We start from the raw sequence: 66276 nt of genomic DNA on the forward strand, positions 1-66276 counted from the left end.
AATTGCAAGAGTTCTCAACTATTCTTTTTTAATTTACGGCATACTGTTGAAAACCAGAATTTTTGACAGCATGCTTCAAGGGGTTTCAAAAGTTTACTAAACAAGTCAGTAATAATAACAATGCAGTCCTTTCTGCATTATAACAATGCCTCACGGGGCCCGAGGAGGCATAATGATTTTGATCGATGTGCTTATCAACACATGTCAACTTTGTGCGACAGTTTGAGTAGAACAGCTTCCTGTCCTGACCACCCTCACATATATACCCATGAGGCAAGTGAACAGGAAAGCTTTCTGGAGGCCTGGAGTCTACCGTTCTGCAACATTTGTTTGATGTTGTTTGGTGTTGCCCTACGCCTCCTCCCCCTTGCAACAAATTGAATTCGGGTCTATTCTAAACTGCATATAGACCTACTCGACTCAGTGTTTCCTGGGCCAATCATCATTGTAACATATTGTATGCTCGGTTTTGGCAAAACTCACCTGCTGAGAACCACTGCTCCCGGCTGCAATGAGAGGTAGTGGAAAGGAGGTGTCAAGGGCATGGGCTTTAGTATCAGAGACTGCAGAGTTTAAACGCGAGACCTGTGTAACCAGCCTTTGGCAAGATACTTAGGCTTTTTAATTTGATCCAACAGACATTGGTGGCTCTGCTCTATGCAAGGTACTGTTCTAGGTGCTTGAGGGTATGGTAGCAAACCAAACAGATGAAAAGCCCTGCCCTCACGGAGCCGACCTTCTAATAGGGGGAAATAGACAACAAGTAAGTCATGTAATAAATGAGTAAATTATGTGATGTGGTAGAAAGTGGTAAGTGTCACGGGCTAAAGAAAAAGGTGAGGCGGATACTTGGGCGTTGGGTTGCCAGGGAGAGGGTGCAGGTGGCAATATTAAATAGGGTGATCAGGGTAGGTCTTATAGAGAAGGTGATATCTTAACAAAGAGAACAAGGGAGTTAGCCTCTGTGGTCGGCAGGGGTATCCCTCTCAAGATCAAGGAGCAGGCAGGTAGTATTGGAGGTAGCAGTGAGAAATGATTGAATTCCGGATATATTTTGAACATGGATCCATCCTGATTTCATGACAGATGGGGTATGGTGATCGAGAAAAAGAAAGATGGCAAGAATGGCCCCCAGGTTTTTGGCCTGAATAACGAGAAGAATGGAGATCCAGCCTACATCCGATAAAGGGTATTGTTTGGAGCAGGTTCTTTTTTCTTACTTTTTCATCAGGAGCAGTGTTTTGGACACTCCCCGGCTTGCGCTCTCCCCAAAATAAATAAACATTTAAAAAAAGAAAACAAAAAGAAATCCTAGTGGAGATGATGTTCAGTAGGAAGTTGGACACACAAGTTCAAGGGGGAAAACTGGGCTAGAGGTATACGTTTGGGGATCACGGCTATAGAGATTACTTTGAGGCTAGATGCGAGCACCCGAGTAGTGAGTGGAAATAAGGGAAGAGCTCCAAGGACAGAGTCCTGAGGCCCCACAGCTTACAGAAGTCAGAGGAGGGGCACGTCCCGAAAAGGAGACTAAGGCGTATCAGAGAAGTTGGACGAAAACTAAGACAGTGTGATGTCCTGAAAGCCAAGGGAAGGAAGTGCGTCCAGGAAGAGGGGGTGACCCACTGTCTTAAACACTGCTGATGGACCAAGAAAGATTATGACTGACAGTTGACCCGAGGACTGGAACTGTGCAGGTTATCGGTGACTTAACCAGAGCAGGTTCTATGGAATAGCGGAGGCACGAACCTAACTGGAGTGGCTCTAAGAAAAAAAAAAAAATTAGAGACAGGGAATAGAGACAATTCTTTAATGATGTGTGCTGTGAATGGGCACAAAGAGATGGGTGGTAGCCGAGAGGACGCCCTAGCATTCTCCTCTGTAAAAAAACGGTTAATAGCCTTGCCTGTCTCTCGGTGTTCCTGAAAAAATTGAGATTCGATAAAAAGATTTTGCATACTGAGATAGTATACGTAACATATCTATCACATAGTAGGCACTCAATAAATGGTAGCTATTATGTTTATGTTGTCTACACTAGAATCAAAAGCATGCTCTGACACCTTCTAATTTTTTTATATTTGAGAGAGAGAGAGAGGGCATCCACGTGCAAGAGAGAGAGCAGGAGTGGGGCAGAGGGAGGGAGAGAGAGAGAGAGAGAGAGAGCGCACGCGCATCGGAAGCAGGCTCTGTGCTCAGCGTGGGGCCCGACGCAGGGCTGGATCCCACAACCCTGGGATAATGACCTGAGCCAAAATCAAGAGTTGGATGCCCAGCTGACTGAGCCACCCAGGCGCCCCCACCTTTTAGAATAATACAGATTTTAATGTCTCAGACCAATGCCTTAGATGAGTCATTGTGTGAAGGAAACAAAAACAAAAAAAAATCTCGGAATAAGTTTTGCTGTAATGCACATCAAACCACATCTCACAAGATGACCTCCAAAGAACACATCTGCTAAGTTTTCATCACATTTGTGTTCCCTAGGATATCGTAATTGTATGTAACTACCGGAGGCCTTATGAAAAAAAAAAAAAAAAAAAAGCTTCTTTCGAAAACACAATCTTCTCTCAAAATGGGACAAGCATCTCCATTATCGAGCATGTGTTGAGTGTAACAAGGCCGAAGCTACAAGTTATAAAGACTGAGAGTCCTGAAGAGAGTTTAGTCATGAAACAAAGTATAACTGGAGACGAAGTTACCCTGACAAGTATGTATTAGTATACGGAACAGTTAGGGTGCAGTAGGTTAATTAGGACGAACTGGAGAGCTGTTGGCATCAGTGATTCAAATTAGTTATTCGTTTAGACAGCCAAGTCTGATTGCATCTTAACTCTGTTAATTTTCCAGGCACTAAAGTTTCTTTTTTTTTTTTTAAGTGTATTTATTTATTTGGGGAGGGACAGAGACAGCGCTAGTGGGGGAGGGGCAGAGAAAGGGAGACAAAGAATCTCAGGCAGGCTCTGGGCGGCCAGCACCGAGGTCAACTCCTCAGCTCTGGGCTTGAACTCGTGAAACTACCAGGTCGTGACCTGAGGGGAAATCTAGAGTCCGAGGCTTCACCGACTGAGCCACCCAGGCGCCCCCAGGCACTCATGTTTCTATTGATCATGAGGGCGTGTCCCCAAACACCACATTCTATTGTGTGTTTCTTTGTTAATTCCTTCCTGTTTCAAAGAAGAGGAGTTCTTCCTTTCTAACACACACCCCCCAATCCCCTCCTCAGAGACCTACCTCCACCTGTGACACAAGTCTGTCCCTCTCTGCTCGCAATGCCCAAACCTCTGGCGCACTAAACTTCCTTCCCCAGACCCTGCAACTGCTCTGGCAAAGATCACCAGGGACCTACTGGTTGGCCAGTCTGATGACTTCCTCTCAGAACTTTATCCCCTCCAACCTCTTGTAGCATTCCAAATTAGTGATGACCCCTCCGTGCGGCAATTTCGTTCTCCCTCAGCTTCCTTGACACTATTCTGTCCTGGCTCTTGGCTTTCCCAGGGATCTCTCCTTTGTTTTGTCCTCTCGCTTTGTGTATTCTCCCTGGGAGAGAGACTTCACTTCCGGGGCTCTTGTTATCAATAACATGCTTGTAACTTTCATGTTTGTGTCTGCAGCCCAAAGGTCTCTACTGAACTCCGGCCCTGTATTTCCAACTTTCATCGGCCAACTGTACCCAAATGACTCATAGACACCTCAAACTACACGTGTTCCCATCCATACTTACTAGCTTCATCCCCTGTGCCCCAGCCTGTGCCATTGCCCAAACTGGAAAGCTGGGAGTCTGTCTCCGTTCTCTCCAATGTCTGGACACCCACATTTAATTTGTTCCCAGGTCTGAAATGACTCTGGAATCCTCACTTCCCTCTTCTCCCCTACCCCGTACCGCGGGCTTGGTTCAGGGTCTCTACACCTTTCACATGAAGTCCCTCTTGCCCCTCCCACCGCCCCCAGACTCTACTGACCTGAACTACACTCGACTACATAGCCCTTCCCCGAATGTCTGATGATCTTTTACACTAAGGAGCAGAGTCTAACTTACTTACATTTCTGCAATGTATTTCTTACGCTGTAGAAAATGCCATCTGTGTTCAGCCTACAGTAAATGCAGTCTCCAAGCCAATTATGCTACATAAGTGCATATTCCGTGCAAGGAGGCTCTGCGGCTGGTGGGCTGCAATGTGCTTTGTTGCACTAACAGGGCCCCCTGAGGAGCCAGCCCCTTTGGGTCAGCAGCCCCGGGGACCACCTCCCGGTGCCCCTCCCTGGAAGTATTATGCAGATTATAAAAGAAAGACTAATGACTGGACTTCATTGAGGTGGAGGGGGGGCTGCCTTGTTCTGTGCCACGGACATGTGTGAAAAGAAAATGCCCATCCTCTCACCCCATGCAAAAGGGAACCCCACGGCGAGCTGGAAAAAGCAGGTCTAATTCCTGACAGCATTCCTTCCCAGTGCCCTCCACTCAAACCATTCGGAGAGAATGATTCTGATTGCGGTTCGCTCAGCTCATTGTTAAGGAGTATTCAGATTTAACAAAGGTGCATTTTAGAAGTGTCTTTGTCTCGCTGTTACATTTTTCTTTCCGGCCCGAGATCGTAGCACAGCACAGTATTTCTTAGCTCTTTCCCTCGCTTCTCCGGCCATCACCCCGATGGAGATCTTAATTACCGCACTCCTGGGCAATTATAAGTTCTCTCCACCTCCCGTGTTTGCCGGGGTCCTCCTTCCAAAGCCATTCGCTCATCTATTCAGTCGGCCTGTCTATTAACAAGGTTAACAAGCACTAATTGAGTAACAGCTGCGCGTTGACCACCCCGCAAGGCCCGGAAATTGGGGAAGGGGAGGGACGTATCCGTAGAGCAAGTGCCCACAAAAGCTCTAGAGTCCACTGGGGGAGTGAGACACCTCGGCCTGGAGAGACGCCCTTCTCTGCCCGGACAATCCCTCGTGTTTCTACACCCCACTCAGAGGTCACAGGCAGAGGTATTAGCCGCCCCTCCGTGCTCTCCCAGTGCTGGGTGTCCACTTCACCAGGGTGCTGGTTGCACTGGATTGGACATTCCCTCCTATTTCCGGACAGTGACCTCCTTGAGGACAGGGACTAGGACACACCGAGCTTCAGACGTGCAGGGCTGAGCGCGCCAGAGATGGCTCAGGCGGCGGCCAATGCAGCGCCTCAAGAAGTCAAGCCGGTGGGGCACCGGGGGTGGGGGTGGGGGAGCTCAGCCCGTTCGGCTTCCGACTTGGGCTCCGGTCACGATCTCGCGGTTCACGAGTTCGTGTACAACCGGGTACAGTTGTGCAGCGATGCGCCGTACCGAGGGACCCAGCCAAGGAGGATAGTGAGGGTTGAAATCTGAACCCTGGCCACCAAGCCCCTCCTTTGTTTCTGTGTCCCACCGAGGCTCCGTGAGCGACGCGCACCCCCAGGACTGAGCCTGTCAGAAGCAAGCAGCTTCTCTCTAATTCATACAAAAGTGCCCTATGGTCTAGTGGCCGTGGCCGTGGGCGATGCCCCAGCCCACTGCACCCTTTATCCTTTGCTCCTTTCTGACTGATCGCTCGGGTTGGTGACTCTGTGCACAATCGGCTTTTGCTCTGCCGCTAGGATGTGTGCCCCTGCATTTGTTGGAAGAGGCCTCGGGATGTAAAAGAGCACTGTACTCTCCATCACAGAACACGGCTCCTTTTTTCACTCCCTTCATGACTTCGGGCAGGGCGCATAAACCCTCCGAGCCTTGGTTCCTCATTTATCACAGTGATAACCTAGGGGAAAGCCCTTTGTAAATTGTAAGGTTCTGTACAAATGTTAAGGATTATTACGAAGGGGTTAGGTGGCGAATCTTTAAATCCCTTTGTAATTCTCCCCGCCCGTGGTGGCTTCAGAGCTCACTACTGGTTGACCGACAGCAGGAGCGGGACGTCTCCACGTTGTTTCTAACGAAGCCCAGCTCACCTTGGCCCACGGCGCTGCGTGCCGACTTGTAAAGCGGCTGCCACTCAGCTCTACAAGTCGGCACGCAGCGCCGTTGGCCAACATCTGGAGCACGGCCCCGGTGGCTTCCCGAGAAGTAGGCAGCAGAGAAGCACCGAGCTAAAGACACCAAGTTCCAAAGAGATGGTTTTAAGGGCAATCTTTCACTGAGAATTTTTTCTCAAATTTGGAAGGTTGACTCACCTGTTTATATGCTAAAAAGAACCCCGTTATTTTGATTTCTGAACACTTTCTCTCTTCGTAGTCAAACTTATTATGGAATAAAACATTTTGATAATTGCTTTTTAATATGATGAAAGGTTGGAACCTTTTCCAATGACAAGGAAACGAGAGAATATAATGGAATGATGTCTTGTAATTTTTATAACTTCCAAATAGCAAATGAGAGAGTCGTTCATTTATTCACTGAAGTTTCCTTCCAGAATCACAGAATTACTCCTACACGGCAATTAGGAGGGGGAGATGAGTAACTTGTCTTTCTGGGGAGGAGGGGATTAGTTTTAAGCTGCTGGCAATGGAGAAAGTTAATGAAGAAATAGACAATGTTAGTTATTACTTCTCTGTATTCTGAAAAGGTTTTCTAAATGGAGAAATGAAATAAACCATCGCTGTGATTTTTCAAGAGTTTGTTTAAAAACGGAAGCCAAGGTAAATAATCTACATGTGTGTGTGTGAAATATTCATCTTTGTTTTAAAAATGCGCTTCTTCAGGGGTATGTTTCTTATCTACCGCTTGTCAAAGTCCGTGGCTGGGCAGCTCAGTGGGTAGGAAGTGTGACATCAACAACGTGCGGTCCCTTGTAGGCCTCCTGGCTTCCCCCCAGCCCCCGAGATCACAGCCAACGCTGGCAGTGTGTGTCACAGCCCACAAAGGGCACTGGCCAAGGTGGGGGAGGGCTTCAAACAGAGCCAACCTCACCCTGGGGCTGGGGGGGGGGTGCAGGGGGTGGCGGGGAATAGCTCAGAGTTGATGAGTCTCCGTGCCACATTTTCTTTAGACAAGGAGAGATTTGTAGCCCGTTGTGAATGATTGTCTTGATTGCCAGGAAAGCCGGCACAAGTTCAGCTTTTAGTTGCAGTAACTTCCCTTCCTTCAGCCCTGACTCCATTCCTCCTTTCCTGATGGAGCTGCTGAGTTTTCCTTCTCCTTTAACTGATCCCAGTATATGTTCTCTGTATGTGTGTGTCTGTCTCTGTGTCTGTCTCTGTCTGTCTGTCTCTCCCTCTCTCTCACACACACACACACGCACACACACACACACACACAATAAGCCCCTTCAAATCATCTACACACACACACACACACACACACAGAGTAAGCCCCTTCAAATCTTCTTTGGACGTTGGTTTAAGTTAAGTTGGTTTTGAAGTTAGGTTAGAGCCAGCTGACTCACTCAACAGCATATCCCAGCGGGCAAAGGTTACTCCATCTCCTCGAGTCTTTATTTCTTTCTGACACTTCCCTTCTTCATGGCTACTTGCCATTTGTTTTCTCACCTATGTGCTCTACCAGTTAGCTCTCAGAAAGGAATCACAAAAACTTAATGAAAAGGGCAACGTGTGTTCACGTCCTGCCTATCCGAGCGGACCGTCGTGTGCCTCTACCAAGAGTGAAAGAGCAGAAAATGGCATTCTGAACATGGAGTTTTATTTCTTACTGTTAAAGCAGGAGATTCGTTGTTACAACAAAATCACTCACTTGCTGTCTTCTTCAGCAATGTCCTAATTGGATATTTGTCCTGATCTAAATACACATGATTTGCAAGCTACGTCAAATTCTTTTTTTAAGTTTGTTTGGTTTTTTTTGATATTGATTTATGTTTGAGAGACGGAGAGATGGAGAGACAGAGCAGGAGCAGGGGAGGGGCACAGAGAGAGGGAGACACAGAATCGGAAGCAGGCTCCAGGCTCCGAGCTGTCAGCACAGAGCCTGACCTGGGGCTCGAACTCCCAAACCGTGAGATGGTGACCTGAGCCGAAGCCGGACGCTTAAGTGACTGAGCCACCCAGGCACCCCTATGTCAAATTCTTTTTGGAAGAAAGATGTGTGTAAAGAAAGCAAGTTTGTGTTTTGGGGGGGTTTTTTGGTCTTGTCTGTTTCCGTGTTTTCACACGCCACGGTTTGTCTCCAACATTCATTCATTAGCTCATCATTCAATAGCCTTTCATTCGATAAACATTTAGCAAGAGCCTCACTTTGTGCCAGGTCCTTTGCCAGGCCCTGGGGACACAAAGACAAACAGGATCAAGATGTAAAGTTCCTGCTGGGGCTCCTGGGTGGCTCAGTCTTTGGAGCCTCTGACTTCGGCTCCGGTCATGATCTCGCAGTTCGTGAGTTCCAGCCCTGCATCTGGCTCGCTGCTGTCAGCTCAGAGCCCGCTTCAGATCCTCTGTCCCCTCCTCTCTCTGCCCCTCCCTCTCTCTCTCTCTCTCTGTCTCTCTCTGTTAAAAATAAAAATAAAACATTTTTTTTAAATTTTTTTTTCAACGTTTATTTATTTTTGGGACAGAGAGAGACAGAGCATGAACGGGGGAGGGGCAGAGAGAGAGGGAGACACAGAATCGGAAACAGGCTCCAGGCTCTGAGCCATCAGCCCAGAGCCCGACGCGGGGCTCGAACTCCCGGACCGCGAGATCGTGACCTGGCTGAAGTCGGACGCTTAACTGACTGCGCCACCCAGGCGCCCCAAAAATAAAACATTTTTAAAAAGCCCCTGTACTCAAGGAACTGGGTATAAAGGAGAAACAAAGTGCCCTTGGGGAGCTTACATGTTCGTAAGAGACACAGACACGTTCACAATAACTGCAATATCCCATATGATGTGTATGCTGTGAAGGATACAATTAAAGTTGATGATGGCAGATTCGGGGCAGTCGTGACTAATTCTTAGTTGAGGAGGATGGGGTGGGCTTCACAGAGGAGGCAGCTTTTAAGTAGACTCTTGAAAGATGAACGGGTTTATTTGGACCGAGGTGTGGAAGAAAGGTATTCCAGGTTGAGGGAACAGCCTACGGAAAGCCTAAGAGGTGCCGAAGTGCTTGCTGGGTTCCTGCGGTTAGGCGAGGGGAGGAAGGGGAGGGAGGAGATGGAAAGGAACTTGGAGCGCCTAGAATGCCCAACTAAGGTGTTTGTAAGCACTACTCAGCCCTTGGGGACCTTCTCGATTGGCTCCTGGCCTTCTTTCCATTCTGTTCCGGCTCCCGGATTCCTCCCCTCTCTGCTGGTGGTCTACAATGACTGCACCCTCTTCCCTAGTCTGATTCTCAGGACCCATTTCAGACTTGTACTTTCTACTCCTGGCCACCTTGGAGAATTTCCTGTCTTAGCTCCCAGCCCTTGGGATCCAAGTCCAACCATTGATCCTCTGCCCACATTCCCAACTTTCCTACTGGCAAGGAGGGACAGAGGGCAACGTGTTCAGGCAGGAAGGCAAAGAGGTTCAGAGATCCCGCAGATTGACGCAGGTGTAAAGGGGCGCCTGGGTGGCGCAGTCGGTTGAGCGTCCGACTTCAGCCAGGTCACGATCTCGCGCTCCGTGAGTTCGAGCCCCGCACAGGGCTCTGGGCTGATGGCTCAGAGCCTGGAGCCTGTTTCCAATTCTGTGTCTCCCTCTCTCTCTGCCCCTCCCCCGTTCATGCTCTGTCTCTCTCTGTCCCAAAAATAAATAAACATTGAAGCAGGTGTAAGGGTCACTGGTCATCTCTGTTTAGAAGCTCACTACTGTCACTGACATCTGTTAGAGAACAGCCGTTGACCGTCAAGTTCCCATTTATTTCTTTGATATTATCCCCAAGAGATGATCCAGGAGTGATGGATGCCCACACATATCAATGATGTGTCCCCAAACTTTCCCCCACCCCCTTTATACCTAAAAAGCTCAGGACAAGTATACTCTGGACTTAAATAGGAAATACCTGTTTCATTGGCCAGAGTTACTTAAGTAACCTCTTAAGGCCCCGTAGTTTCAAGGGAGCTGTCACTATACCCCTTGGATTTCTGCACAAAAGGTTGGTTCTCTATTGTATTCTCATCTAAGAGTGCCTGCAATGACTTTTGTCTGATACAACTGCTTCTCTGTCTTAAGGAAACCAATTTGGCCCAGGTGATTGGTCCCTAGATAAAATTACAGAAACCTCCTAGACTCAAAAATATCCATTTTAAAAATCACAAGCCACTGGTGAGAATGGTGATCTAATTATATCTGGCTTTGCAAACTAATGGACAAAATGTACTGACTCATATAACTATTTTTTACCAACTGACCATATCCCTTTAATTTTCCTCAAAGTGAATAATGATTGCAAAGTGACTGACATTCTCTTCTATTCATAAGCAGTGCCGGGCAAGTAGAGAGAAACGCTTCTTGCAAGATAGAGTGCGACACAGATTTTGCCCCTCCCTCCCTCATGTCAATATCCTGAAAAGCACCAAGTACAAAATACGGAGTAGTCACGGCTATCTTCTACGGCATCTAGAGTCCCAAAGCTACACCGCACGGCTTCCCAGTGGGAAAAGAGGTCTCTCTTCTCTTTTGGTTCTGTTGTTTCAGCCTATCAGAGGGGGACTTTAGAGCTAGTGAGTCCCAAATGCCTTCCGAAGGCTCTCATTGACACATAGATGGTCGCTAAAGCCATGGGGCGGGATAATGTCACGCTAGTCAAAGAGTGTACATAGGGAGACAGGGCCTAGGTCCAAACTCTGAGGAATTGCAACATTTAGAGGTCGGGCGCTGAGAAGCGATGACCAGTAAGAGAGGAGAGAAAGCAGAAAGTCTGGTTTCACTCACAGACGTCATGAATAGGGAGAGTTTCAAGGAGTGAATAGGCAATGGTCTCAAACACTGCTGGCGGGTCAAGCGACGTGAGGCCTCTAAAGTGCCCATTGAATTCGGGAACGTGAAGATTGTTGCCAAAATTATTCAGGGCTGTCTCAGTGGAGTGATGGGAAAAGAAGCCAGGTCGGAGGGAGCTGGGGAGTGGATGGGAGGTCAGGAAGTAGAGACAGCACAACATGTGAAGACAACTCTCGAGGACTCGTAGCCCAAAGAGGAGCACCCGGCAATGTAGGGGATTGTTGAGTCACTATGTTGCATGCCGGAAACAAATGTAACATTGTATGTTAATTACACTTCGGTTAAAAGAGCCCCGAACTCATAGGGTTGTTCTGCGCATTGGGTGAGTTCGTATGCGATGTGAGCCTGGCGTAGAATACGTGCCGTATGAGTTAGCTATTATTATTATTATTAGTGGCAGAGTTAAGAGCCTCCCTACTTTCGGTCCCAGGCGCTTCCCAGGACATTGGTCAGTTGAGTCTGTAGTTCTCAACGAATGTAGCTGGGATGAATGACATTTTCCAGGTTTCTAGAAAGTATATAACTGCTTCTGTGAGGGGCAGAGCAGATGAGTCTGCCTCAGATCCCCATCCTCTGTCTGGTGGCTTTTCGCTGTAACATTTAGATTTCAAACGCGGCATTGTTTACTTTGTCATCTGAAACGAGAATATGTACCTCCCTTGGTGCGGAAGGTATGTCTCGAACAAACACCATTCAGGGTCTTTGTCCTCTTTTAATTCCTAGCGTCTGGCACATTTTCGAGTTCGGTTAAATATTCGTTGTTTGTTGAGTGAAATGTACCCTCCTTCGGATCCTTAGTCATAGGATCGTGTAGAAATAGCAGGAGTCAGTGAAGTTTTTCTGTAAAGGGCCAGGTAGCAAGTATTTTTGGCTTGTGGACCACGCGGTCTCTGTCACAGCTACTCAGCTCTGCTGTGAAAGCAGCCCCAGACAAAAGTCAATGGTTGTGTCTGTGTTCCCCTAAAACTTTATTTACAAAAACAGGTGACCGGCCCATGCGTGCCTGGGTCCTAGTTGGCCAACTTCTGGCTTATAGAGTGGCAAGAGCCTTAGAGATAACAACGAATGCAAGCAGTAAATCCAGTTAGGAGCAAGTACTCGAATGCATTTGAAGCATTTAGTTTCCACTAAACTGATGAGCAGAGGTTTGCTCCGTAAACAACTTCGTCTGAGTTCTAAGCTTTTCTGTTGCATGTCGCCTGGCTCTGTTCTACGCACGCTGGTGAATGAGTCGAGCAGCAAAAACCAGAGCAAAATTATCAAGGCACAAATTAGCGTGGGAGCCAAGAGTGCAATGGTTCAAACTTAGGGCCTATTTATTCTTCGGGGTTCTTCTACTCGATTCTTTTCGAGTGCTCGTAGTCGCGACATGACTTAGGATGTAGTTGGTCAGTGGCTCTTAAGGACAGGGAAGCACTCCTGGGGAGTCCCGCCTGCCCTCTGCCTAGTACTTTTACCCCCAAACCGACACAATAGAGTCTCTACTCCTGCTTTTAAAAATGTGGCAGGAGGGGCGCCTGGGTGGCGCAGTCGGTTAAGCGTCCGACTTCAGCCAGGTCACGATCTCGCGCTCCGTGAGTTCGAGCCCCGCGTCAGGCTCTGGGCTGATGGCTCAGAGCCTGGAGCCTGTTTCCGATTCTGTGTCTCCCTCTCTCTCTGCCCCTCCCCCGTTCATGCTCTGTCTCTCTCTGTCCCAAAAATAAATAAACGTTGAAAAAAAATGTGGCAGGAAACAACAGGGAGGGGATATTTATCCATTCATCCAACAACTGACTGAACATCTACTCCACGACAACAATGATGGGAGCCTAGAGGAGGAAGCAGAAAGAATGAGAAAATTCACTCATTCCTGCTCTCACAAGAGCACACAAGCTAGGAGGGGAGGCAGACCGGCAAAACCGGAAACAAGAGGGTGTGATGTTGTCAGTGTCCTAGGAAAGCATGGGCTAGTCCTAGAGTTTTGGAACTCTCTATTATTTGGATACTGGAGGTTTACACTGGACCTGGAAGAAGTTCACCCCTAGTTTTAGTGTAAGTAAAGTCAATTACGATGATAAGAGTTCATTTTAGATGCAGATAGATGTGCGTTCAACCAAATCCCATCCTTAAAAATAAAACACCCAGAGAAGAAAGAGTTTTTCTCATTTCATTAGCTCATGCAGTAGCCTTTAATGATCCCAGTTTGTTTGCTTTTTGTCTGGAAGGATAACAAACCAAACAGACCTGGGGAAATGCAGAGCCCCTCGTTTTCATGGTCAATACTGGGCTTCACAGAACAGGGTGCAGAAAATAAGGAAGAAATATCACTCGTTATAAATATGTCATGATTAAACCCTATCTGATGTATCTGGCATAGGAGAATAATTGGAAATTCTATTTATGGCGCTATTTACACTTCTATTGTCAAAATTAATGATTCACTATAAGTGAGAGGTTTGGCCTGTATTCATTGCCATCAGGGCCTGCGACTAAATGAAGATATGTTTATATTTTCACAAGCCTTGATTTTCTTTGCGAAGCCCCAGACACAATTTTTATGTGCTAACATTTATGACCAATAGCCTATAGTCTTCCCTACATTAACAAATCCTCACCCTTCAAAAGAGACATTTATTTTTAACAGGCTTTATTAACTACTGAATCGATAGAAATGTATAGCATAGGTATAAGGAATGGAAAACAAACCCGCAAATATCCACACATGCTTTAAAAGTTAAATTTAGTTTCGTGTAAGTAATGTCTCACGTGGTACAAATTCCAAATTTATAAAAGTTGATACATGGAAAACTCTATCATTTTTCCTGTCCCTGATCTGTAAAGCACTCCCTTATTCTTTTTAATGGCTGCCAAATATTGTACCGTATGGATGTAACATCAATTTATTTAACCTGTCACTTACTGGTGTATATTTTGGTCGTTTCTAATATTTTGCTGCTATAAAAAATGCTGCACCTTGTATGTAAATTATATATATACATATATATATATATATATATGCTAGGTTCACTGGATGAGTTCAGTCAAAAGGCATGTGTATTTTTACGTAGAGAAAATTTACATTTCCACCAACAACGCATGAGAGTACTTGTTTCCTCAGAGCTTTGTCCATGAAATGTACCATTACACGTTGTCAGTGTCACAGCTGAAAATGATACCTTGGTGGAATTTAAATTTCCATTCGTCTTGGGGCGCCTGGGTGGCTCAGTCGGTTCAGCGTCCGGCTTCCGCTCAGGTCATGATCTCACGGCGCATGAGTTTGAGCCCCACCTGGGGTTCTGTGCTGACAGCTCAGAGCCTGGAGCCTGCTTGGGATTCTGTGTCTCCCTCCCTCTCTCTTCCCCTCCTCTGCTCATGCTCTGTCTCTCTCTCTCTTTCAAAAGTAAATAAAAATAAATAAATAAATAAATAAATTTGCATTTGTCTTGTTATTACTGAGGCTGAACACCTTTTCATGTGTCAATAGCCATTTGTATTAGATATTGTGAGTTGTGAGCTTCTGTGAGCTGCCGTCTCATTTTCGCCTATCTTTCTATCAGGATTGTGGGTCTTTCTTCTTTTTTTTTTTTTTTTAAACTTTTTTTCAACGTTTATTTATTTTTGGGACAGAGAGAGACAGAGCATGCACGGGGGAGGGGCAGAGAGAGAGGGAGACACAGAATTGGAAACAGGCTCCAGGCTCTGAGCCATCAGCCCAGAGCCCGACGCGGGGCTCGAACTCACCGACCGCGAGATCGTGACCTGGCTGAAGTCGGACGCTTAACCGACTGCGTCACCCAGGCGCCCCTGTGGGTCTTTTTTCACATTAACTTGTAAAGGCTATTCTTTTGGCAAAATCTGCTCTTTATCTAATGTTAACCCCCTCTCCCCCCGGTGTGTTTGTCTTTTTATTTTGTTTAGGTGGTTTTGGCCATGCAGGAAATTCTTTCCTATTGTGTGGTCAAATGCTTCCATTTGTGTGTGTGGGTGTGTGGTTTTGGGTTTTCTGACATATTTAGAAAGGTCTTCTTTACTCTAAGAGTGAAATTCTGGGTTAAGCACTTGCCGGATAAAGATGAAAGAAAAAGAATGTGGGAGATAGGTATGTTTAAAAATATGGGAGTGGGGGGGGGGGGTGTGGAGAGGAGAGTGGTGTGTAGGGTAAGGGGTATGGAAAAGTGAAGGTTGAAAGTAGACTTAATTGGCCTTTCTCGGCCTCCGTCCGTATTGGGTCACTGATGTTCTTGTTAATGTCGAGCAGGGATCTGCCTGCTTCAGATGGAAAGATCAGATAGTAAATATTTTCAGCTTTACAACTCCTTAATTCTGCTTGAACAATGAGAGTCTATGTTCCAACGTAACTTTATTTAAGGACACTGAAATGTGAATTTCTTTAAAAAAATTTTTTTTAACGTTTATTTATTTTTGAGACAGAGAGAGACAGAGCATGAACGCGGGAGGGTCAGAGAGGGAGATACAGAATCTGAAACAGACTCCAGGCTCCGAGCTGTTGGCACAGAGCCCAACGTGGAGCTCGAACTCACAGACCGTGAGATCATGACCTGAGCTGAAGTCAGACCCTTAACCGACTGAGCCACCCAGGCGCCCCTGAAATGTGAATTTCAATGTAATTTTCATGTGTTGTGAAATACTGCTCTTTTATCTTTAGACAATTTTTCCAAGCATTAAAAAAAAATATATTTAAACACACTCTCAGCCTGAAAACCATACAGAAAACAGAGGGCAGGGTCAAATTTGACCCCTGGGTCATAGTTTACCAACCGCTGATATAAAAGAACCACTGTCAAATTCTGTCCTGGGAGCAAAGTTGATTTTAGAGACACCTATCAATTGTTGAAAACCTCACAAATAACTCTAAATCCGTCACTTTATTTTTAAGTTTTGCAAGAGGACTCTGGAGGCAGTGAATGGGGAAGCGGTGAATATGTTACCCACTGCTGCTCAACTAAACACTGCTTTAAGGTGGAAAGAATAGAGTTCTTTGAATCAAATTCACTGATTCCTTCTGTTACACTGCCTTTCACCTAATATTTCGTCAGAGAATCTAGAAACTATGGTGATTGATGCCATAGAAACACACAGCGAGCGAGCAGGGTGATGAGCTTGTGAATTGTGGCATGGCTGAGAGGCAAAAAAGCTTTTTAGCTGCCAATCTAGAGGCAAGGTAATAGAACAAAATGCAATGCAGCTAGCATGCGGCGAACTTTACTGTTTACAGAGCACTTTTCACATAGATTTTCACCTTTAATTTTACTCAACACGCACAATAACCCTGTGTGGTAGGCAGTTTTGTGGTTTCACAGATAAGGATCTGACTTTTCTTCCAGCACCTTCACACTGCCCTGCGTGTGAGGACCAGATGACCCTCGATGCTAAGGGTGAGACCACGGTCACCCGGTGACCACGGGTGATCTTCACCACGGTTGAAGATGACGAGAGTAAAAAACGTATGAATCACCGGATGTTGGTTACGTTCCAGACACAGAGCTAGGCACTTGACATATGAGGCTTCATTTTGGCCTCACAACCGCCCAAAGACGGAGTCATTACGGCATCGTGTTTTTTGATCACCAGCTTTGGAGTTAGATAGACCTAGGCACAAGACTGAGTTCTGCCAATTATAACTCTTGTGATCTGGGGCGAGTTACCGAACTTCTCTGATTTCCAGTTTCCTGATCTGTAAAAGGCAGGTGACGTAATTCTATCTACTTCTTCCAGCTTTGGCGTAGATCAAATGGGATGATGAGTGTAAAATGCTCAGTACAGTGGCTCACCCATACTAAGTGGTCAATAAATCTTGATTATTACCACACAGAACGTGTAATACCTCTGATCACCCTGCTAAAGATGATTACAGTACTTTGATAGAATCCACACACCTAGAATGCAGACCTTTAAAAAAAAAAAAACAGCCTTTTTTAAAAAATAAATTTAATGTTTATTGTGTTTGTTTGAGAGAGAGAATCAGAGCGTGAACGGGGAGGGGGCAGAGAGAGGGAGACACAGAATCCAAAGCAGGCTCCAGGCTCTGAGCTGCCAGCACAGAGCCCGACACGGGGCTCAAACCCACGGACTGCGAAATCATGACCTGAGCCGAAGTTGGACACTTAACCGACTGAACCACCCAGGTGCCCTTAAAAAAAAATGTTTTTAAAAAATGTTTGTTTGTTTGTTTGTTTGTTTTGAGAGAGTGGGGGGGGAGGGGCAGAGAGCGAGAGAAAGAGAGAGAGAGAGAGAGAAAGAGAGAGAATCCCAAGCAGGCTCCACACTGTCAGCACACAGCCCGACCCAGGGCTCGATCTCAGGAACCATGAGATCATGACCTGAGCTGAAATCAAGAGTTGGATGCTTAACCGACTGAGCCACCCAGGTGCTCCTAAAAAAACCTTTTACTTTGAAATAATTATAGACTCACAGGAAGTTGCAAAAGCAGCAGAAAGATCTGAGTACCCTCCACCAACTTCCCCCAATGGTGACATCGTATATAGCTGTAGTATCATAACCAAATCAGAAAATTGATGTTGCTATACTAACATTAACTAGATTAAAGCCTTCATTCAGTTTTTGCAATTTTTGAACCTGAATTCATTTATGTGTGCATTTTCCCCCAAGTGTAGATTCCTGCAACCACTGCCACAAAGATACAGAACTGTTTCCGTTAACACAAAATAACTCCCTGACGCTTCCTCTTTGGAAGCTTCCTCTCGGCTCATCCCCATCTCTGTCCCATGACAACCACTAGTCTGTACTCCATCTCTTAAGTTTTGTTTCAAAATGTTATGTAAATGGAACCAGACAGAATATAACCTTTTGAGATTGATTTTTTTTCACTAAACATAATACCGCTATATGGATAGACTAGAATTTGTGCCACCATCACCCCGAAGAACATTTGAACATTTCCAGTATTTGGTGATTACAAACAAAGCTGCGATGAATAATAATGCACACTTCGTGGGGAGCCTGGGGGGCTCAGTGGGTTAAGCGTCCAACTTCGGCTCAGGTCACGATCTCATGGCGCGTGAGTGAGTTCGAGCCCCACGTCGGGCTCTGTGCCGACAGCTCGGAGCCTGGAGCCTGCTTCGGATTCCGTGTCTCCCTCTCTCTCTCTCTCACTCTGTCTCACACTGTCTCTCTCAAAAATAAAATAAAAACATGAAAAAAAATGCACACTTTGTGTGTGTGTGTGTGTGTGTGTAGATATAAGGTTCCACTTATTTAGGCCCAGGGGTGTGATTACTGGATCATATGGTTTAAGTGTATGTTTAAATTTATGAGAAATCAATAACCTGTTTTCCAGAGTGTCCGCACCATTTTGCATTTCCACCAACAGTGCATGAGTCGTCCAACTTCTCCACATCCTCACCAGCATTTAGTATTATCACTATTTTTTGTTCACTATTTTTAGGAATAAAAAAATCCTAATAGATGTGTAGTGATAATCCCTTGTGGTTTTAATCTGCGTTTCCCAGGTGGCTAATAATGTTGAACATCTTTTTCCTGTGTTTATTTGCCATATATGTCTCTTCATTGGTGAAATATCTGTTGATGTCTTTTGCCCGTTTTGTAACTGGGTGGATTACATTTTTACTCTTGAGTTTTGAAAATTCTTTATACATCGTGACTATAAGGCCGTTGTTGAATGTATGGTTTGTGTTGTGGGCCTAAATGTGTTCCCTGAAAAGATATGTTCAAGTCTTAAACCCCCGATACCTATGAATGTGACCTTATTTGGAAGGAGGGTCTTTGCAGACATGATCAAGTTAAAACGAGGTCATGCTGGATTAGGATGGGCCCAATCAAATAACCGGTGTCCTTATAAGAAAAGGGGAGTTTGGGGGCGCCTGGGTGGCTTAGTCAGTTAAGTGTCCTACTCTTGATCTCAGCTCAGGTCTTGATCTCAGGGTTGTGAGTTCAAGGCCCGCATTGGGCTCTATGCTGGGCATGAGGCCCTACACACGGAGAACATCATGTGACAAAGGAAGCCGGGATTGGAGTGACGTGTCTACAGCCAAGGAGTGCCAGCAACCACCAGAAGCCAGGAAGAGGCAAGGAAGGATCCTTCACTTACAGCCTTCGGAGAAACTTGCTGGTACCTCTGTCTTGAACGCCTGGCCTCCAGAACTGTAACACGATAAATCTCTGTTGTTTTAAGCCACCAAGTCTGCGGTGATTTGTTGTGGCAACCTTAAGAAAAGAGTCCAGTGTGTGAATATTTTCTCCCAGTCTGTATCTGGTCTTTTCACTCTCTTGACAGGATCTTTCCAGAAAAAAAGGTTTCATTTTGAGGAAGTCCAATTTATTAAGTTTTTTTCTTTTCTGGATCATGCTTTTATCATCATGTCTAAGAACTCTTTGTCTATTAGCCCTAGACCCCAAAGATTTTTCCCCTGTGGTTTCTTCTAAAAATGTTTTTATTGGGGCCCCTGGGTCGCTCAGTTGGCTAAGCATCCGACTTCAGCTCAGGTCATGATCTCGAGGTTTGTGAGTTTGAGCCCCATATTGGGCTCTCTGCTGTCAGTGCAGAGCCCGCTTTGGGTCCTCTGTCCCCCTCTCTCTCTGCCCCTCCCCTGCCTGTGCTCTCGCTCTCTCTCTCTCTCTCTCTCTCAAAAATAAACATTAAAAAGTGTTTTTATTTATTTTAATTTTTTTTTCCTAGAGAGAGTGGGGAAAGGGCAGAGGGAGAGAGAGAGAGAGAGAGAGAGAGAGAGAGAGAGAAAGAGAGAGAGAGAATCTCAAGCAGGCTGAACACTCAGCATGGAGCCTGACTCAGGACTCGATCCCACGACCCTGGGATCATGACCTGAGCTACAATCAAGAGTCGGGTGGTCAACTAACTGACTGAGCCACCCAGGTGCTCCTCTTCTAAAAATGTTTGAAGCTTATGTTTTTGGTGTTTTTTTAAATTCTTTTTAATGTTTGTTTATTTCTGAGACAGAGAGAGACAGAGCATGAGTGGGGGAGGGGTAGAGAGAGAGGGGGACACAGAATCCGACGCAGGCCCCAGGCTCCGAGCTGTCAGCCCGGAGCCCGGCGCGGGGCTTGAACTCACAGACAGGGAGACCATGACCTGAGCCGAAGCCGGACGCTCAACCGACTGAGCCCCCCAGGCGCCCCTTACGTTTTTATCTAAATCTTTAATTTTGAATTAAATTTTGTGTGACATGAGGTTTATGTTGAGATTCATTTCGTTTTTGTGTACGGACTTCCAATTGTTCTAGCTCCGTTTATTGAAAATGCTATCCTTTCCCCGTTGGATTGCTTTGGCATCTTTGTAAAAAAAAATCAATTGGTTGTATTGGAGTTCATCTACTCTAGGGTCCTTATTCTGTTCCAATTATCTATGTGTCTATTTCTTTGCCGAAGTCCTAACATGACGTGCAATGATTCCATCCACTTGATTCTTTTTGAGAATGAGTCCAGCTAGTCTAGCTCCTTTGCTTCTCCATATACATTTTTGAAATAATCTTGTCTCTATCTACAAAACATCTTGCTGGGCCTTTGATAAGAAACGCATTAAGCCTATAGACCAACTGGGGGAAGTTTTACATTTCTACTATGTTGGGTCTCCCAATCCATGAACAAGGTATGTCTGTCTATTTAAATCTTTCATTTCTTATATCAGCACTTCATAATTTTCAGAGCAGAGGTCCTACGCGCATTTATACCTGAGTATTACCTTTTCTTTGGGGTGACTAAAACGGTATTTTATTGTTAATTTTGGTTCCACATGCGTGTTGCTACTATATAAAGGGGTGATGGAATCTTGCGTGTTGTGTCCTGCAACGTTGCTAACTCAACAATTTTACAAGCCTTTTTCATCAGTTCCTCGGTGTTTTCTCTAGACTATGACCCAAGTATTTTTCCAATAATCTGTCTTCTGAAGGTGGCAGCGCACATGAGAATTCTTAGTTACAATAACTTACTTTTAAGTTAACATTAACTCTCTGACAGAAAGACAAGAGACCTGCCTGACATGTATGCATCGCTGAACTAGTATATGTCTTAGCAGCTAAGCTCCGTTCCATTGACCAGTGTGGGGAGCCATGTTCATTTCATTCATTCATTCATTCATTCAACAGATAATTACTGAGAACCTACTCTGTGTAAGTCAGTGGAATTGATGCTGTGGACCCAGAAATAAACAAGATAGATATATTCTCAAATGCATTTGCCAAGCAACATCTTGAGCTCAAAGTAGAAATTTAAAAAAAGTATGTTTGTGCTGCTTCTAATTTCCTGAAGATTGAATTATGCATTCCATTAACCAGTGGATTCCCAAAGTATCTTCTGCTATGGCATTTCCACTGGGAAAAGCATGAGAAAAACCACCGTGGCTAGAGTTCTCTTGACACAATGTTCTATCTCACAAGGAAAAGAAAGGAAAGGGAACACCCAACGGTTTGATTAACGTGGTCACTTACCATCCCCCCGACCCCTACTTTTGAAGGTTCTGACTCACTCCCAGGGCTGCAGGACTGCCTTCTTCCTAGGCTATGATAATTTGACCACCAGCTATAGACTTAGCAACATCTGCAGGCCCTAACGTTGATCTTGACCCTTGCTGCATGTTAGGAATCACTGTGAGGTTTTAAAAAATACACCTGCTAGGGATCTAGACCAGACCACTTGATTCAGGGCTTCCGAGGCTGGGGCCTAGGCATAGGTATGTCTTAAAAGCTCCCCAGGTGATTCTGGGGGCATAGTGAGAACTAAGAACCACTGTAAATCTAGCCCAATCTGCTTATCGTGGTGGTGTAAGCCTACTCTTTGTGGACCAAACTGTATAATTGGATTTTGTTAAGGTTCTACCTTCTACCCGCCAGGCACTGTAGTAAGTACTTTACACACATTGTTATTTTGACTTGTCCAAGATCACACAGCTAGTAGAGCTGAAGCTATTTCTGTCCACCAGCGGCACAAGTGTTGGGACCGTCCTGTCTTAACTGTCACTGTATGCCCAACACCTAGCTCAGCACCTGTACCCGGCACATGACAGATGCCCTGGAAGCATGGAAAGGCTGCAAAATCATCCTCTGCCTCTCTGTCCCGAGGTCCAGGCTTTTCTTGTCCCTTGTCCTAGACACTGGACCTAAGCCTGAGGCTGGTGTTCTGCCCGTGACTCTGGGCATCAAGGTCTAACCCAGCTCATCGCCGGGTGTGCTGTTCCCTCCTGCTTAAAGGTATTGGATGTCAAAATACACTGCACCAGAGCCAGTGATCTCCAGTAATTCAAAGGTTTATTGTTATACGTAAGTCCCCAGAACCTGTGCTCATGTTCTCTCTCTCTCTCCCCCCACCTCCCCACCTCGCCCCCAGCTCCACCTAGGGATTCCCCTTGCTCTTGCCTGTTGCTGGATGAGAAGACCCACTAGTTAGAAGACCCTGTGATGTTCAGGCAGAGGAAGAAAGAGTGTCTGGCCCTGAGGGGACACACACACACACACACACACACACGGGACAGGAGCCTACCTACTGAATAATGCTGGGGCAGTCATTCTGGTGTGGGGCAGGGATGGGGGGCAAATCAAAAGAATCAGGTTATCTTATAAGGCTCTTCTTGGGCACAGTGGGTACAGCTGAGCGTTCTGAGTTTCTGACCTGACAGGCGCAAATGGTTTGGTGAGATGGCATCTCCTAGGAGTGACTTACCGCGTTCAACCCACCGTTCACCCTTGGAAGTGTGCTTACACGTGCATGGCGCTGGTTTGCTAGGCCTGGCTCAACATGTAAGCCCACCTGTCAGCGGGAGGGACCCCGGAACAAGATGCACGGCCAGCCACCCCAGGGTGCAGGCGTCACCCAGGAGAAAAGGTCCGTGTGAGCTCAAGGCACCTCGCGTGAAATTGTAGTTGTATCGTCAACTGGGGTGGGCGGTGCGTCTGTCAGGCAACGTGTTTGGCCAATTCTGAGGTGGTCGTTACTGAGATTTAGTGGTCGGGGGAGCCTACATTTCTAAGTTTCTGGAACCAGTGCATCTGCCGGAAGTCCTACAATTTTGGTCCCAGAAGCCCTTATTGGTGCCTTACTTCAAAGGGCTTCCTTTGCACTTGCATTAGATAGATTGAGGTATAGGGACAGCCTCGTGGCCACCTGCACCTCTAATCCCTTGAGGGTCCCTTTTCCAGCTGCTGCTTACCTAATTAGGAGAAGCAAGAACCCCGTATTATTCTGCTCAACAGCTGTCTGCCTTCTTCTAATGAGGTCTGGTTAGTAAGGGTACTTGGTACTGAGTACCACCACGGTGGGGTGGGGTGGGCTCTCAGGCCATGAAAACCCCACGCAGGAGAAGGATCGAGAAGGTCCCCCTTTAGGGAACATCGGGTTCTGGATGAGGCCCCTCCCCCGCCCCTTTTTTCTTTTCTCTCTCTCTCTTTTAATTTCAAAGTAATCTTGGACTCATCTTCTTCACTCGTCCGGCCTTTTCGTCAAGCCCGACACGTAAAGAAAACACAGATGCTTGCATCAAACGTTTCCAAGTGTCTCCTGCTCCGGACAGTCTCTGGCCTTACCTGCTCCCACTGTGTCCCCCTCATGGTGCTCCTCGGACCCTCACAGCTCAGGACAGCTGAAGCACACCCAGAGAGTCGGCACACGCCAAGCCTTACGAGACTCTCCCACCCCCTCCCCTGCTCCTTGTGACGTCGGCACCAAGTCTGGGAACAGGAAATGTTCCCGAAAAAGCCAGACAGGGAAGGCCCCCTTTAAAGCAGAAAGGCCCCACCCACCCACAGGAGGTCCCTCTCGGCTCGGTGACCAGACCACCAGCCACGCAGCCAACAGGAGCTAAGGCAGACGGCACAGCTACCCTTACCAGGGAAAGTGAGCCGCTCTCCTGAGGCGGTCCTCTGGGCCCCTGGGCCCCTGGCAAGGCACCAAAGCCTAATCCTGAGCCACGGCCTGTTGTTCTAGGAGGGTCAGCCTCACAGACCTGAAGAGGGAGGAAGGAAGGCAGAGAGCCAAGGAGAGTGGGAGGAAGGGAGAGGGGAGCAAGGAGAGGGAGAGGTCAGCCACGGAATGTGAGGGACCAAGAGGTACCAACCCTTCTATCGGATATAGTCCGTGGAGGCTGGGGTTCTCCCCTGAGAAGAAGAGGCCGAGTACCTCTCATGGAAGGGGGCGGGGCACGGAGCAAACCTGAAGGCAGGAGGGTCCCCAGAGGCTAGTCCCTGAGCCAGATCCCATGGTGCCCCGCGTGAATGCTCCTCTTCCTGCTCCCCAAAGCTTTAACGTGGAGGGAGGCAAGAATGGGTGTGGGGTGAGGTTAGGGAAGGGAGACCTCGCCCCTGGCCCCTAGGCCACACCTCCTTCCAAGTAGGAATAGCTTCATAGTGGGAGCCACCCATCAGAAAGGGTTGGGGGGCTGGGGGAGTAGTGTAGGGGAGGGCAGGGGAGGGTCCTCGCAGGGCTTTCCCCAGCAACCAGAGACTAGGTTCTGAGCAGCGCGGCCCTCTCCCTCTTGATTGGTTTTAGTTTCAGAGACTCTCTGATAAACCGGGACGGGGTGAGAGTGTAGGGGAGCACCGCCACCCCGCCACACGGCCGGCGTCAGAAAGAGTTGTGGCCTCTGTGGGTTCCGGGGAGGCGCGCTTTGAGAAGACTTCTGTGCGCCGCGGATCGACCACACCTTCACCGCCTGTCCACACTTGGATTCCACCCCTGGCGATTCAGTCCTGAGCTGCACCCTCAAGTATCCCCGGGCTCCTGCCTCCCTTGGGCCCTTTCGAAAGTGACACACAGAAAAGGGCATTAGGTGCTCCAGGGCCCTGCGTCTATAGGGCCAAAACCCAGTTGAGCTGGTAAAATGAACAAGCTAGGCAGGTGTCGAGTGAGCGGGTCTACTGGCTCATTAGAAGTCTTCCGGAGAGGAGGTGTTAGTGGGGACAGGGCCACAGCTCTTTTTCCAGAGGCCCCTGCACAGGACCAGCCCCCGGCACACCAGCCCCCGAGCTGTCTTGCAGCCCACCGCACAAGGCAAGGATCACTATTGATGCAAATCTAGCACACATCACCACCCACACGTATCCCGTCCACACAGCTACCGCTCAAAGATGATAGAAACGCTGTGAGTAATTCCGGGCACCTGCCTCTGTAAAGACAAGAACGCAGCTGCTGCCTCCCAGAAAGGGGGTCTCCGCGCCCGCTGGTCCAAAGCTGAAATGTGTTCTCCGTCGTGCCTACCATACCCTGCACGGCCAATATCAGAGCTCCCTGCATGGATCTTTCCCACTGAGCCCCCCTCTTATGGGGGCAACACCTATGAAGGGGGAGTTAGCGTGCACGGGGCAGCGAATTTGTCTCTGCCCCTCCACCACTTTTTTTTTTTTCTGGACCGAATCTCCCCGTCTGGGTCGTTCAGCCGTCTCCCTCTGGGCTTCCTGTTAGCCGCCTAGCAAGGGGAGGGGGTATCTTGATCCGTCCCCCCCTTAATCAGTGCACAACTGCTTCCGATGGAAATAGATCGGGCTCTGGGAACACGGGAAAGCTGATGGTATTTCCAGTTCGCAGCCTCCGTAGAGAGCCTAAGGCAACTGTTCAATCTCAGTATCTCTGAGAGGAGAGGGCTGCAGAGACCACAGGCACGTGGCCGCAGAGGCCTGTGAGTAAGGTTCTAGACCTCACAGGGCAGCAACATTTCCTCCTTTGCTACTTGCTCTCTCTGGACGAGCTCTCCTTCTGCTTTTCCCTTGGGGCTGCCTTCTGCCCATGAAGCAAGGGGAGGATGACTTTAAAAAAAAATTTTTTTTAATGTTTATTTATTTTTGAGAGAGAAAGAGAGACAGAGTGTGAGCAGGAGAGGGGCAGAGAGAGAGAGGGAGACACAGAATCCGAAGCAGGCTCCAGGCTCCGAGCTGTCAGCACAGAGGCCGACGAGGGGCTCGAACTCACGGACCGCGAGATCATGACCTGAGCCGAAGTCGGCCGCTCAACCGACTGAGCCACCCAGGCGCCCCTGGGGAGGATGACTGTTTATCCAGCGCCCTGATGTCAGACTCCCTCCACGGAAAATAGGCCAGGGTCTCGGGAAATGGAAACATTTCGGTGTCTCTACTCCCCAGCTTCTGTGAAGACACAACTGGCAGCTAAAGAACCCCCGTCTATCCAAGGGAGACCAGAAGGGAGCCCGAAGCCTAGACTGAACAGGGCAGAGAGAAGACAGAATGCAGGAGAGTGTGTAGACAGTGTGTTGATCCTTGGGGAAAGAGGATCAGTCAGGTTAGGAGAAGTCTGAATCCAATCCTTGATTTCTGGCTTCTGCTTCTATCCTCCTGAAACTCGTGACCACGTCTTTCACGTTTGACACTCCATCGAGTCACTGCCAAAGATGCAAAAATTCATCCTGGCTCATTCATGTTAGAAATCAAGCGAGATAGGGTCCACTTGTCCATGGTCGACTGGGCAGAAAGGGGAAATCGTTACCTACATCCTTCACTCTAGCTCAGCAAAGCCCCGAACACCACTCCTTTTATTTATATACTCGGGATTGTTGTAATCACATAATCTTTTTCACAGTCTTCCGAGAGATCATCTTCGAGGTGATGTAAGTAACCGTGCATATTGATGTGCACGCCAACGTGTGTATGAGAGGGATTTATAAAACAGTTCATTACCCTCGTACAAAAATTACTAAGGCAGGCTTATCACAAGCTCTAGAAGACAGGGAAATTGGAAGTGGGGGGGGGTGGTGGTGGGGAGTTGCGTCTTGCCCGGGCAGCCTTTTTCTGACCCCGCCTCTGTTAACCAATCTCGGGTAAATCTGGGGATGTTGGTTCCCCAACCTCGTGTCCACCGTGGACCCCTAGTTAGTTAGCTAAGGGCCGTGAGGCTCAGGCTGGTGATGAAATACAATGCAGCCATGCCAAGGGGCAGCCGGAACGCAGACCGGTCCCGTGCCACTTCAAGGAGCGGGCCCGGCCAACTTGAATCCCAACCAGGAAGGAAGAATGAACACTTGGGTCTGCCTCACAAAGCACCCTGGGAAGCCAGGTCCCCGGTGAGGTGGGCTTGGGATGGTAAAGGCCAGGAGAGCGCTGAGCCGCCAGCCTGGCCGAGCCCTCCCTAACCTGCTGGTTCCGGGGGGGGGGGGGGCGTGCGCTCTCCCCTGGGGATGGGAAGGGGGCCGGGTCCCTTTGCGTTTACACAGCCGAGTGGTACAGAGAAGCTATTTACCACAGCATTCTGCTGGAAAGAAAGTGGATGGCGTGCGATCGGAAGGAATGGCATCTTACAACTAACAAAAGAAAGAAAATGGAAGCATAATTACCAATTCGCAAAGCCAAGCAATTTGATTTGCTTCTCAGGAGTCCGTGGTTCACTGGTGGTTAGGTATGCGCCTTCTCCCGAGCTTCAAGCCAGCTTTAGCGCTCGCGACTATTATCTCAGCTCATCTACCTGTTTACTTTCCCAGGACTGGTATTTGTTTCTTCTCACAGTACGTGACGTTTTATTATTCAGGTCCTGTGTACCTCTACTCAGCGGTAAAGACACCGTGGGCATCGCGCCTCGATGTCCCTCTTCTGAGACAGGGATGTTCTGGGAGTACACACTGCCCACGGAAGTCTGTTTCTTGCACCTGACTCCCAAGTGGTTCTTGTGGCCCGTGAGAAGGGAATAGCAGATCCTGTCACATTCTTAGACTGTTCCTGGGACCGTGGGCCCCCCCCCCGCGTGCATTCAGTCCCAACCCTCGGTTCACAAGAGCAGTACTGGCTTTGAGGCAAAGCTCCAGGCCAGCGTTCTGGGCTCGGCCTCAAGCTTCTTTTCTCACTGCTGTGGCTCCGCCTTTGCGTTTAATTTAGATGACCCCAGGGGCGCCTGGGTGGCTCAGTCAGTTAAGTGTCCGACGTCGGCTCAGGTCGTGATCTCGTGGTCTGTGAGTTCGAGCCCCACGCCGGGCCCTGCGCTGACAGCTCAGAGCCTGGAGCCCGCTTTGGATTCTGTGTCTCCTTCTCTCTCTGTCCTTCCCCCGCTCATGTTCTGCCTCTCTCTCAAAAATGAATAAACATTAAAAAATATAATTTAGATAACCTCAACGTTTCTAAACATGGGACCCAATCCTGCTCTTGATAATTTATCAAGTACCTTTCATTGGTCGGGGGGTGGAGGTGGGTGAATCATAGGTTTGAAATGTTACTATGAGGTTCTGGAAGAATCCCTGAAATAGCTCTGGATCACCAACCCTCATCCTCCCCCTTTTATGTACCCCATCTTCTCTGACATACACAACTCTCCTTCCTCCCAGAGTCGATGAAGAAGTGCTCGTTGCTTGTAGCTTTATTACCTACCTGTTTCCCCAATTATGAGCCCAACTCAGAGAAGCCAGGTCAGATACAGCTCTCAAAACTTCCCACAAGGGACTGAGGGTCCCAAGACAGTGCCAAAGGAATGTCAGTTAAAGACCATTCGGGTCACTGCTCACAAAGCAGGATCCTAGAGGGGGTGCCTGGGTGGCTCAGTCACTTAAGCATCTGACTTCAGCTCAGGTCATCAGCTCATGGTTTGTGAGTTCAAGCCCCGCGTCGGCTCAGGTCATGATCTCACAGTGCGTGGGTTTGAGCCCCGCGTCGGGGTCTGTGCTGACAGCTCAGAGCCTGGAGCCTGCTTCCGATTCTGGGTCTCCCTCTCTCTCTCCCTCCGTCCCTTCCCTTCTCAGGCTCTGTCTCTCTGTCTCTCACAAATAAACATATCTGCCCAGAAAAAGGATGCCTTAGCACAGACCCAACTGCCTGCATTCCTTGTATCCGATTTTGTCTTGCTTCCAGCTCATATTTATGCTTCCTCCTTTTCTGCTCGGCCTTGTACATGAGTAAAAAGAAAATAGACCTTTGCAGGCGCCTGGATGGCTCAGTGGGTTAAGCATCCAATTCTTGGTTTTGGCTCAGGTCATGATCTCACAGTTCATGGGTTCGAGCCCTGCATCAGGCTCTGCGCGGACGGTGTGGAGCCTGCTTGGGATTCTGTTGGCCCCTCTCCTGCTCTCTCTCTCTCTCAAATAAATAAACATTAAAAAATTAAAAAAAAAAAAAAAAGAAAATAGACTTTCATACTAGCAGGCTCTGGATTGAAATTCTGGCTTTTCCACTTACAAATGTGTGTGACCTTAAGCAATTATCTCTACCTTAGAAGCCTTAGTTTCTGCACCGCTGAAGCAGAAGCATATCATCTACCTCTCAAAGCCGTCTCTGGATCAAAAGAGATAACATGTGCGAAGAATACATTATAGCGCCAAGCATACAGTAGGTGCTTAAGTGCACGGCGGCCGTCATTTCACCCGAGATCAAACCACCTAATGTAAGGCTCGCTGCCGTCAAATAAGAGGACAAAGGAAATGCATATTCTGTTCTTTATATCTTTACCTAGTGGCTGATGCACGGGCAGGTCAAGGTGATGTTCAAAAGTGATGCCAGGGGGGCAGTGGCTGCCTCAGTTGGCAGAGCATGAGACTCTTGATCTCAAAGTCATGAGTTCAAGCCCCACGTTGGGTGTAGAGATTACGGAAAAAAATTAAATCTTCAGAAAAAAAATAATTCTGCGGACACAACCGGTCTGCCACAGTATACCCCTTAGGTACGGTTCAGTGCACTTAAAAAAAAAATTAAGTTTATTTATTTTGAGAGAGAGCATGACCAGGGAACAGGCAGAGAGAGAGGGAGAGAGAGAATCCCAAGCAGGCTCCACACGGCCAGCGCACAGCCCCACATGGGGGCCATCTCACTCATGCACCATGGGATCGTGACCTGACACGAAATCAAGAGTCGGACACTTAACTGACTGAGTCACCTAGGTGCCCCCAGTTCAGTGCACTTCTTGAGGGACAAGGTATGCCTTGTATTTTTTTTTAAGTTTTTTTTTTAAGTAGTCTCTATATTCAACGTGGACTCGAACCCACAACCCCAAGATCAAGAGTCACATGCTTGGGGCACCTGGGGGGTTCAGCCGGTTACACAACTGACTCTTGATTTTGGCCTCAGGTTCATGATCTCAGGCTTGTGAGATTGAGCCTCGCATCAGGCTCTGTGCCGAGTGTGGAGCCTGCTTAAGATTCTCTCTCTCCCGGGGCACCTGGGTGGCTCAGTCTGTTGAGCGTCCGACTTCAGCGCAGGTCATGATCTCGCGGTTTGTGGGTTCGAGCCCCGCATCGGGCTCTGTGCGGACAGCTCAGAGCCTCGAACCTGCCTCGGATTCTGTGTCTCCCTCTCTCTCCCCTTCCCCACTTGCGCTCTGTCTCTCAAAAGTGAATAAACGCTTAAAAAAAATTTTTAAAGATTCTCTCTCTCCCTCTCTCTCTCTACACCCCCCCACCTCTTTCTCAAATAAATGAAGAAATAAACAAGAAAAAAATCTTTAAATAAAAGAGTCCCATGCTCTACCTACTGAGCCATCCAGGTGCCCCCACCTTATGTGTTTTTAGAGAAGCCAAGATCGTCCAGATACCCCCTTGAATTTGCCCAACTGCACAGCCCAGCCACAAGTGTAGTGTGGCTGCTGTATCCCTCATTTGCTAACCAAGAATCTACGAGAATGCCCCTGAGTATCTGGTCTGAGATTGTGGAGAGGGCGCCCGAAATACCTTCTTATTGCCTATTGAATGAAGTGCAGCCTCAGCCCACGGCATTCGGGTGTTTCCCACCGGTTAACTTCAACCTGCTTGCCGGGTTTATCCACCCTGCCTTCCCATTCACACCCACATTTCAACCACACTGGACTGTTTACTCCCCAAACCCGCCCCATGCGCTCCTACGCCAGTGTCTTTGCTGTTTATTTTAAAGGCCAAGTCTGAGGAAGCAGTGAGTTGGGGTACACTATGGCGGCTCTCATCTGAATCTGTCCCCAGCCCAGCCTCCCTGGATGCATGTCCGTGTCCTAGCCAGGCACCTGTTTGTATCCAGGAAGGAGTCTCGTGGTGGCAAAGGGAATGAGATCCTGACTCTTCCTAATACAGCCTGCTTAGGTCCAAAGGCGTTAACGATGTCTAATGGCCTGGGATAGTCTCAAATGAGGCCAAATTCCAGAGAAGGACCAAGGAGGGTCCTCTAAGGGGAGACTTGCCATTGAAAGAGAATGTGGTTGGGTGATCCACACTGGTAATCAGAGTCCAGCTGGGGGTAGTGGTTAGGAACACTGACTCTGGAACCAGGGACCTGGCTTCAACAGCTTGGCTCCTAAGTAGTGGGGATAATTGAATCAGCCAACTGAGAGCTGTAAGTGGCATCACCTTGATGTGGCCGGTTGTGAAGTTCGTCTCAAGAGGCAAGATTAAGCTGCCAATAGCCCAGCGGACTGGATTGAACAAATAAAGGACTGATGTGTGCCTACGTGGACCCGACTGTAGAGATACTTGGGTCTGTTTAAGGAGGAGAACTGTGAAAATTCTTTCTACCAAAACTGAGTGTGTAGAGAGGGATGTTGAAAGACAAGAGATGTTGTTGTTTTTTTTTTTTAATTGAGGTGTCATTGACATAGAACATTATATCAGCTTCGGGTGTACAACATAATGATTCAATATTTGTATATATTGAAAAATGATCACTAAAAGAAGCCTAATGGGATCCATAAGTCACAGGGAGTAGGGGTACAGCATAGGGAATATAGTCAATGGTATCACGATAGTGTTGTATGGTGACAGATGGCAGGTACATTTGTGTGAGCACAGCGTAACATGTAGACTTGTGAAGTCACGATGTTGTACATTTTAAAAAATAAATAAATAAAAGGGGAAAAAGGATTTTAAAAAAGAAAAAAATGTCTAGTTAACATTCGTCACCACAGATAGTTATGAAACATTTTTTTTCAAAGATTTAAAAGATTTTTAGAGTAATCTCTCTCTATACCCGGTGTGGGGCTTGAACTCACAAACCATGAGATCATAACCGGAGCCAAAATCAAGAGTCGGAAGCTTAACCGACCGGGCCGCCCAGGCGCCCCAAAACATTTTTTTCTTGTGATGTGAACTTTTAAGATTTAAAGAGACCTTGGGGCGCCTGGGTGGCTCGGTCGGTTAAGCATCTGGCTTCAGCTCAGGTCATGATCTCACAGTCTGTGAGTTCAAGCCCAGCGTCAGGCTCTGTGCTGACAGCTTGGAGCCTGGAGCCTGCTTCGGATTCTGTGTCTCCTTCTCTCTCTCTGCCCCTCCCCTGCTCATGCTTTCTCTCTCTCTCAAAAATAAATAAACATTAAAAAAATTTTAAGTTTCATCATGACAAGAATTAGCTTTGACAAGAAATTCCATTTAAAAGAGCCAATTGGAATTTCTATTTTTTGCAGAGCCTAGCAGTGCATAAGTTGTGTTTATTCTACCTAGTCTCTGCAAAGTTCCTTCCGAAGAGCAGTGTCCCCTTCAAATAAGAAACTGGACCAAGAAAGTTTTGAAGCAAGAAATTTTGAGGGAGAACAGAGAACTATGACCACAGGAATCACTATTGTGGAGATCCAAATACATCTACAAGTCAAATTGTGTCCTCTTAAAATGGATCTAGCCCAGTTAATTAATAACAAGGAATTCCATCCTGTTATCCAGCATAAGACTAGTTTTTAAACTTTTTAAAAAAGCTTAGCCATTTATTTTGAGAAAAAGAGAGAGAGTGTGCATACGGGAGAGGCAGGGAGAGAGGGAGAGAGAGAATCCCAAGTAGGTTTTGTGCTGTTAGCACGGAGCCAGACGAGGGGCTTGATCTCATGACCTGAACTGAAGTCAAGACTCGGAGGCTTAACCTGCTGAGCCACCCAGGCGCCCGAGCATAAGACTAGTTTTTAAAAAGGAGTCTCTGTGATTAGAGACTTACGGGCTGAGAATTCTTGTTATTCATGTGTCAGTTCTTAAATACACAAACTGTGCTTGAGTAATCAGCAAAGAGTTTACCCACTTCATCTTTCTCCCAATGGGAAGAATCACCCCAAGTCCTTTGGGTGACTTGGAAATAGGTAGTCAAGAGCTCAGGAACTCTGGCTTACCAGGGACTGAGAGATCGAGGCAGGATTATTTATTTAAAATTTTTTTTTTAATTTTTTTTTAACGTTTTATTTTATTTGTTGAGAAGAGAGAGACAGAGCATGAGCAGAGGAGGAGAGAGAAATAGGGAGACACAGAATCTGAAACAGGCTTCAGGCTCTGAGCTGTCAGCACAGAGTCCAACACGGGGCTGGAACTCACAGACCGTGAGATCATGACCTGAGCCGAAGTCGGATGCTTAACCAACTGAGTCACCCAGGTGCCCCTAAAAACTAATTTTTTTAACGTTTATTTATTTTTGGGAGGCAGAGAGAGAGCACGGGAGGAACAGAGAGAGGGCGAGACACAGACTCCAAAGCAGGCTCCAGGTTCTGAGCTGTCAGCACAGAGCCCGACGCGGGGCTCAAACCCACGAACCGTGAGATCATGACCTGAGCCGAAGTCGGACGCCCCACCAACTGAGTCACCCAGGCGCCCCTATCCAGGCAGGATTTTTGAAGTATTCATCACCTTGCAGATTCCCTTGCCTTTAATGAAGACCCACGGAAATATGTCTCTGACCTCAGTATCAGGAAAAGCCATACTTCTCTTGAACAGCTGGCTTATTCTTGTCCTGCATCAGTGGTTCTGAGAGTGTAGTCCCTGACCAACAGCACCAGTAATCCTCTGGGAACTTGTTAGAAATGCAAATATTCAGGGCGCCTGGCTGTTTCAGTCAGTACAGCATGCAACTCTTGATCTCGAGGTTGTGAGTTTGAGCCCCACGTTGGGTGTGGAGATTACTTAAAAATAAAATCTTAAAAAAATAAAACAAAGAAACGCAAATATTCAGGCCCCACCCCAGACTTACCCAAATTAGAATATCTGGAGGTGAGATCCAGCAATGTGCTTCGATAAGCCTTCCTGGTGATTTTGGACACAAGACAAAATTTGAAAACCACTGTCCTGCTCGACCGATGCCTGAGAACATCGGAGCCAAAACTGCAGACTATCTCCAGCAACTGTTTTTTAATCCCTCTCCCACCACCTTAGAGGCAGAGAAGAGTTCTGCAGCACCCTTGGATTCCCAGATCCGTGGAGATAAAGAAAAAAAAAAAAAAAAAAAAAAAAGATTTTAGCAACACTAACTGAATTGGGCTGAACCAGGAAACCCCAGCTTCAGAAAACTGGCAACGAATTTGTTCAATGCCCAACATTTACTTTGAGTTAAAAGGCGACATTAGGATCGTATTGCAGTGGCTTCATCTCCAACAAGTAGTTGGATTTGAAAAACTTGGATGATTATATTGACCAAGTATGCACTAAACACAAACAACAAAGGATTTCGCCCTTTTGTAGAGGCTAAGTGCCCTGCAACTTTAACTAGGAACAATTAGAAATTGCCATGGTTGGTGGGTGAACTGTAAGCTACTGAGTACTTGTGTGACCCCTCGCGTGAGATACTTTTCCCCTCTGAACCTCAATTCTGCTCCTGAGAAAACTAGAGGACTTGATTTCATCATCGCCAAGGTTGCTCCCGTCTCTGACATCCTGGAATTCTGGAACTCTAGAGATCCAAGAACACCACTGCTCCAGCAGTGCCCCCAACACCACTGCTGTCTCCTAACCTCTCCCGACCAGGAAGAAGAAAGGCACGCTGGTAGCTGAAGCCTCCTGAAAGCACGCCTGAGATGTGTGGAACTCAGATAATTTTGGAAATCACACGCCAAGAGTTTGTTTCTTACTACCCAGTGCCGTGTGGCCATCAGCCAAGGTGTGAATTGGAAGATAGTTTGCTCTTTGCCACATGACACACAGGAATCCCAGAGAGATTCTGTCATTGGCTTGTGAGAACCAGATAATGGACCAACTGTATAGAGCCAGCCCAGCGCATGACATTACTTGTGTGTATTCTTAAAAGCTAAGGGGGTTGGGTTTATCCAAACACTTCCCCTCCCCCACCGCCATCAGAAACAGTTATTTGGCTGAGTAAGTCAAGCTGTGGAGGTAATTTCACAAAGGGTGGGGGGATTGGTGTGGTTTGGGGGGCCCGAATTAACCAGATAATTGGTTCGATTCATCCGGTTCGCTTTCCCTGTAGGATTTATTGCACGTACTCTGTCAGGTATAAAGAGCAATCCTGACTTGCCCCTCCTGATCACTGGCTAGCCAAATACTTTGCCGTTTTTCATTTCACTTCCCAGACTACCTCTGATATGGACATATTTATAAAAACCTCGCTACACAGAGTTTTCTCGTAGCCGAGAGATCATCCTTTGCACTGGATCATTTCAGAGACGATTTCTCAGCAGGTGATATATTAAATGCCTTCAAATGGTTGGCCTCCCACTACCAAACACCCCCCCCCCACCCCACATACACACACGGAAAGCACATACTTCCATTGTCTGCAACAAGGGGTTTTTCTGACTGGTACTAAGGTGATTGCCTTAATTTTCTTCTTCCTCCAGCTGATGGAAACATCATCTACCTGCCTGTCATCTCTGGAGCAACCCACAGCATTCCTACATTTGAAATGAATGACTCTCATTCTTACAAGTCCTTTTGTGTCAGGACCTCTGAGCAGCGTCCTGTATTACTCCGTTTTGCAACAAGGCAGGCTCATTATGGCCATTTCTGAAGAGAGAAACCCTCAGCAGCATTTACAAACGTATGGGGCATTAAAACAGACAGTCAAACAGCTAGAGCTGCTTGATTAGGACATTTAGAGACAGAGCAACTGGTGGTTTGCCTGGATTTTTCGTCTCTGAAAGGTTGCGTGGATATTCTGTGGCACGGCCCCCGTAATGTGCATGGTGGGGGATTACTGTGTGTCAGAGCTGGGCGATAACTAGGGTCGCCTGAATGATTCCTGCTTGCAAATGACATCAGCCCTGTCAAAGTGGGAATGATTTGTTGCTTCAGCGCCTCTCTGATATTAAATCTAGAGGGGTGGATTCAAGTTAGTGCTTCAGAGGACACACATACCTATTTCTCACGTAAAGGAACATGCAGTAGACCATCTTCTGATTGCAGAGAAATGAATGAGTCCGGGGAGAAAATGGACGACGCCCATGTAGATTTTCGTGGCCAGACATGGAAACAAGGTGATTCTAATAAACAATAAGTATTATTTTATAATATCTAATTATTCATAAGATTCCCCAACAGGGAAGAACAAGCAACTGCAGAGCATTTCCCCAACCCCCCTCCCTCTGTCACGGAAACGCCAATAAAACTCCTCCACCTCCCACCCTTCAATGCCAGATCGGTAAGCATTTAGCCAAGCATGCTGGGAGACACAGAACAACTGAAGGAAAGGAGTATCCGGGTGTCTTGAATTTGCTTGCCATTCTGCTCTGTTCCACCATCTCGTTACTAGACGTAGGCATTAGACGTGACAATCAGCCACATTTAAACTGAGCAGAAGAAATATCAAAGGCAGAGCCCTCAGAAGAAATGTCTCAAAGACAGCTTCAGTCACCTAATCAGACTTTAATTCCAATCACAAATGACACAGACTCGTCAAGCTCTGTCGTTCCTAATGATACCACAAATAAAGGACGGACCGGAGACAACTCTCCAGGAATAGAAGCTTTGTGTGCTATCTACATCACTTATGCTGTGATCATTTCAGTGGGCATCCTTGGAAATGCTATTCTCATCAAAGTCTTTTTCAAGACTAAATCCATGCAAACAGTTCCAAATATTTTCATCACCAGCCTGGCTTTTGGAGATCTTTTACTTCTGCTAACTTGTGTGCCGGTGGATGCAACACACTACCTTGCGGAAGGATGGCTGTTCGGAAGAATTGGCTGTAAGGTGCTTTCTTTCATCCGGCTCACTTCTGTCGGTGTATCAGTGTTCACGTTAACAATTCTCAGCGCTGACAGGTGGGTTGCTTTTCTCAGTTTTATTTGCTAGGATGTGAAATTAACCAAAAAAAAAAAAAAAAAAAAGAAGAAGAAGAAGAAAGAAAGGAACGCTTGTACTCAGCATTCATCGGCTACTGTTCTGCTTTTCTTACAGTCTGTAACGTAGATGTAAGATTGGAAAACCGGGGAGTGGGGGGGGGGCAATTAAAATAAAAGTTGGTGTGAGAAGGTTAGAATTCCTGGGTTAGCATCGGAGGAAAGGCTGGAATTGTATGCTTTGGGAATAATTTATTCTCTTTGGAGTGTAATTGTTTGCTTGAAACAATACTGAACCGTGTGTGTTTCCACCCCCCCCCCCATTCAGTTTATTTATTAAGTAAGGCAAATTGTTCCAGGTGGAAAAGAAAAACAATTCATGCTTTATACATTAGTGCAGCCTAGTGGTACAATATGGTCAACATTAAAACATCAGCATAGGTGTGAAATTGACCACATACACATGCATCTAATTTACTTGAAATTCATCAAATTAACCAATGGCAGAAAAAACGGTGAGGTTTTCGGCTGCCTGGTAACTTAATGTAATGTCACCACCTAATTGTATTTGTTTTCTCTATAGGCATTCAATGACATTCTTGTTTCCGGAGAAATAAATTAATCCGGTTGACTTTTAGAGCTCTGTGGATAGAGCGTGTGAGAACCTCCGGCAGTCAGGGTATTCCGGCTCCGTTAGGATATTTTCAGTCTAAGTACTGTGTTTTTCTGTGTTCCTATTGTAGAATAACTGTGAAAGCATGAAAAAATTTTTGAGGCTCCAAATGTTCAGATTCTGGAATCAGAGAAGAGGAAAAGCTTTCCCTGTGTCTTTTATGGATTTTTGCTTTGACTGTTTTTATATCGTATTCAAGTGCAGATTTACTTAAAGGCTGTAGATTTTAAGGCGAATTTGTCAGCATAAAGACATCTTTGCATGGGCACGGGGTGTCCAATTTCACCCTTGCCTTGCTCTAAATTTACCTACAGATCGGCTCGGGCAACAAATTAGCACGTATGAACAGGGGAGAAATTAACCCTCTTCTCTTTACCGCACAAACTCATGGAATTCTTTCCTAGGAAGGTTGATGACTGCTCACTCACGAAGGAAGGAGAATTAGGTTTAACCTCAGTCACTTATACAAAAAGGAAATCTTTTAGAACCCATAAGGTGATACGCAGGTAATGAGTTACTCTCAATCATACAAAGAAATCATGCTGAAAAAAATGTATTCGTCCTAAACAGAGGATCTACACACAAAATTATAAAATTGCAAATCTGAAATAGTTCCTCTTAGTGAATAAGAGAAAAGGTGATCGGCAGAAACATAAAATCCTGGGGTGTATTGTGTATTAGTTATTGAAATCATAACTCATTCAGTTGCTTAATGTTGACCTGGTCATATACATGTGTATAGGAGGCAGAACTGGATGGCCACTGAGATCACTTTTAGCCCTAAGACTCTGTAGTTTTGATATGTATTTTGACCTCTGCCTATGGTTATTTGTTTCCAGATACAAGGCAGTTGTGAAGCCCCTAGAGCGACAGCCCTCCAATGCCATTCTGAAGACCTGTGCCAAAGCTGGCTGCGTCTGGATCGTGTCCATGATCATTGCTCTACCAGAGGCTATATTTTCAAACGTGTATACTTTTCAAGATCCCAACAAAAATATGTCACTTGAAGCGTGTACCTCCTATCCTGTTTCCGAGAAGCTCATGCAAGAGATACATTCTCTGCTATGCTTCTTGGTGTTCTACATTATCCCACTCTCAATTATCTCTGTCTATTATTCTCTGATTGCTAGGACCCTTTACAAAAGCACCCTGAACATACCTACTGAGGAACAAAGCCATGCCCGCAAGCAGGTATGTATTAATCAGGACTCATGCATGACTTTAGAAATGAAATTCCTACTTTTGCACCTGCGAGCAATAACTACGATAGCGGGATAGTAATTTTGCTATGGTCACGGACCCTGGAGTCTGTCAGACTGTCATTCTGGCTCTGTCACGTACTAGCTGTGCAGTCTTGGGCAAGTGACTTAACCTCTCTGAGCCTCGGTTTCCTTGCCTGCAAAATGAAGATGGGGGCTGGGTGAAGTATACGAAATACTTAGCACAGTTCCCGGTGCATCGTAAGCAGTCGATAAGTGGCGGGATTGCTATTGTTAGACAGGGGACAGCTGAAGTTTGGGAGCTGTCAAAATTATTTACACCATCGAGTAGTGATGAACAGCACACAAGGTGAGACTATGAAGTGAAGCATCTTTTGCTTTAGAAAGTGTAACAGAATGACAAAAACACAGGATGATAGAACTGGCAAGGAGCCCTGATATTATTCGATGCAAACCACTTGCAAACCAACCGGCTTATTCAGATGAGCAAGCCGAGGGCTCAAGGGACGAGGTAAGTGCCAGTGGCAAGAGAACACAGTGACTCACAGAAGTTTGATTAAGACCATTGCAAGAGCCGGTGTGCCCTCCTTCCCTAAAGATGAACAGAATAAAAAGAATGTTGCCAAAACATTGTTCCATTTGATTAAAAACACACCAACAGGATTTCTATTTTTCCTGGGGGGCGGGGGGGGGGGAGGCTATTCTTGACCAGTCCATTCAGTTGGTTCAACAGAGGTGCTCATGAGGCTGAAGTTGCATATTTGGTGCCCGTGTGAACAGTTCTCTTTACTCTGTGACCACAGGGACTTAACCTGGTTCATTTCCTTCATTGGTTTTCATTCCTTTGACTGTAGGGTCAGAATTCCTACAGATCACAAATAATTTTTGGCAACTTTCATAAACCCCGGAAGAACACCCTAACCTAGCCAGCCTCTGCTGAGGCAGCGAAAGCAGTTTCGTATAGCATCTCTCTGTTTTTAATTAAATTAAAATTTCAAGAATTCCACAACGCTCCTTGAGATAATCGGAGACGACCTAGAGTATCTCAAAACTGGGGCTGGGAGTCTCTGAATTAGAGCTAATGAGACCAAGATCATGGGTTACCATGCCAATTAACTGGCTGGATTCTATAGGCACGGGCTGCCTTCCCACAGATCCCAACCAACGCGTTATTTCACAAACGCATGCTCACAGGGATGCCAGCCTGTTAACTGTTCATGTCTATGTAAATCTAGAGCGTGCCTCGTTAAAATCTCTGCCAGCTAAATGATCTTTTTCTCCCCCCTGTGGTCGTTTTTCTTCCCCCCCTACAGATTGAGTCCCGGAAGAGAATTGCCAAAACTGTTTTGGTGCTGGTGGCCCTGTTTGCTCTCTGCTGGTTGCCGAATCACCTCTTGTATCTCTACCACTCATTCACTTATCAAACCTACGTGGACCCCTCGGCCATTCATTTCATTGTCACCATTTTCTCTCGGGTTCTGGCTTTCAGCAATTCCTGTGTAAACCCCTTCGCTCTGTACTGGCTGAGCAAAACCTTCCAGCGGCATTTCAAAGCTCAGTTATTCTGTTGCAAGGCAGGGCCGCCCGACCCTCCTCCTGCCGAGACCCCTCTTAACAACCTGGCAGTGATGGGAAGGGTCCCCGGCGCTACAAGCACGCAGGTGTCTGAAATTAGCGTGACCTTGTTCACTGGGTGTAGTGCGAAGAAGGAAGATGACAGAGTCTAGCGTTTCAATTAAAAACGGTATTTTTCCTCCCAGCATGAGTATCCGACTCTGAGCTGTGAGTAGGTGGATGGTGTCAGGATTTTTGTTGTTTGTGCATTGTGCTGAAATCCTAGGAGTGAGAGATCCCTATAAAGGAAAGGACAAACCATGATATTTTTTTTTTTCAATGTACAAACGTTAACGTTACCGGGCTTTCTAAATAAAATGAAGCCCCACTAGGTGTCAAAAGACACGTTTGTAAGTCGGCAGGTCCCACGGGACCTCGGATGGGAGAGAAGGTGAAATGAACGGGATGACACTGGAAAATCCAACGTGTTCCCGTCACATCTACGCTTCTCATTTCTCGTATACTCCTGTGATTTGCATAACACTGTGTCTGTGTTCAGTATGCGGTGCAAATCTAGAGATTCTGCTTTGTGTATGAAAGGGGGATCAGATAGAAATAAAACGTCTGCAGTTTTCTTGCAAAACAAAGTCCTTAAAAAATAAAGCTTCGCAGGTGTGTTCGACTGCTCTTTCCCATTAATCTCTGTCCCATCGTAACTAAAACTCTGCGATTCCAGTGAAAATGTTTTGGGGTCAGTGACTATAACGTACCGAGTAAGGATCTGGGGCAGGGTGTTTGTCTGACTGGGTCAACACTTACTGACTTATTAGCTCCACTTACAACCAGCATCGATCGATAATGGAGCACATTTGTGCTCCACAATGTGAAGAACTCGCCGTACTCACGGGCAGGAGAAGTGGCCACGCTTATTGTCATCGGAAGGCCCCAGAGAAGGACCCCTGTCGAAAACCCCGTGGACCAGCCAGTGTCTGAAATTCTTCCTTTAAGGAAATTCATTTCTCTCTGGTAAGCAGTGCCCTCTTTCTAAAAAGTGGAGAAGTACCACGCGAAATCCTTCACATCTGGGCGTGCAGTTGTTGCCAGATCATCTTCCTGCTTGACTTCTTTAAACCCGATGGGTGCCTGAGTCCTGTAAGAGCGTGGCCTGATTAACCTCTGCCCTTGGAAATCAGATAGAAGGTTCTGAATTTCTGTCCTCTGCTCCTACTCGCTAACGCTCGAAGCTTAAGAATTGTTATGTCAAACAAACTGTTGTCAATAGATGTGTCAGATTTAGATTTGTGGTTTTAGGAAATGTTTCCTTGGGGCAAATTAAAGGATATGTTTGGCGCTTTCGTTAAATCCGTATCTCCAAAGCCTTGATTGTGGAGTGTGCTTTTGGTAGTTTTGAGCTTTCTGTAAATGGCTCGTGTAGTTGTGAACTTTTGCTGATGATGTGGCTCCAAAAAGGGAACGCGTTATCAACACTAAACTTTCCATGTGTGTGACATTGTTTTACTTGGCGGGGGGGGGGGGGGGGTGCCAATATTGTGTTAGTGTTAAGTTGGACATCGTAATAAGTGGTGGGAAATAAATATCAAATAAAGTTTTAAATGACTCTGCGTAAGTTTATATTTTAAAAACAATAGTTCTGACAGGGGCACGTGGGTGGCTCAGTGGATTAAGCATCCGCCTCTTGATTTCGGCTCAGGTCATGATCTCGCAGTCTGTGAGTGCAAGCCCCATGTCGGGCTCTGCGCTGGCAGTGTGGACCCTACTTGGGATTCTCTCTCTCTCCCTCTCAAAGAAACTTAAAAAAACAAAATACAAATAAGAAAAAACAATAGTTCCGGAGGAATATAACTGAGAACCCATTTTAATCAGAAAATTTAAGTTATTTGCATGTCACAAAACTCCCAGGTGTTTTACGATTTCCTCACTCTTGAGTAAAAACTACGTCTTTACTCTTCCAAGCATGGCATTTTAGAAATAACTGATAAAAGTACCAGATAACAAAAGCCAAGAAAGCTGTTTAGCAGTTGGTGAAACTAGAACTCAAAGAACGTTCATTTTCCTCACTCTTAGTAACTCAGGTGTGACTCAGGGATCTGATATAAAATCATTCCCTAAATGGTTTTATAGGGCATCGCCCCCCATCCAGAGTTGGGGAATTGAGATTAAAATCCATGGCTTTGTTTTGATTTTTTTTTTTTGGAGGGGGTGGCCTCCCTCTCTCTCTCCCTCTCTCTCTCTGTTTCTAACAGATGATCCTTATCAGAGTGAACCTTTTAAGTAGGTCCCAATAGCCACAATTTCTTTCACACTGCCTATTGTGGTTCCAGGAATGTTACTATGGAAGACTTCATTTCTCTGGAGAGGGTCCCAAATGGGGAAAAGCTTGGGGTACATGAAAAACAAATTCTGTATACTTCCCAATTTTGCTCAGGGTGTGCCCTGACCCGAGACTTCGAATAAACAACCATAATAATACGCTACAAAGCAGGAAAACAAAGTCACAAACGTAGGTATGACCGAAATGTGCAATGGTAAGTCTTTGTCTTTGACGTGGAAAGTGCCAGAAAACATTTAACACTGGCATACCCACCGAAGGTAGCAAATTTGGGTTAGAAGGATTTCTGCAGTGTCAACCATCGCAGGTCAGGGATCCATCTCTCTTTTTGTCAAAAGGAGTTCCTTTTATTTCCACTGTATGTTGAGATTACAGGAAGCAGGGACAGGAAAACTCCTGAAGAGAGCGAGCTTGAAGAGGCCATTAAAAAATATGGATATAGTTTGGTACAGGCCAGTAATTTTCCAGAGTTCCTGAGCCAGGTAGGAGATTTCTCCGGCTGAGAAGTCTGCTTTTACAAATTAATGTACTCTTATCCACCAAGAAGGCCATGACCTATTAGGCCAAGAGCGCAGCACAGATCGCCCCTAAAAAGATGAAGAAGACGTTCAGAGAGAAGCTGGCTGTCTGGGTCCTGAGAACTGGCTCAGCTTCCTGGGTCCAGCAGCTTCTTCCTGGTTCCCTCGTGAGACCCCGCTACATTCCCATCCTGGAACTTCAGGAGCTATCCTCCTCCTCCTCCTAGATCGGTATTTTTTGCTTGTTACCTTGAGTGTTTCTATGACTTGCCAAAAAAACTTGAAAAAGACGGGTCACGAACACAGAGATGCTTACAGATTCCCTCGGTTACCAGGGAGTCAATTCTACGGGCACACAGGGAACTAAGAACCAGGAACCAGGCCTCATAGAGACAACAGCGTGGTTAAAACGAAACAAGACAACGGTCAGGTCTCGTGGTCGAACCGAAGGCCACTGTAGGTACAAGGGTGCGTGCCTCCCAACACCACTGCTCCACTATCGCGGTCACCCGGTGAGCCTGTGTCACTGCCTCAGCTTCTCCTCCCGCTCCTGGGGAACTTCACAGCAGGCCCCTGTGCCATTACCTTCCCTGTGTGGGCCTCCCGCCCTCCGTGTTACTCTGACCGTGTCCCTGCCGGTTCCGGACTCGTTCCTGTCCCTGGGAGAGGTTGTTATTGGCTCATACGGCCAAATTCGGTCTAGAATGCAGGGCTCCCCTGCCAGGTCACCGGGCAGCCTGGGGGCCATGCTGGCTGGGTCACAGCGGACCCAGGCCTAAGGGACCATTTTGGCCACCTGTTCAGAGGGGCCCATGGATACAGCAGGCATCCAGTGGGTCACGTGCGGTAGCAGGGCTGTGTAGCATATTATCACCTATGCTGTGAACTCAGGAATGAAATCGGACCCCAATAACACATTGCTGAAAACAGCTGTACACTATTTTGGGATCCAGGAAGAAATACTTAGCAACGCTTAAATAAGTGAGCCTAATAAAACTCATGTTGTCTATATCATAAAGACACAAGCGACTCCAGTTCTCCGATGGTCCCCAACAGCACGAGAACTTCATGAAAAAGAAATGTAACTGGAAAACAAAACAAAACAAAACAAAAAACAACCCACCCTAACCCAAGCTACTGTTTAAAAATCACCGTTTATGGTTGAAACCATGTCCTCACAGCCGGTATTTGGGGAGTTAGGATTTTCTAGAGCCCATGCGCAACTGCTATATTTAGAATCAAAAGGTCACTGGAAGAGCAGAAATAATTTCTTCTGGTAAGCTTTTCCCCACCCTCAGGTCTGGTTTATAAAATTTTATGTGTACACATAATGAGTTTATTGCTGTTGTTCTTAAAGGGATTAATAAAAACTTTTAAACGGTTGCTTTTCGTGCAACAAATCTGTGCTTTTCTAACAGGCAAAAACCAAAACAAAACAACGAAGTTAGTGGGCCAGTAAAGCTGGTGCTTACACTTGGCTGTTTAAGGTTTGGAGCTGAGCATCTCTGAATCCCGGTGGACAAGGGGCAGGGATCTACTCCCCGCCTTCCCTTTCCATAGAGTCGACCTCCAGCCTGGGAAGGTACCGGAGAGCTTAAAGGAGGGGCCTGAGGCTGGGAAAAGAAGGTTGGTCCCCATCCACCGTACGTTCGTACGTTCGTTCGTTCGTTCATTCATTCATTCGCTCAGTCATTCAATACGCACTAGACACCACACCCCGTGCTAGGATAGCTTAGGCTACGAAGATGAACCAGAGCCGGCGTCGATCCCGGGGAAATCATAAAGAAACGAGCCAAAGCCACGTTTCCCACGCGGAAGAGGGGAAGGAGGCCCGTCTTCTTGGCAGCAACGCAGAGCCGCCCCGCCCGCCCCATCCACTCTCCCAAGATGGCGCCCGCCGAGGGGGGACGTTCCCACGCCTCCCGCTACCGCCCGCCGCGGCCCCCGCGGAGCCCGAGGTCCCGAGGCGCCGCGGCCCCCCGCGGCCCCCCGCAGTCCCCGCGCCGCCAGCCCAGGAGGCCCGGGTGGGCAGCGGGGCGGGACGGCTGCGCGCCTGACGCCCCGCCTCCGGGGCCCCTGAGCCGCCTGCCCGCCCTCCCGTCCGCGTCGGCGGTTTCTGACGCCACCGGAGGCGTGTCGGCGCGACCCGCGACGTCGCGACGCGCCAACAATGGCGACTGCGTCAGCCTGAGCGGGCCCCAGTCGGCCAGCCAGCTCCAGACCGTGCCGCGCGAGCCGCGGGGGCCGCGAGCGCCTCGGACCGGGTCGGCGGCGAAGGCGGCGGCGGCGCGCGTGCGCGTGCGCGCTCCTGCCACAGCCGGGGTCGAGCCGCGGCGCCGAGGCCCCGCGGAGCGAGCCAGGTGGGCGGCGGCGCGGCCAGGCGGCCAGCAAGCGGCGCGCGCAGCGGGCGGGAGGCGAGGGGGGCGGTGCGGGCGCCGGGCGGCCCCGATCTCCCGGGGGCTGCTGGGGCGCCGCGGGGAGGCGTGCCGGGGGGCGGCGGGCGCGGGCCGAGCGCGGCCGACCCTGCCTTTCTCTGTAGCCTCCGGCAGCATCTGGGCCTCCACGCTCGCCGGGATCGTCCCTTTCCTAAGTCGGCAACATGAGCGGCAACAACTTGGATGGGAACGACGAGTTTGACGAGCAGTTGCGAATGCAAGAACTGTACGGCGATGCCAAGGACGCTGACACCCAGAAGGAACCCGACGGACAGCCCGATTCTTTCGGGCAGCAGCCGGCTGACACCCCGTACGAGTGGGACCTGGACAAGAAGGCTTGGTTCCCCAAGGTAGGAGCGTGGCGCGGGCGCCACTGCAGAGCGGGCCCTCCTGGCCAGCCCTCGCGGGGCGTCCCTTTTCCGTTTTCTTTGCTGAGGTCCCGAGTTAGCGCCCCCGCCCCCCCCCCCCCCGCCACGGGTCGCGACGTTTCTTTTTGTTGTGTCTGTTGCAGAACCGGTGTGTAGAGAAACGTAAATCGGTACGAGATGCCTTAAATGCAATTTAATTCTTAAGGCTCTTCTCTGCCTTATGAATTTTGTCTGTGAAGGTCACAGTTGGTTATTGCATCGGTGACTGCTTTTTATTGCAAAGAGGAAACACACCAAGAGCAAATTTAGTAGTTGTTAATCTAACATAGGCAACCTCACTTACCCTAGGAAATTCAGATGTTTGTTCAGCTGATGTACTGTGTGCAAAATGCAGCTTCTTGGTTTTGGGGGGGGGGGGGAAGTGGCCATTTGTATCTGTTTTTGGAGTCAACTTTGTAACTCTCCTTCCTATTGAATTGTGTCCCTAGGCGTGTGTGTTTGAACTGAATAGCCACAGGAATAGGACTAGAGGGGCAAAGAATAGTTACCGAGATCTGTGTCGATTTGTGTAGAGTGCTTGGAAATTGAGTATCTTATCCCAGCTTGGAAGTAACGTAACTGGTGTTAACTTTGTTCTGTAAACTTTTCGGTCGAAGTATCCTGTTAATCAAAGTCTCCTAGGGGTGGAAAAAGATACCAGAAGCACACGAATCAGCTTGCAGGCTGGTAATATAAACCGTGCCTCCACTGTGTCATTTGACTGTTATTCTTAAAATTACTTATTTCAACGTTTTTATTTTCCATTTTGTATTTGTGTATATATATTCCATTCCCTCAACCTTGTTGAATTTCTCATTTTGCTTGTATTGCGGTGCCAACGCCAGTGCAGATTTGGTTTCTGAGTACTTTTCACAATAGTCTGATCGTGGATTCATTTGTGACTCTGTCTCTTTATGTTATGGAAGCCCATACCTCTTCAAACTTGGAGTTTTAAATGTGCATAACATTGATCAGAATGAAGATAGAACTCTCATTTCTTTCGTTGTGCGCCTGTGCTTCCCCCCCCCCCCCCACCTCCCTAAAAGCCAGGAGGGTAGATGTGAGCTGAATTTGTTCTTAATTTGTTCTGGCACTAAATGGTCGTGTGATTTCATTAGTGAAAGAGTTAAAATAAGCATTTGGTTTTGTAATTGTTAGCTTTATTCTCTGTGTAGCGAATCAGTCCCATTCTGCGTCCTCTCTGCGCGCAGATACTCAGATATTTGGTGTGCGTACACTTCTGTGTATCTCTGTAGCAAAAGAAAACTGGGTTCCGTTGTTAGATTCTTAGCTGACGGTTGGTTTTTGTTCTGTTTTATTGTTATCTGGTCCTTCCTTTGTTGTATGTACTTTAGCCTTCGGCAAGTAGACCGTAGAGAGGTAGTGATTTATAAATGAAACAACTAGAAACCGGGCCAACATCACTTAAAATGCCAGTAGCGTCTCAGAGTTTCGTGTTGATAACTCAAGTGCCCGTGTCTTTTTTTTTGTTTGTTTGTTTAATCATTTTAGGCACCTTTTCTGTGTAAGGTGACTCTTCTTGTATTTACACTGTAATCACGACAGCCGTTATCTGCAGAAACACTTCTGGGTCCAGTTGTATAACCATGTTGCCATTTAACACAATGTTAAACTTTTTCTGGGAAGAAAACATTTTTGAATTTCTGTATGTGTGTGTGCTGAATTTTTTGTTTAGATCACTGAAGATTTCATTGCTACGTATCAGGCCAACTATGGCTTTTCTAACGATGGGGCGTCTAGCTCCACAGCAAATGCACAAGAAGCCACTGCCAGGACTGCAGAAGAACCTCCTCAGAGAAAAACCCCTGAACCCAGTGATCCCAAAAAGAGGGGAGAAAAGAGAAAGGCCGAATCAGGCAAGTGGATTTAACTTGCAAAACAGGAATGTGAAAATTTTTGATGTTAGTTATGTGCATATATAATTACTGTTGGGAGAATAATACCCGCTTGAAGGAGGCATAAGATGAGAGCTTTTTAATGATACGATTATTTGGGTTCATATATTGGCTCTCGCACTAACTCGCGGGCATTGGGTAGGCTGTTGCAGTTCTGTGCCTCAGTTTCCTCCTCTGCAAACTAGAGCTATTGCTAGGGGATTATCAAAGGTTTTGCTTGTAAGGTAATTTTGTTACACGTTTTGAGTTAAATTGAACTCAAGGCAATTTTGTCTCAGCTTGGCCATGTCTAACACAGCAGATTGGAGTCAGAAGCAACTTACACATGCCCCAGCCTAAAGTCAGCTCAAGGATGAGTGTCTTTTTAAGGCAGCATGAGAAGCATAAAGAACCGAGATAACGAGCCATACTTTTTCAGACAGGGTTCTGAAACTGTGTGTCAAAAGATCCAGTACTTTGAAAGCTGGACAGTGATTTGAGTCAGTCTCTCTTGTGCTAAGGATAAGAAAAGAGTCCTGGAAGTTTCAAGAAACTGCCTGGTTTCATAGTGCGACTCTTACCTTTTCTTGCATGTGTTCTTTTTTTTTTTTTTTCCATTTTTAGGATGGTTTCATGTTGAAGAAGACAGAAATACAAATGTATATGTGTCTGGTACGTATACCCTCAAACAAAGTTAGCAAAGAAAATACCTGGTTTTGAGATTTTTTTTTTTCACAAAGTGCTCTTTAGTTTTCTGCTTTTCTAAAATCTGTTGGTTTTTTATCATTGTGTCACTTTTTTGTTCGACTGCTTGCGTTTGTGAGGAATTTGGCTTTTGTTAGTTACAGAGCTGAGAAAAATTAAGTTGTGTGTAACTTTGCATGCTTTGGGTCTGCTTTACGTAACTTACGACAGTTTGCCCCTTCAGCGATACAAGGCTTAAGCAAACCGTGATTTTAATGTATATTTGAATACATGAAAACATGAAATTTCCTCAATTCTGTAGCTGGGAGATTTTTTACGTGCATTTAGAAAATCAAAATTGTGGGGGGTCCGGGTGGCTCAGTCGGTGAAGCGTCTGACTCTTGGTTTCAGCTCAGGTCATGATCCCCAGGGTCATGGGATGGGAGCCCCGCATCGGGCACTGCTGACTATGGAGCCTGCTTGAGATTCTCTCTCTCTTTCCCCCGGTGCCCCTCTCCCTGGCCCACTCTCGCTTTCGCTCTCTCTTTCTAAAAAAAAAAAAAAAAAAAAAAAATGGAAATTATGTTCATCTGAGTTGTAGATTTCTTTTTTTTTTTTTTGAGTTGTAGATTTCTAGCTGGTGGAATGCTTACATAGCCCTCACTGTCATTGTACATGCCTTTGTAATTTTTTTCCCCTCGTGTTACAGGTTTGCCTCCAGACATTACAGTGGATGAATTTATACAGCTCATGTCCAAGTTTGGCATTATTATGAGAGATCCTCAAACAGAAGAATTTAAGGTCAAGCTTTACAAAGATAACCAAGGAAATCTTAAAGGAGATGGTCTTTGCTGTTATTTGAAGGTTAGTTATGTGGTCAAGTTTCTCGTCGTTCCATGTGTAACTCAGGAACCAGGCCTGAGAACTATTCAAAACAGGATGCGAAAGAAAACTGAAATTTCAGATTGTGCCTGTGTGGATCGCGTCGGCGAGGTTATTGTTCTTTTAGGAAAGTACGTTACCAGGTCAAGGTGTTACGTAAGTCCTGTGACTGAAGTGCTACTTTTGTCTTGAAAGGATTCTCACTGCAGAGATCTCTCTAGGAGTATAGGCATAAAGTCTGCTCAGAACGCATTTTAAAAATCCACAAAGAAAAGAAAGGCAGTAACATTTTATTTGCCCCCTGGAATGAATTGGACCAAGGTTTGGCAGACTCCAGCCCCACTGCCTGTTTCTGTAAATAAAGTCTTACTGGGACGTGGCCACATTCATTCATTCGGTTCCTCATTTGTCTGTGGCTGCCTTCGGGCTCCAGCGGCAGAGTTGAGTGGTTGAGGCACACAGCACGTGGCCCACAAAGCCTAAAATATCGACCAGCTGGCCCTTTGCAGAAGTCTTCTGAGCCCTGAATTAGACCCTAAAGGAGACGGTGGGGTCCGCTTACTGTTTTGAAATGCATTTTCGATGGGAGCGAAGAGAGGGCGGTATTGATAGAAACTTGCAGAACTTGATGTGTGCGTGGTAGCATAAATTGCACAGGGAAAGCCCCGCGTCAAAGGTAGTCATTGTTTCTGGAACGCCTCTCACCTTAGGGGCACGCGTTCTGCATGACTGCAGGGTACAGAAGCAGTGGGCACATTGATGACCGGTACCCATGTCAGGGAAGGAGAAAAATAATTAACGCAGTAAAATCGTAGTGACCCAACAACAGTATCAACGCCACACGTGTGTTGCGAGTGTGCAACATTTCAGTGAAATCAGATGGGGCCGGGGGGGGGGGGGGGGGAAGGGGAGGGTTAAGCCGACAGCTCTCCGGAAGATAGGTTTTGGGTCTGGTTCTTGAACGTGACGGGGCCATACGTGAGTATGACCTTTATAGGCAGTTATTAATTTTCAAATACAAGGAGAGCTGAGGGTTTTACGAGTTCTTCAAGGGTTATTAAAAATCTGTAAACCGATTCTTAGAGTTTGATTGGATTTTCTTAAAAAAAATTTTTTTTTGTTTATTTCTTTACTTCGAGAGAGACAGAGACAGCACGAGTGGGGGAGGGGCAGAGGGGGGGGTGGGGGAGAGAAAATCCCTCTCTCTGCGCTGGCAGCCCGGAGCCCGACGTGGGGTTCAAAGCCACGAAACCACAAGATCGCGACCTGAGCCGAAACCAACAGTCATAAGCTTAACTGACCGAACCACCCAGGCGCCCCAGTTGGATTGGATTTTTCATTTTTTTTTTAAAGAGAAAAACGAGGTTTTGAGTAACTTTGTATATACAGTTTTAGGATCTGTAACAGCACAAGGTCGGCCAACCAGTAAATTAAGCTCCAAAAAAAATCACTGTTCTGGGATCCGCCTTTGATTGTGCGGCCGAGTTCAGTTACTTTTCGTGTCCTCCTCGGGTCCTCAGATCTTGAACTCTGTGTAGGGCCGCCGGCCGCCCCCTTTGCCCAGAACCTGCAAACGTATTCAATGTCCAAGCTGTCAGATAATCACCTTCACACTGTCTCACAGACCTCCATTTTAACTGGGGAACAAAAAAAGTAACGGCTGGCTGTGCTCTTCCCAGTTCTTGAGGCATCTAGCCTTTTAAGGAGGACTGTTTTAGCATTTTAAAACTGGAAGGTACCTTAGAAGTCACGCGAGTCCATTTGCCTCATTGAGACATTGAGACTCCATGGGACAACCCTACTGATTGTTCCAATAACGACGTGATTCATCGAGCACCCACTCCATGCCGGTCCCTGTCTCTTGTGTGCATTCTTCCTCTTAATCTTATCAAGCACCCTGCAAAGAAGGCCTTTCTCTTCCCATTTGACAGATGAAGAAATTGAATACCTTGCCCAAGTTCACATAGCTGGTTGGGGGACAGCCGCGTCCAGAGTGCACTCTCTCTGCTTCTTTACCTCAAAGGAGGTAGTTAGTGATGAAACCTTGATTGTGTGTGTGGTCCTCATTCCCCAAGAAAAGCTCCCGGAGGTTTCGGGTGAGTGTGCAAATTCCTGACTGTCTCCTTTTACCTTTATAAAGAGGGAGTCCGTGGATCTCGCATTAAAACTTTTGGATGAAGATGAAATTCGAGGCTACAAGCTACATGTCGAAGTGGCAACGTTTCAGCTGAAGGGGGAATATGATGCCTCAAAGAAGAAGAAGAAGTGCAAAGACTACAAGAAAAAGCTGTCTCTGCAGCAAAAGTTTGTGGTTTTGTTTTCCTTTTTGAAAGATTTCTTGTAAATATCCGAGAGCACGTTTTTGGTAGAGCCGCCTAGTTTTCTTCCATCAAATACGCCTCTGAATTATTGCTTAATTAGATTGTCAGAGGGCTTCGGTGATCTGTGCGGTGGGATGATCTGGCCGTGTTTGTATCTTCTGGTGTGTTTATCCGTAATACGACGTGGGCTTGAGTGAGACTCTTTGGAAGAAGTTGAACATCGGATTAAATAAAGCAGTTGAGGTTGCTATATCAGAGCCAGTAGTTCACTTTTGGTGCGAATGGACATCAGCTACACTAGGAGGTAACGTGGTATGTGTAGGCTATGGGCTCGTCGACAGGCGTTGGAAATTAGAAACGATGGCTTTAAAAAAAAAATTTTTTTTTAATGTTTATTTTTGAGAGAGACACACAGAGCAGAGGAGGGGCAGAGAGAGAAGGAGACACAGAATCCGAAGCAGGCTCCAGGCTCCGAGCTGTCAGCACAGAGCCCGACACGGGGCTCGAACTCACGAACCGTGAGATCGTGACCTGAGCCAAAGTCGGACGCTCAACTGACTGAGCCACCCAGGCGCCCCAGGAAACAATAGCTTTTATCACTATATTTACTGTGTGGTTGTCCGTGGTGTGTACGTGATGCCATCAAATTTCTACCACTCCAATTGGCTGGGTAGTATGCTTTTTGAAATCTGCTAGTTTTAAGAAGTTAGCCAAAACGATAAGTGCTTTGTTTTCTCAGAGTCAGTTCCGATAACACTTCTAACACTACGCTCAAACCAGCGGTAAAAGGATCAAGAAAGCATTTAGTTGTGATGTCCTATCGTTTTTATGGGAACAGGTGGACTAACTACCTACCAATTTTATAAAGACTGCCAATAAAATTTAAGGTTGTAACAGATTTTATGTTCACATATTTCAATGCATTTTGTTCTTCGCAATCATAAAACGGCTAAAAACCAATACGATTTGAACACGTTTCTTGCCCTCAGAGCATAGTCGTAAATACTGGATAGTTATAAATGCTAAATAGCCAGCACTTTTACAGGAGTCTCGATGGAATGTTTGTGACCAGACGGCAGTTCTGAAAAAAAGATATGTCCTGGGGATTTCAAGACCCTGGGTCCGTCTTTGACCCACCCGTTATTTTTACTTTAGAGAGTTCTCTGAATAGGACTGTTGTTGTGGAATCACATCTTTAACGTCCTTAAATACTCCGTAGAGGATTACTGTAACAAGTCCTCGTCTTCTCTCCCACAAGTATGAAACAAAATTGAGTTTCTCCTACGAAACAAAATTGAGTTTCTTGTTACTGCTTTGTTGCACCAGGCAGCTGGACTGGAGACCCGAGAGAACAGCTGGCCCGTCCCGAATGCGCCACGAACGAGTTGTCATCATCAAGAATATGTTCCATCCCATGGATTTTGAGGTAGGAGGCGGTATTCTCACTGACGGAGACGCTGGTTGTGCTGTTTGTCCCCAGGGGAACCCAGAGCTCCCCTCGCCCGTCTGTCTCGTGCCGCGCCCTCCGCGTCCACGCGGTCGGCAAGGTAGGAAGACGGAGCCAAGAGTCCCCCGCAGTGTTCGGATTTTCCCGTGGTTAGCCTAGGGCTCCCTTAGCTGTCTCCCAGGGGACGCCCACACTGCGGCTGCAGGTGGCAGCTCCCTGCTTACGGGAAATCATTAAAAATATAATCACGGAAAGATTTCCGGGCGCTGCTCGTAGATTCTGAGCGCCGTCCGGCAAGTGCGGGCTGCTCGGGGCGGGGCGTCATTTCACACCCGGAAATGAGCACCTGCCTCGCTTTGGTACTGGAGGTCTGATCCTTCAAGAGACGTCAGGTTAAGGAAATGCAGCTCCTGGTGTTGACGTAGGGAAGGTTTGTTCTTCCAGACGCAACTCGGACAGAATTGTTCCGTGGCTATCAGGAGGACTTTGCAATACCTAACGCCCGTGTACAATTCTAAGAACCGCAAATAAACATAGCCTCGCCAACCGGGCCGCCTCGTGCCGCGTCCCGCCTCCTGTTCTCGTCGTCTCCTTGCGTAGACCCGTGGGCTAATTTGTGAAAGAACTTTTCTTCATTCCCTGCCTGGGTTCCGAAATTCATGATAACCAGTTACACATAAGGTAGAGAAAGGTGACAGGTAAAAAGGTAAGCAAACGGAAAGATAACAAGCTACAGAAGAAGAAAAAAACCGTTCATAACGTAAAATTCCAGGTTTACAAATGATCCACTTGCAACCAAGGTCCTTCTGTGCATTTAAACAGAATGGCCCTTTCATTGTAGCCCCCTCCGAGAGGACCCCGGAATGGTCTGTTGAGCTCCAGCCCGGCCGATAGCGATGTGACGGGGTTCACTGTGCACCTGTGGGGTCTGCGTATCTTTTGAGATCATTCGGGAGACACATGTGGGCAATACATAACGTTCGATGTCTCTTAGTAGAATTCTGGAGAAGCTTGAAATAGAGCAGAACTGCTTCAGGCTTGCAGTGATAATGGCGAATGCTTAAAAACCACACAGGTACACATGCACGCTCTTCGAAACACTCTGCCTAAAAAATACTCTTTGGTATCAGGGTGAACAATGTGAAGACTAAGATATTTAACGTAACTTCAGAGGGTCTCCAGTATTTTATTCAAAGCCTTATTTATTTATTTATTTATTGGTTTGTTTTTTCCAAAGCCTTATTTAAAAATGCATGTCTGGAGGCACCTGGCTGGCTCAGTCAGAAGAGCGTGTGACTCTTGAGCTCCGTGTGGTGGGTTTGAGGCCCCACGTTGGGTGTAGACATTATGGAAAAATAGATAGATAGATAGATAGATAGATAGATAGATAGATAGATAGAGGCACCTGGGCGGCTCCGTTGGTTAAGTGTCTGACTCTTAATTTCAGCCTAGGTCATAACCTCATGGTTCGTGAGTTCGAGCCCCATATCAGGCTCCGTGCTGACAGTGTGGAGCCTGCTTGGGATTCTCTGTCTCTCTCCTCTCTCTGCCCCTCCCCTGCTCACACACGCTCGCTCACTCTGTCTCTCAAAAAATAATTAATTAATTAATTAATTAATTAAATGCCTGGCAAATTTGAATACTAGGAGATGACGAGTAAAAATCTCGATGCACGGGGCGCCTGGGTGGCGCAGTCGGTTAAGCGTCCGACTTCAGCCAGGTCACGATCTCGCGGTCCGTGAGTTCGAGCCCCGCGTCAGGCTCTGGGCTGATGGCTCGGAGCCTGGAGCCTGTTTCCGATTCTGTGTCTCCCTCTCTCTCTGCCCCTCCCCTGTTCGTGCTCTCTCTCTGTCCCCAAAATAAATAAACGTTGAAAACAAATTAAAAAAAAAAATCTCGATGCAGATGTAAGTTTCTCATTATGTATACCAGTGCTGTCCAATAGAAATATAATGTGAGCCACATGTGTGATTTAAATTTTTCTGGTAGCCACAGTTAAGATATAACATGAGGGGCGCTTGGGTGGCTCAGTCGGTTGAGCGTCCCGACTTCAGCTCAGGTCATGAACTCGCAGTTTGTGAGTTCGAGCCTCGCATCGGGCTCTGTGCTGACAGCTTGGAGCCTGCTTCAGATTCTGTGTCTCCTCTCTCTGCCCCTCCCCTGCTCACGCTCTGTGTCTCTCTGTCTCTCAAAAATAAATAAATGTTAAAAAAAAAGATATAACATGAGATAGGGGAAATTAATTTTAATGATGAATTTATTTAACCCAATATATCCAAAATATTTTTAATTTCAACACGTTATGTAAAATATCAATGGGTTACATTGTGCGGTTTTTTTCTTCCCCCTTTAGTGGCAAATCTTCAAAATCTGGTGTTCATTTCAGACTTGGAACACACCTCAGTTTGAACTAGCCACATTTTAAGTGCTCGGTAGCCACATGTGATTAGTGGCCACCGTCTTGGCCAGTGTAGGTTTAGATTGGAAATATGGTTTATTTCTTCCTGGGAAAACAAAACACCACCCTGGGAAAAAGTTAGGAGAGTCGTGCAGAAGGTTTCAGTGCATCAGTCTGATTTTTTAGTCTCCAGCCCATTGCCTGCCAAGCGTGTCTTTTGAAAATTTCCATTTTCAGCTCTGTTAAAGAGTTTTCCTACGGGAGGGAACTGTTCTCTTTAAGCTTCAGGATACTACACAGCGGTGAGGATATATTCATTTTTCAAGCTGGTATAAATGAAAAGGGAGATACAGGAAGATTTTGGCTCAAATTTGATATCCTCGTAGGAAAGGCCCGAGACTTTGCTACGGAAATAAAGAAAAGGATGCTACTCCCCCCCCCACCCCGCCCCTACCCCCAACAGTGGAATCCCGCCTAAATGTATTAAATATTTTGAACCAGTTTTTGTATGTTTTTACTAGAATCCTGATTTCCCTTGGTCAGTAAAGTAGAGGCATTGGTCCAGCCGTCTTAAAAGTGGGCCGGCCTGAGGTGGCATTTGACTTGTTAGAATTTTGTAGACCTTAGACAAGAATAGCTAATTTTACGCAAAGCCTCTTTTTGTTTGTCTGTCTGTTGGCTGGTCAGAGCGAGAAATTCGATTCTCAGGATGTGTACTTACAGAAGGGGGCAAGCCCGTTTTAATCGCGTGTGTTTCTTGCAGGACGATCCACTGGTGCTGAACGAGATCAGAGAAGACCTTCGAGTGGAGTGCGCAAAGTTCGGACAAATTAGGAAGCTCCTTCTCTTTGATGTAAGTCCTTTCGGTTTAGTAAGTTATTCCCAGAGGTCAGCGGGCCCCAAATCTTAGACTCGTGGCTGCCATCTAGTGGTGGTCATCTGTTAGCAATAATTAGATGAGCTTGGATTGCAAGGCAGGGCTTCACTGGATGGTCAGATACTGTCGGATGAAAGAAAGCACGGGAAAGATGTGTGAGACCTGGTGGTTTCCTGTTTGCCCGCATTTCCGCCTCTTTGTGAATTATTCTCCTCCATATTTGAAGAACAATCCAGCAAAATATTTTTCGGTGTGTTCCCCTTGTTACCCGTTTCTTACGTCCAAGAGCGACACAGAATAATGAAAAGAGTCACCATTTATCGATTGCACACGAGTTAGGTTACATGTTCCCTCGCCTAATCCCTCATGATCCTTTGAGGTAGTTGGGTGATAGGTGCTAGATCGAGCACCTTGCTCAAGGTCACTCAGCTGCTAAGTGGCAGAGCCCCACTGGGGCTATTTGACTTGAGAGTCTACACTCGTTAACAGCTCTGCCATCTTGCCTCTCTTTAGACAGGGTTGTCAGTAGAAACATTTCCAAGGACATCCTGCTTGGAATCCTAATTAACAAGATTAAGCTAAAGCAGCCGCTAGCTTCAGGTCACTGGGCTGGGGTCCAAAGGAAGAAAGGCTTCGTACAGAAAACGCTTAAGCTCGGGTTATCAGAACACCACCACTACGCGCCTGTCTTGTCAAACGTGTGCGTTTTATTTTTAATCGTCTCATTCCTTCTCTTGTCTTTCTAGAGACACCCAGATGGTGTGGCCTCCGTGTCCTTCAGAGATCCAGAGGAAGCTGATTATTGTATTCAGACTCTCGATGGCAGGTGGTTTGGCGGCCGTCAAATCACTGCGCAAGCGTGGGATGGGACTACAGATTATCAGGTAAAGTCCGTAACCGTCAAGGGCACAGCAGTTGTTTCCTTACCAACAAATACTGGGCTGGTGGTCCTTTGGGTTCCGTTTAATCGGTTTAATGTAACAGTACTTCTTCTAAATAATACTTTGCATTCAGAGCCTCGAAAGAAAAACGTTTTAGTCTTTCAGTTTAGAAGCCTAAAAATTGGAGGCGTGCTCAGAATGGTGATAAGTGAAGTACAGGCAGAGTTCAAATATTACCGGTTTCGTTGGTGAGACATCTCTGGAGTACTGTGTGTGGTGTTGGGCATTTATCCAAGCGATGTTAAAATCCACTCTAGCTAATCAAGATGTTAAAGTTTTGCAAACCGGAGATAGAGGAATGCTCTCATTTCCTAAGAAGAGACGCCTTATAAAATCAGGTACTTGCGTCACTATCAGAAGCATGCAGAGAGATCGTCACTTCTTTTTGCCTAAAACTTATTTTGACGGCAGTTCCCATTTCTCCGCAGGTGGAAGAGACCACAAGAGAAAGGGAGGAAAGGCTGAGAGGATGGGAGGCTTTCCTCAATGCTCCCGAGGCCAACCGAGGCCTTCGGCGTTCAAATTCCGTCTGTGCTTCGGAAAGGGCAGGGCCTTCCAGAGTAAGGCATTTTTCAGAGCACCCTAGCACGTCTAAGATGAATGCGCAAGAGGCCACCACTGAAATGGCATTTGAAGAGCCTCTAGATGAAAAGAAGTTTGAAAAAACCGAAGATGGGGGAGAATTTGAAGGAGATGCTTCTGAGAAAGGTGCCGAGGAAAGTGGCCCCGAAAAAGAGGCCGAAGGCGGCCCCCAGAAAGAATCTGAAGGAAGCTGCCTCAAAACAGGGTCTGAGGAAGGCTGTCCCAAGAGAGAGCGTGAGGAAGACTACCCCGAAAGAGAGTCTGGAGAAGGCAGTCCTGAAAAGGAGTTTGAAGAGGGTAGTCCCAAGACAGAGTCTAAAGAGAATGGCCCCGAACGGGAATCCAAAAAGAAGAGGCTCAAAAATGATTACGAAGAGAATGGCCTTGAAAAGGAGTCCAATCAAGATGGCCCCAGCAAGGAGGGTGAGGAGGAGGAGAGCCTCCAAAAGGAGTCTGAAGAAGACGACTCCGAAAGGGAATCCGAAGAAGACTGCTCTGAAAAGCAGTTTGAAGATGGCTCCGAAAAAGAATTTGAAGAGAATGGCCTCGAGAAGGATTTCGAAGAGGATGGCTCCGACAAGGAATTTGGTGAAAACATTCTCGACAGGGAGTTCGAAGACAATGACTCTGACAAATCGGAATTTGGAGATAGCAGCTCTGAAAGAGTGTTCGACGAGGAAGTCTCTGAGAGAGAGTTTGACGAAGAGTCCGATGAAAAGGAAGAAGGGGAAGACACCTATGAGAAGGTCTTTGACGACGAGTCCGACGAAAAAGAGGACGAGGAATATGCCGACGAAAAGGGCCTCGAAGACGCCGACGAGAAGATGTTTGAAGATTCAGACGACAAAGAAGACGAGGAGGGCGTAGAGGTAAAGGAAGACGAAGACGTGGATGAAAAGATGTTCGAAGAGGATGATTCCAACGGGAAACTCTTTGAAGATGAAGATTCCAACGAGAAGCTGTTCGACGATTCTGACGAGAGAGGGACAGTGAGGGGCTCGGGGAACGCAAAGGAGGAGGGGCCCCTGTCCACAGGCAGCAGCTTTGTCCTCAGTAGCGACGACGACGTCGAAGACGACATTTAATCCTTTACACTTGCTTTGTAGGGAGCTTCCCCTGGCTCCATTCTGCCTGTGCTCCAGGGCAGTTGCTAGTAGTGTTACATGCACACGTGCCTCGTGGTAGGATGCCATCAGAGTAATGCAGTGACGTTTTCATCGTACCTGTACTCAATGATTCTAAATCTGTGTTCATTGGCCGTTGAGTTAAAACTTCATAATATGATGCAAGTAAGCTGGGTACTTTGTCCTTTGTCTGATTTGTTAATTGCATGCACAATAATGTTTTTTAAACTATTCTGATTGAAGTTTGTGATACTCAAAAATAAAAATAAGTTGTGAATATGCTGAAACTGATAAGAGGACTCGGCGTTACATTGCATTTGAAATTCTCGCTATTGCTTAATTCTTACTAAAGTGTGGTTTTTGTGAGGATTTGAAAAAGCCCGTAGGAGTCGTCTTGCTTCCCCGCTTACGCTAGAACTTACGTCCCCACTTCCCCTCCCCTAAACCAGAACATGTTACTAAACTTATAAAGCAGATAACACTCTGGAGTTTTTCCCTGCCCGGTCCTGGCAAGTTACTTTGATAATTGTTTTCCTCTTTCACCCTCTTCCCCCGGAAACTGACTCGTAGATGTGCAAAAATGAACTTCCTGAGGCCCACAGCTTCCATTCATTGGAAATACGGAGGAGGTTAGAAATCTGTGTACTGTTGGGGCCCCTTTAGAAGCTGATTAGAGTTATGAGACCTTTCCCCAGAAAAATGTATGCACACACTACACGGCTTTTTTTGTATACACTTTTCGGAGGTTTGTGGATCCCCTGGAGTTGAAGACCTACTTTTGTCATGCATACTTCGGCTTTTGTTCTGCATTCATGGTGGCTAGTACTGTGTTCAGTTGTGTAGTCCCAATAAAAATTGGAGTCTTTCTTCATTGTGCTTTCCAGATTCAGTATTGGTGAATTGACTTCTGATGTAGTATTAAGAAGTTACTCTCGTGAATTAGAAGCATTAAAATAAACTGCCTTGGTGCTTTTTCATTATACCGTCTGTAAGTGTAATCATTACCCTCTTGAGACCAAAAAAAAAGTTCTGTTTCAAGCCAAAGCTGAGAATTTTGTAGTTGATGTCTGGGATTTCTTTCTTTTCTTCTTTTTTTTTTAATGTCTGGGATTTCTTAAATCTCAGGATTTTCACCAGGGATAAGTCAGTAAAAGAGCTCAAGAAATTTACTGGGGCGCCTGGGGAGCCCAGTCGGTTGAGCTTTGGACTCTTGATTTCGCCTCAGGTCATGAGCTTGTGGCTCACAGGATCAAGTCCTTCCTCGGGCTCTGTGCTGACACTGGAGCCTGCTTGGGATTCTCTCCCTCCCTCTCTCTGCCCCTCCCCCCACTCGTGCTCTCTGGCCCTCAAAATAAATAAATACAAATTAGCAACATTTAAAAATAAAAGTAACTTAACAACAAGAGCTAAAGAAACACGTCTAGAAAAGTTGCAAGCCATAATAGTGTTTCCTTTAAAGGTAAGCCAGAAGCATTTAACACTATATTTACCGGTTTCCTGAACGACAGGTCACGTTTATCTTGCATACACAATGGTTGGAACGCGGAACCACAACACAGACCAGCTCCAAGGCCATTAGAAGGGGACCATTTTCTTTCTGACTTGTTTCCCCTGCTCATTAATTTGGCCGATAACAAATATGCTCATTTTATTTGAACACCCTGGAAGCAAAAGTCACAAAGTCTAATAGCTGTAAAATGCAAAAGCAAAAGTCTAATAGCTGTAAAATGGTAAGTCATTTGCGAGATGGTGTCGGCAAACATGAAAAAGCATGAAGCATATACGCACAGTCGCCAGTTCACTAAGTAGTCGGACCAAGACGATGGAGTTGATTGTGAGGCAACAACATGTCCTGGTAGCAAAAGAAAAGAACAATAGAGGGGTGGGTTTTAAGCACAGTAGTGCTCCACGATCACCTGGCAACGTCTAAGCTTAATGTTCCTTCGGACTGCATAGCTTACGTGAATCTCAAGTAGTGTACTTAACCCTGAATGTGTGAACCAGAAGTGGCTTCGGGGATGCCTTCAAGTCTCTAATAATAAACTTGAAACTCCATGTTAGAAGATAAAGGTACTAGGGGTCTTGGCAAGATTCACAAGATACTTGAAATTCTTAACTGCTTTCTGCAAAAGAAACCTGATAAGGGCAAAATCGGAGTAATATGTTCCAGAGGTCTCTTGTTTTCCTCCTCCATTCATGATAATTGTGGGCTCTTCCTGAAGCCCCGAGCGGCCAAATCTGGTCGATTTAGAAGCCACTGCCTCTTCCTTTTAAGAAGGGAATTTATTTTTCTGGTATGAATTATTTGGGAATTCTGAGGCTTGGAGAAGAGGTAGGAGTTAGCTGATTTTCTGAATATGACTTTCCCGATGTGAATCTTATTATTATATTTTTTCTTGGAAAGTAAACTATAAACTTTTCAGTGTAATGCTGAGAAGTGCTCGTAATTGATTTGAGCAAAGCCATGGCTTGGAGAACAGGAAAAGGCTTATAAATGTCCCCTTGTAAGGATTTGTCAGTATTCTTAGAGATGGTTTTTTCCTTATTGAGTCTCCGATACAAACCACGTGCCTTTTTAAAAGACAGTCACACCGGGGCGCCTGGGTGGCGCAGTCGGTTGAGCGTCCGACTTCAGCCAGGTCACGATCTCGTGGTCCATGAGTTCGAGCCCTGCGTCGGGCTCTGGAGCCTGTTTCCGATTCTGTGTCTCCCTCTCTCTCTGCCCCTCCCCCGTTCATGCTCTGTCTCTCTCTGTCCCAAAAATAAATAAAAACGTTCAAAAATAAATAAATAAAAGACAGTCACATCATTTAAAATCCAACCAATGATTTTTGCCTCTACCCACACCTCATTTACATGTGTGGCTAATTCATACCCAAATAAAATACTAACGACATAAGAAAAAAAAACCCAAAACATGTTACAATTAGTCTTTTCTAAAATCACAAGTGGTCACTGCAAATAAATAGGCTAAATTCTTAAACACCAGGTGTCCTAGGGATCAATTGCTGGAGAAAAAAAAAAAAACAAAAACCTTCATGGTCTCACGTTTACTTTCAGATGTTCAGAGTCGCACGGATTTGTCTCTTCACTCAGAACCGAGAGGGTTGTGATGCTATGGGAGGTCACACGCGTTACACGCACGTAGAAAGCAAAAAGCAGGGCAGCTTGTGACTAGTTTTCTGTAGAACTTCCAGACTAGGACACTAAGATTCAGTCCTGGTCCCGGGCTGGGTAAGGAAAACTAGACCAGCAGTGGCACGGAGGTGGCTTTGCTGCTGCCAGGGTTTGACGCCACACCACTTCCTAGTGCCTCTGCTGAAATAGCCATGATGACGTGAGAAGACTAAGGCTCTAAGCAGCAAGCATTGCTCCACACCTGTCAGAGTGGCTAAAACCAACCCCACAAGAAGGAACAGGTGTCGGTGAGGACGTGGAGACAAAGGAACCCTCCCACATGGTTGGTGGCAATGCAAACCGGTGCAGCCACCGTAGCAAACAACACAGAGGTTCCTCAAAAAAATTCAAAACAGAACTTACCTTATGATCCAGCAATCCCACTACCGGGTGTTTACCCGAAGAACACAAGAACGCTAATTCGAAGGGATACACGCATGCCCATGTTTATAGCAGCACTAACTACAAGAGCCGAGATATGGAAGCAGCCCCAGTGTTCATCGATTCATCAACGGAGAAAGAAGAGGTCACATAGGGGCGCTTGGGTGGCTCAGTCAGTTGGGCGTGTGACCTCGGCTCAAGTCACGATCTCGCATTCATGGGTTCAAGCCCCGCATCCCGCTTTGTGCTGACAGCTCAGAGCCTGGAGCCTGCTTCGGGTTCTCTCTCTCTCTCTCTCTGTCTCTGCCCATCCCACACACGCACTCTTTCTCTCCCTCTCTCAAAAGTAAACAAACATTTAAAAAAAATTTTTTAAGAGGTGGCATATATATACTGTGGAATATTATTCAACCATAAAAAGGAATGAAATCTTGCCATTTACAATGACATGGATGGAGCTAGAGAGCATAATGCTAAGCGAAATCGGTCAGAGAAAGACAAATACCCCATGATTTCACTCATACGTGGAATTTTTTTTTCAACGTTTATTTATTTGTGGGACAGAGAGAGACAGAGCATGAATGGGGGAGGGGCAGAGAGAGAGGGAGACACAGAATCGGAAACAGGCTCCAGGCTCTGAGCCATCAGCCCAGAGCCTGACGCGGGGCTCGAACTCCCGGACCTCGAGATCGTGACCTGGCTGAAGTCGGACACTTAACCGACTGCGCCACCCAGGCGCCCAATACGTGGAATTTAACAGACCAAAAAAAAAAAAAAATGAACAAAGGAAAAAAAGAGAGACACAGCAAGAAACAGACTCTTAACTACAGAGAACACACTGATGGTTACCAGAGGGGCGGTGGGGGTGTATGTGTGGCTGAAACAGGTGATGAGGACTAAGGAGGGTACTTGTGATGAGCCCTGGGTACTGGATGCAAGTGTTGAATCACCATATTGTACGCCTGAAACTAATACAACACAGTATGCTGACTACACTGGAATTAAAAGCTTAAAAGAAAAGTAATAAAATCTGGGGACACCTGGCTGGCACAAGTCGCAGGGGCATGCAAGTCTTGATCTCGGGGTCCCGAGTTCAAGTACCATGCTGGGTGTAGCGATCACTCAAAAACATAAATACACTTAGAGAAAAAATAAAGGTCGTTAAAAAATAAAAGAAGAAATAGATTTAAAGAGAAAGCATGTTTTCATGTGCCATTTCCAACTTATTCATAGAATTTAGATTTAAATAAAAGTGATGATAAATCTGCATCATCAGTGTCAAATTTCTAGACTCAACTGTATGTCTAAAGTTTGAAAATGTGATAACTTGACCTCTCTTTTTCTTGAAGTATTTTTTACCGCCCTTGTTTTTAAGTAATCTGCACCCAACGTGGGGCTCGAACTCAGGACCCCAAGATCAAGAGTCACACATTCTGCTGGCTGAGCCAGCCAGGTGCCCCATGAGCTTGGTTTTTGGTGATTGATTCTTTTTATTGTTATTATTATTATTATTAATGTTTATTTTTGAGAGGGAGAGAGTGTGGGGGAGGGTCAGAGAGAGGGAGACAGAGGATACAAAGCCGGCTCTGTGATAACAGTAAAGAGCCCCATGTGGGGCTGGAGCTCATAAACCGTGAGATCATGACCTGAGCTGAAGTTGGACACTTAACCGACGGAGCCACCCAGGTGCCCCTGATTCTTTTTTTTTAAGTTTATTATTTTGAGAGAGAGATAGAGAGAGGCAGAGAGAGAGGGAGAGAGAGAATCTTAGGCTCCACACTCAGCATGGAGCCCGATGCAGGGCTTGACCTCACAGATCATAAGATAATGACATGAGCCGAAATTAAGAGCCTGGAACCTGCTTTGGATTGATTCTGTGTTTCCCTCTCTCTCTCTCTCTCTCTGCCCCTCCCCCACTCACGCTCTGTCTCTCTCTCAAAAGTAAACATTAAAAAAAAATTTCACTGCCTGAAATGCCCTGACAGTGTTCTATGACTGTCGTCCAATAGCACTTAGAATAGAATGCAAACTCCTTGCTGTGACCCGCCCACGGAGCTCTGAATGGCCTTGCTTGCCTCTCCAGACTCATAGCAGACTGCCTCCTCCCAGTGCACCACTCTTCAGTCACACGGGCATTAGTTGTTTCTCATCCTGACCTCAGGACCTTTGCACGTGCCTTGGCCTGGGATGCTCCTTCCCCAGCCAAGCTGCACCTTTGTAATCCTTCAGAATGCTTCAGTATCGCCTACTGAGAATTCCTGACCATCTTAACCATGGTACAATGCCCCTCCTCCCTACCCAGCTGTCCTTCCATGCCTTCACCCCGGAGCCTTCTTCAGAGCAATGATGCACTCTAACACTATCTTGCATTTGTGTGTTTGCTTGTCTTGTCCCCGCCTCCCCCCACCCAGCAGTGTACAAGCTCCGTAACAGCCAGGCTTTCTCCTGGTCTCTGCTGTCTCTCCAATGCCTAGAGCAGTGACTGGCACGTGATAAACAAATACTTTTTCGGGACTGGGAAGAATCATCCAAAGGTGTCGTATTCTGTAAAGAACTCCCTATTTTTAGCGAAACGTGCGGAACTTCAAGTAGGGCAAGGGAAGGGGGAGATAATATTTTGCAACTACAAGGCTCACAGGTAGAGTTAATCTATGTTTGGGGACATAAAAATTATATTGTTGCAGTTTTATCACATCCTTGCTCATTATCGTCATGGGGAACTGGATTTGAATTATAGTAAAAAGGCCTTGGTAAGATATGTTAAACTTTCTAACAGTTAATCACCAGGACATCTCAGAGGGGAGCCTATGGAATCCACGTTTCTGGAAATCTTACTGGATGTAAAATGTCTTTCTTAGATGAATTATGTCAAATTTCCTTGGGAAAACACCTTGATTTGATTTCTTCTTTTTCTTAATTTTTCTTAATGTTTATTTATTTTTGAGAGAAAGAAACAGAGGGTGAGCAGGGGAGGAGCAGAGAGTGAGGGAGATACAGAATCTGAAGAAGGCTCCAGGCCCCAGGTTCTGAGCCGTCAGCACAGAGCCCGACGCGGGGCTCGAACTCACGAACCTTGAGATCATGACCTGAGTCGAAGTCGGACGCTCAGCTGTCTCAGCCACCCAGGCACCCCCACCTTGATTTGATTTCTAATATGACTTGTTCTCTGACTTCCCTACACTCTTCTTCCCTGTCATTTATTCTCTCTACCTGCTCTGCAAACAACTGGAAAAGTTTACCAAAATTGTGTGTCTTTACAAACGTGTTTGGGTCCCTTCCAATCTGACGAGACACGGTCCCATTAACCATTCGAATGATCTCCGTCTTTGATGACAAGGAAGAAATGAGAGCCGGATTCAAATGCAGATGCCAGCACCCCTGTAGGGATTTGGACCAGTTGGCATGAAGACTGTATTTCGTGTATGTATTTACCGATATTTCTGTTACAAATTCAGTCTTAACACCAAGGCCAGTTCTAGTTGGGCGTGGAAATCACCCAGAATGATGGTAGCGGGGATAATGGTGAAGTCAGTACACCTCTTCAAATAAATCAGCGGGAGCGTGTGAGTATATCCATGGAATACGAGACCAGGTCTGCAAGTCTTAGACTTTTTCTATCTGCGTCCCATGCCATTGGGAGTTTGTTTATCAAACTTTCTGAAGCGGGGCCCCTGGCTGGCTCAGTCGGTGCAGCATGTGACTCTTGACCTCGGGGTTGTGAGTTCG

At 46.6% G+C, this 66276-nt stretch overlaps 2 protein-coding genes across 2 annotated transcripts; both read left to right on the top strand.

Annotated features, from left to right (window-relative positions):
• Positions 1-36156: 36156 nt before the first annotated feature.
• Positions 36157-41748, top strand: BRS3 (bombesin receptor subtype 3). The gene is made up of 3 exons (XM_043570052.1): positions 36157-36666; positions 38197-38548; positions 39891-41748. Exons 1-3 carry the CDS (start codon positions 36233-36235, stop codon positions 40302-40304), a joined length of 1200 nt encoding a protein of 399 aa, XP_043425987.1. The 5' UTR covers positions 36157-36232; the 3' UTR covers positions 40305-41748.
• A 3378-nt stretch (positions 41749-45126) lies between these two features.
• Positions 45127-59972, top strand: HTATSF1 (HIV-1 Tat specific factor 1). The gene is made up of 10 exons (XM_043571431.1): positions 45127-45359; positions 45539-45784; positions 47538-47718; positions 48361-48408; positions 49130-49284; positions 51443-51606; positions 52950-53049; positions 56232-56321; positions 57092-57229; positions 57715-59972. The coding sequence occupies exons 2-10, from the start codon at positions 45599-45601 to the stop codon at positions 58951-58953; spliced, it is 2301 nt and encodes a 766-aa protein (XP_043427366.1). The 5' UTR covers positions 45127-45359; positions 45539-45598; the 3' UTR covers positions 58954-59972.
• The last annotated feature ends 6304 nt before the right edge of the window (positions 59973-66276 follow it).

This window comes from Prionailurus bengalensis, chromosome X, assembly GCF_016509475.1.
Source record: "Prionailurus bengalensis isolate Pbe53 chromosome X, Fcat_Pben_1.1_paternal_pri, whole genome shotgun sequence".
Taxonomy (NCBI): domain Eukaryota; kingdom Metazoa; phylum Chordata; class Mammalia; order Carnivora; family Felidae; genus Prionailurus; species Prionailurus bengalensis.

Coding starts and splice junctions, on each gene's coding strand:
- BRS3 (XM_043570052.1), top strand. CDS start 36,233: ATGTCTCAAAGACAGCTTCAGTCACCTAATCAGACTTTAATTCCAATC. Junction 36,667..38,196: donor ACAATTCTCAGCGCTGACAG/GTGGGTTGCTTT, acceptor ATTTGTTTCCAG/ATACAAGGCAGTTGTGAAGC. Junction 38,549..39,890: donor AAAGCCATGCCCGCAAGCAG/GTATGTATTAAT, acceptor CCCCCCCTACAG/ATTGAGTCCCGGAAGAGAAT.
- HTATSF1 (XM_043571431.1), top strand. CDS start 45,599: ATGAGCGGCAACAACTTGGATGGGAACGACGAGTTTGACGAGCAGTTG. Junction 53,050..56,231: donor TCCATCCCATGGATTTTGAG/GTAGGAGGCGGT, acceptor TGTTTCTTGCAG/GACGATCCACTGGTGCTGAA. Junction 56,322..57,091: donor GGAAGCTCCTTCTCTTTGAT/GTAAGTCCTTTC, acceptor TTGTCTTTCTAG/AGACACCCAGATGGTGTGGC.